The 72089-nt window shown below is 44.0% G+C and overlaps 1 protein-coding gene across 1 annotated transcript; it reads left to right on the top strand.

Annotated features, from left to right (window-relative positions):
- The first annotated feature begins 12688 nt into the window (after window positions 1–12688).
- mtnr1ab (melatonin receptor 1A b) lies at window positions 12689–40840 on the top strand. The gene is made up of 2 exons (XM_029771615.1): window positions 12689–13081; window positions 39175–40840. Exons 1-2 carry the CDS (start codon window positions 12895–12897, stop codon window positions 40035–40037), a joined length of 1050 nt encoding a protein of 349 aa, XP_029627475.1. The 5' UTR covers window positions 12689–12894; the 3' UTR covers window positions 40038–40840.
- The last annotated feature ends 31249 nt before the right edge of the window (window positions 40841–72089 follow it).

The following is a 72089-nucleotide window of genomic DNA, read 5'->3' as shown; positions in this document are numbered from 1 at the left end:
ACCAGTAACCCTGATCTACCTCAACTACCACCAGTAACCCTGATCTACCTCTACTACCACCAGTAACCCTGATCTACCTCTACTACCACCAGTATCCCTGATCTACCTCTACTACCACCAGTAACCCTGATCTACCTCTACTACCACCAGTAACCCTGATCTACCTCAACTACCACCAGTAACCCTGATCTACCTCTACTACCACCAGTAACCCTGATCTACCTCTACTACCACCAGTAACCCTGATCTACCTCTACTACCACCAGTAACCCTGATCTACCTCTACTACCACCAGTATCCCTGATCTACCTCTACTACCACCAGTATCCCTGATCTACCTCTACTACCACCAGTATCCCTGATCTACCTCTACTACCACCAGTAACCCTGATCTACCTCTACTACCACCAGTATCCCTGATCTACCTCTACTACCACCAGTATCCCTGATCTACCTCTACTACCACCAGTAACCCTGCTCTACCTCTACTACCACCAGTATCCCTGATCTACCTCTACTACCACCAGTATCCCTGATCTACCTCTACTACCACCAGTATCCCTGATCTACCTCTACTACCACCAGTATCCCTGATCTACCTCTACTACCACCAGTATCCCTGATCTACCTCAACTACCACCAGTAACCCTGGTCTACCTCTACTACCACCAGTAACCCTGATCTACCTCTACTACCACCAGTATCCCTGATCTACCTCTACTACCACCAGTAACCCTGATCTACCTCTACTACCACCAGTAACCCTGATCTACCTCTACTACCACCAGTAACCCTGATCTACCTCTACTACCACCAGTAACCCTGATCTACCTCTACTACCACCAGTAACCCTGATCTACCTCTACTACCACCAGTATCGCTGATCTACCTCTACTACCACCAGTATCCCTGATCTACCTCTACTACCACCAGTATCCCTGATCTACCTCTACTACCACCAGTAACCCTGATCTACCTCTACTACCACCAGTATACCTGATCTACCTCTACTACCACCAGTATCCCTGATCTACCTCTACTACCACCATTATCCCTGATCTACCTCTACTACCACCAGTAACCCTGATCTACCTCTACTACCACCAGTATCCCTGATCTACCTCTACTACCACCAGTATCCCTGATCTACCTCAACTACCACCAGTAACCCTGATCTACCTCTACTACCACCAGTATCCCTGATCTACCTCTACTACCACCAGTAACCCTGCTCTACCTCTACTACCACCAGTATCCCTGATCTACCTCTACTACCACCAGTATCCCTGATCTACCTCTACTACCACCAGTAACCCTGATCTACCTCTACTACCACCAGTATCCCTGATCTACCTCTACTACCACCAGTAACCCTGATCTACCTCTACTACCACCAGTATCCCTGATCTACCTCTACTACCACCAGTATCCCTGATCTACCTCTACTACCACCAGTATCCCTGATCTACCTCTACTACCACCAGTATCCCTGATCTACCTCTACTACCACCAGTAACCCTGATCTACCTCTACTACCACCAGTAACCCTGCTCTACCTCTACTACCACCAGTATCCCTGCTCTACCTCTACTACCACCAGTATCCCTGATCTACCTCTACTACCACCAGTATCCCTGATCTACCTCTACTACCACCAGTAACCCTGATCTACCTCTACTACCACCAGTAACCCTGATCTACCTCAACTACCACCAGTAACCCTGATCTACCTCTACTACCACCAGTAACCCTGATCTACCTCTACTACCACCAGTATCCCTGACCTACCTCTACTACCACCAGTATCCCTGATCTACCTCTACTATCCCTGCACATTGATCTGGTACTGGCCCTGTATATTGCATGAATTCTTGTGTATTTTTATTTGATCTGACCTAGCCCACTGGGCACAGATGTCAGTTCAACGTCAAGTTTTGATTTACATTTGGTTGATTCAACGTCATCACATACATTTTTTGGGTTGATATGACATGGAAACATTGTTGATTCAACCAGTTTTTGCCCTGTGGGAGTATTGATTCTGTGCTCCTTTTTTAGCTTCTATTATGTATTTTCTATTCCTTTACCTTTCATACTGCATACTGCATTGTTAAGGAACAACTTCCAAGTAAGCATTCCACTGTACTGCTTACACCTGTTGTATCCTGTGCATGTGACAAATAAACTTTGATTTGATTTGACACACTATGTCCAAGTAGATGTTGACACACCACAGCTGTTAAACATCTGTCTCAGTGTGGAACTAGTAGAATAGGAAGAATAAAACATGGAATAAAATGTGGGAAGAAGCATAGCAGCTCAATATAAACCAAATACAGTGGTCCAGCCAAACATTGTCATATACAATACATCAGAATACATTTTCTACCCAGACTGCACTGCTTTCTCTCTATTCTCAGCTGACTCTATTCTCTCTGACTGTCTACTCACATCACTAGATCCAAGATTTCTCCTCCATCAATCCTCTCTGCTGTAGCCTGTTTCATCTGCCCCCTCCATGGCTGCCCCGCTATATGTCCCTAATCTCAGAAACCCAGAACCAACTCTCGCTGGCCTCTACAGTCTTAATGTTTTGTCTGTCCACCAGAGACAAGTCTGTCTCTGGTCTCTGTTACCACAATGTTCCCTTGGTCTTTATTGTCTCACTCCCCTGCCTTGTTCTTCTGGTCCAGGCCTTTAACTCTGAGGAGTGACTCTCTTAAATTGATGTACACTTAGAAAAAATGGTGCTATCTAGAACCTAAAAGGGTCCTTTGGCTGTCCCCATAGGACAGTGGTCCTATGGGGACAAATGCAAGGCGAGATCTACTGCTCAGATTAAATATGACTTAAAAAATGTAAGCCTATGCAACATTAACCTATTAAAAACAGTTCTGTAGCAATGAGATTTGTCATAGGCTATTGGCCCAATACATTAACACTGCATATTGGCTATGCTTGAATTGCCCTGCCAGTGTTGTTCTGAGACTATTTTGAAATTCTATTTCAACATTTTAGGTAGCCTATATGATCACACTTGGAATAGATCACTTGTTGTATTACTTTTAAGGCACAACTGAGTGAGCAAAATCATTTGCAATTTTTTTATTTTACTGGACTGATGGCTTGCATCTATCTGATGGTCAGTCAGGGGAGCGAGAGAACCGACTCACTGCTCACCCTCCCTTTGCGGAGAAAAGGGGACACTGTCTTCCAGCTGATGGCGAAATTCAAGTTGCACTGCATTATTTCTGCCTCATGCACAAATTCATGTTGTTAATCCGATGTCCAGTGAAATATTACTCGATATAAAAAAGAGACAAACTGCTAATAATAACAACTCATTCATTGCAGCTGCAGAGCTGGTTGTATCGCATTTTATGGCTTATAAAAATGTTGAACAACGTGTTGACAGTGATAAATAACAACTTAAACATGAACTTACTCATAAAAACAGCAGTGTTGTTCTGTATTCGTTGAGTATCTCTAGTCATGGTTTAAACGTTTTGAAATATCACCGTATCAATTTAGCTGTGCGCTCAAGGCTCCATGGCTCCAGGGAACCGCAGACACGTTGATCTGATCTATCTGACTGGCCAGCAGTAGGCCTATAACGGAACTTGATTTGCTCTCTGGCAGTGTTGCTATATTCTTGGTTTTTCAGAAAAATTGGGCCACTTTGAAGACGACGTCGCGGGTGAAAATGTATTGGTCTCGGGTTGCAGCTTTTTGGGCTACTTCTAAATTGCACCGCGGCCGCCATGTCATTTCTCTTAAAAACATATATTTGACTGTGACCTGCTGCTGACTATCAGGTAGTGAGCAGGCTGTTACTGGGTGAAGGAGTGGTGGAGAGGGCCGGAGGGGTGTGCGTGCTTTAACAGCACTCGTTGAGAGAGCGCTGCAGCAGAGGCATCTGAGTCACTGAGACAGAGAAACACGTCGTGATAACGTTTTACCAGTTGTAGGTAGGCTATTTACATGGGTCATTATGAGACACGCTTTTACCATAAAACATATTAACGCGCCAGAACCGATATAACGACCACAAAGCTTTGGGAAACGGTGTTAGCCGCAATAGAGCTCTTTAGATGAATTCGCTCAGAGTAAACTGAATTCTAATGTCGACTTTTCTTATGAACAGTATCAAGCGAGTTATAGAACTCTCTCATGCTTGTTATGGGAAAAGGTCCACAAAGAAAATTACATTAAATGTGGAGAATGATATTTGCATCTGTTGGCCATCAAGTAGTATATTAATTTATTTTCCATTGCAGGCTACTGAAGCCTACTATTTGATACAATAAATATATTGAAATGACGATATCACTGGAGTCATTGCAAATCAATTTGTGCCACTTGTGTAGCCTGCCAGGGGCTGGCAAATGGATTTAATAAATACACTATAATTCAGCTTTTTGTCGTGGTCTCGTGTTATTACGCAAATATTAATGGCCATGTTTAGTTCATTAAATAGGAAGTTATCAATTGTGATCATGGTCTCAGCTCTATCGCAAATGTATCAATCATTCTCCAAATGTAATATCAGTTTCATTGTGGACTTTTCCATGTTGACATGTTGGCCTATTAGGGCCTATAGGCGACCTGCATAGTTCACCATGTCAAAGTTGAATTGTAATTATAAACCCAGATTTTAGTCAGTAGCCTATGCCTATTGAAATAACAAGTCAATCTCTCAAATAGGGCATTTATAACGGTTAACATCTGACACATAAAAACGGCACAATTGCCAGAAAATCGCCCTAAATTAGATTTTTGAAGTTCGTCCAAGTGTTTCTTGCACAGAGATTGAGATCCTCTATCCAACTTTCATCACTCAAACTCCCCTGTTGAATGTATCTATAGTTATGCACATGCGCAAATGGGATTTATTTAAAATTATAAACTGTGTGGTTTGAGCCCTGAAGGCTGATTGGTTGAAACCCATGGTATATCAGACGTGTACCACGGGAATGACAAAAATATATATTTTTCTGTTCTAATTACTTTGGTAACCAGTTTATAATAGCAATAAGGCACCTTAGGTGTTTGTGGTATATGGTCAATATACCACGGCTCTTCCGGTCTTATTGCTTAATCATAGCAGTAAAAACAAGTTCAATTGACATCCATTGATGGGAAATGATCTGGAGAGTTTAATAAGGGCGATGTATCTATTCTCTTGGGACATATTCTAAAACTTGCAATAATTATTATTTTGATGGAAAACCACATTTCTTTTCGTGGCCTACGTCGTTAAAAATGCTGTTGATATTCCTTCTTAATTTGCTCGATAACGTTATGGAAAAAGGGTCAAATAAATGTAACAACTCCTCTCTTGATGCAACATTTACATTTTTTGGGGGGCTAGTTTTCAGGCCTTGTGGGTGGGTTTTCAGGAGTCATTGGCCTAGAAATGTTAGCTAGACCTGGTAACCCTGCTCTCTGGGCCTGCCGGTTAGGCGGAGTTCTACCTTCAGACACATGAGTGGTTCAAAATGGGAACACTTTGCCTTCCCGGCACAAGAGCTGTTGAATCAAGTGCACCTACCACCAACAGCACTAGGGCAGCTGAATCAAGTGCACATACCACCAACAGCACTAGGGCAGCTGAATCAAGTGCCTCTACCACCAACAGCATGAAACAATTAAAGAGAATAGGAACGCAAGGCTTATTCTATGGTTTTTTTTACAGAAATGTTTGGTGATCAACTTGGAATGTATTGGAAATCGACCGGTCGACGGTTGGTGACCACTGCCATAGGAGAACCCTTCTAAGAATCATTTGTTGTTCCAGTTAGAACCTGTTTGGTAGAACCCACTGGGCACAGACGTCAGTTCAACGTCTAGTTTTGATTTTCATTTGAGTTTTCAACTAACGTGAATTCAACATGAATTTCAATGATTCAACATCATCACATTGATTCTTTTGTTTAAAATATCATTGAAACAATGTTGATTGAACCAGTTTTTGCCCAGTGGTAACCCTGGGTTCTACCTGGAACCAAAAAGGGTTCTACTATAGGGACACCTGAAGAACCCCTATGGTATTCGTTTTTTTCCTAAGAGTGTAGATCTGTTGGGATAGGAGCACCGCAATGACCTCTAGAAAAGTTATTGCTTCCTAGAGCGCTGCACTGCTGTTTGTTGTCCTGTGGGGAACATGTTATTCCTATTTTGTAATGATAAAACCACTTGAGTTGCCACTTCCAGGAGAACAACCATGCCTGGTAGGGCACTATGGCCACCGTCAAAGTCTATAATGGAATTAATTGATGCTACCTCCTCTTGAATTTGAAAATAGCTTGTGCCTCCAGTGACACATGGAGGCCCTTTGGATGCCAGTGTGATAAAGAGGGCTCCATATTCAACTCCTTCCAAACACTCTAACCTTGCTACTAAGTGCTTGGCACAATGGACAGTGTCCTGCTAGGTCCAATATAGGCTGGATAAATTGAATTTGTGGATCCACTGGCCAGGACATACACCAGCTGTATAATTTGAGAGACCAGGCCATAGTTTATTATACAAGCATTTTGTTGCACATTTCTGTTCAACCTGAAGTAAAACTGGATTGTGTCTTTGTGGTGTGTTTCCTCAACAATCCAGTCTGTAACTGAATGAGAGGAACTCCCACTCAGACTGAACTGACTGTAGCCAAGGAGCTTCAATGGTTTATTAAAGCCTGTGGTCTTTTATCTGCTTTCTCACAGTCTCTTTTGTAGATAGCAAGGTTCACACTCTGCTGACAGCTGTCTGAGAACAGCCAACCCCCACTCCTTACAGCGCACGTTAACCACCCCACACTCCTCACAGCGCACGTTAACCAGCCCACACTCCTCACAGCGCACGTTAACCAGCCCACACTCCTCACAGCGCACGTTAACCAGCCCACACTCCTCACAGCGCACGTTAACCAGCCCACACTCCTCACAGCGCACGTTAACCAGCCCACACTCCTCACAGCGCCCGTCAACCAACCCACACTCCTCACAGCGCACGTTAACCAGCCCACACTCCTCACAGCGCCCGTCAACCAACCCACACTCCTCACAGCGCACGTTAACCAGCCCACACTCCTCACAGCGCCCGTCAACCAACCCACACTCCTCACAGCGCACGTTAACCAGCCCACACTCCTCACAGCGCCCGTCAACCAACCCACACTCCTCACAGCGCACGTTAACCAGCCCACACTCCTCACAGCGCCCGTCAACCAACCCACACTCCTCACAGCGCCCGTCAACCAACCCACACTCCTCACAGCGCACGTTAACCAGCCCACACTCCTCACAGCGCCCGTCAACCAACCCACACTCCTCACAGCGCCCGTCAACCAACCCACACTCCTCACAGCGCCCGTTAACCAACCCACACTCCTCACAGCGCCCGTCAACCAACCCACACTCCTCACAGCGCCCGTCAACCAACCCACACTCCTCACAGCGCTCGTTAACCAACCCACACTCCTCACAGCGCTCGTTAACCAACCCACACACCTCACAGCGCCCGTCAACCAACCCACACTCCTCACAGCGCACGTTAACCAACCCAGACTCCTCACAGCGCTCGTTAACCAACCCACACTCCTCACAGCGCTCGTCAACCAACCCAGACTCCTCACAGCGCCGTCAACCAACCCACACTCCTCACAGCGCCCGTTAACCAACCCACACTCCTCACAGCGCCCGTCAACCAGCCCACACTCCTCACAGCGCTCGTCAACCAACCCACACTCCTCACAGCGCTCGTTAACCAACCCACACTCCTCACAGCGCTCGTCAACCAACCCACACACCTCACAGCGCCCGTCAACCAACCCACACTCCTCACAGCGCTCGTTAACCAACCCACACTCCTCACAGCGCTCGTTAACCAACCCACACTCCTCACAGCGCTCGTTAACCAACCCACACTCCTCACAGCGCCCGTCAACCAACCCACACTCCTCACAGCGCTCGTCAACCAACCCACACTCCTCACAGCGCTCGTTAACCAACCCACACTCCTCACAGCGCCCGTCAACCAACCCACACTCCTCACAGCGCTCGTTAACCAACCCACACTCCTCACAGCGCCCGTCAACCAACCCACACTCCTCACAGCGCTCGTTAACCAACCCACACTCCTCACAGCGCTCGTTAACCAACCCACACTCCTCACAGCGCCCGTCAACCAACCCACACTCCTCACAGCGCTCGTCAACCAACCCACACTCCTCACAGCGCTCGTTAACCAACCCACACTCCTCACAGCGCCCGTCAACCAACCCACACTCCTCACAGCGCCCGTCAACCAACCCACACTCCTCACAGCGCCCGTCAACCAACCCAGACTCCTCACAGCGCCCGTCAACCAACCCACACTCCTCACAGCGCCCGTCAACCAACCCACACTCCTCACAGCGCTCCTTAACCAACCCACACTCCTCACAGCGCTCGTTAACAAACCCACACTCCTCACAGCGCTCGTTAACCAACCCACACTCCTCACAGCGCTCGTCAACCAACCCACACTCCTCACAGCGCTCGTTAACCAACCCACACTCCTCACAGCGCTCGTTAACCAACCCACACACGTCACAGCGCTCGTTAACCAACCCACACTCCTCACAGCGCTCGTTAACCAACCCACACTCCTCACAGCGCTCGTTAACCAACCCACACTCCTCACAGCGCTCGTTAACCAACCCACACTCCTCACAGCGCCCGTCAACCAACCCACACTCCTCACAGCGCTCGTCAACCAACCCACACTCCTCACAGCGCTCTTTAACCAACCCACACTCCTCACAGCGCCCGTCAACCAACCCACACTCCTCACAGCGCCCGTCAACCAACCCACACTCCTCACAGCGCCCGTCAACCAACCCAGACTCCTCACAGCGCCCGTCAACCAACCCACACTCCTCACAGCGCTCGTTAACCAACCCACACTCCTCACAGCGCTCGTTAACAAACCCACACTCCTCACAGCGCTCGTCAACCAACCCACACTACTCACAGCGCTCGTCAACCAACCCACACTCCTCACAGCGCTCGTTAACCAACCCACACTCCTCACAGCGCTCGTTAACCAACCCACACACGTCACAGCGCTCGTTAACCAACCCACACTCCTCACAGCGCTCGTTAACCAACCCACACTCCTCACAGCGCTCGTCAACCAACCCACACTCCTCACAGTGCACGTTAACCAACCCACACTCCTCACAGCGCTCGTTAACCAACCCACACTCCTCACAGCGCCCGTCAACCAGCCCACACTCGTCACAGCGCTCGTTAACCAACCCACACTCCTCACAGCGCTCGTCAACCAGCCCACACTCCTCACAGCGCCTGTCAACCAACCCACACTCCTCACAGCGCCCGTCAACCAACCCACACTCCTCACAGCGCCCGTCAACCAACCCACACTCCTCACAGCGCTCGTTAACCAACCCACACTCCTCACAGCGCTCGTTAACCAACCCACACTCCTCACAGCGCTCGTTAACCAACCCCCACTCCTCACAGCGCTCGTTAACCAACCCACACTCCTCACAGCGCTCGTTAACCAACCCACACTCCTCACAGCGCCCGTCAACCAACCCACACTCCTCACAGCGCCCGTCAACCAACCCACACTCCTCACAGCGCCCGTCAACCAACCCACACTCCTCACAGCGCCCGTCAACCAACCCACACTCCTCACAGCGCTCGTTAACCAACCCACACTCCTCACAGCGCTCGTTAACCAACCCACACTCCTCACAGTGCCCGTTAACCAACCCACACTCCTCACAGCGCTCGTTAACCAACCCACACTCCTCACAGCGCCCGTCAACCAACCCACACTCCTCACAGCGCTCGTTAACCAACCCACACTCCTCACAGCGCCCGTCAACCAACCCACACTCCTCACAGCGCTCGTTAACCAACCCACACTCCTCACAGCACTCGTTAACCAACCCACACTCCTCACAGCGCCCGTTAACCAACCCACACTCCTCACAGCGCTCGTCAACCAACCCACACTCCTCACACCGCCTGTCAACCTACTCAGACTCCTGAGCAGTGAGCAACAGGGGGGGAGAATGGAGAAGCACAACCCCATATCAATACTCTTGTCAATAAAACATATCTCTTGATTTTTTCAGTCGGCTCTAAGAGAGTTAGTATCAACTTGTCATCTATTAACACAGAACAGATCCTTTATAGCCTACACATGAACTCCTCAGGCAGCAGCGTTGTCACTTTGAAAACAATCTGAATTGCACGCTCTACATCAGGGATCATCAACTAGATTCAACTGCGGGATGTTTTTTTCTTGGGCAAGAAGCCCAAACAGATATAATATTTGACTAAAACAATAATTTCAAACCTTGCTTGCATTTGAATATGATCATGTGTCTCTCTATTATGCATGGCAATACTTGGGAACAGAGTTCCAAAATGAAAATAATTTGGAGCTGATTTACTGGTGTTTTTACAGTCTTTTATGTCCAACAATTAATGTTTTTTTGCTCAGAAAAATTGGGGGGCCAAGTTCTTCCAACCGCGGGCTGCCAGTTGGGGAATCTTGCTCTGCAGGGGAGAAGAGAAAACACTGGCAGATTAAAGGACAGGTGGTGGAAAAAGAGGCATGCTGTAAGTGATGAGAGAGTCTGGTGCTGAAGAATGATGTAGACCTAAGGCTGGGTACACCATGCAGGCGAGGGGTGTGTGTGTGTGTGTGTGTGTGTGTGTGTGTGTGTGTGTGTGTGTGTGTGTGTGTGTGTGTGTGTGTGTGTGTGGTGCAATTCTCTTCCTATTCATGCTCCATCACATTAAGCTCTTGCACATTGTCTGTTTACTCACATCACAAGAACAACAATCAGAGATACTTCTTCCGTACATTATACTGACGGCATCAGATCTTCATAGGGATGATTATGTGTTTTAGGAGAAGAGAGAAGGTTAAAAAATGATTTTTAAGCCTTGAGACAATCGAGACATGGATTGTGTGTGTGTTCCATTCAGAGAGTGAATAGGTAAGACAAAATATTTAAGTGCCTTTGAATGGGGTATGGTAGTATGGGCCAGGCACACTGGTTTGAAGGAAGGTGTTCCTAGTGTTTAGTATACTCTGTGTATATAGATACAGATATACAGACTTGTAGATACACACAGTGATTTAAACCATTACTAAGCCTTGCTGAGGTCAAGTAGGAGGGGAAATCAATATGTGGGGTGGGACATTATCTTGATAAATTACCAAATGCAAAGTTGCATTGAATTGTTCTTTATTAGATTGTTGGCTCATTTATCTGCAGGTAAGAACCCTGCTAACAAAAACCACACTTTTCTGTTCCTTTTTTCCAAGAATCTCACTGTTCAACCTTTGGTTATAAACAGAGTTGCAACAATAAGAAACGGACTGTAAGATATTTGTATAGCTGCAATATTAAGGACCTTGGTTTTAAAGACACGGTCATGAAACCTACTTTAGATTACTTTGTATTGAAAACTGACATTTTTGAAAAGAGGAAACATCTGCTTTTCTACTCTGCCTTTAAAGGGGCAATCTGTGATTACATTCCTTTACTTTTAAAATGAACACTGAGTGTCCGAAACATTAGGAACACCTTCCTAATATTGAGTTGCACCCCCTTTCGCCCTCCAAACAGCCTCAATTCGTCAGGACATGGACTCTACAAGGTGTCGAAAGTGTTCCACAGGGATGCTGGCCCATGTTGACTCCAATACTTTCCATGGTTGTGTTTAGTTGGCTGGATGTCCTTGTGTGGTGGACCATTCTTGAAACTGTTGAGCATAAAAAACAGCAGTGTTGCAGTTGTTGACACACTCAAACTGGTGCGCCTGGCACATACTTACATACCGTGTTTAATCTTTTGTCTTGCCCACTCACCTTCTGAATGACACATACACAATCATATCTCAATTGTCACAAAGCATAAAAACCTTCTTCAACCTGTCTCCTCCCCTTCATCTACACTGATTGAAGTGGATTTAACAAGTGACATCAATAAGGGATCATAGCTTTCACCTGGATTCACCTGGTCAGTCTATGTCATGGAAAGAGCAGGTGTTCTTAATGTTATGTATACTGTGTTCTGTATAGCCATTGATTGTTCAAGAATATAACTTAACCTCATGAGATCAGTTCAACTGTCTTACCCCATCAGAACCCAACATATAAGCTTGATTTATTCTTTTCTTTGTAAGCCATGTTATTGTAATGTAAACCATCACTGTATACCCACAAAACACGGATAAAACTATAATTGTGATGTAATGGAGGGTCAGTCCTTGCATCCATAGCGCTATAAATTGGATAAGGGGTTACATTTCTCCAGCCCTATTCCTCAGCTGTTTACCGAAACAGTGGCGGGGTAAAATAAAATAAAGGGTCACTACAGATTACAGAAGGAAACAGTAGTATAAATACAGTGTAATACACTCTTCTAATAAAATCTATGGTTTGGTATAAATAAAGCATGAATGACTGACAGTAATGAATGAACACATTAATAAATGATAGACTCGTGCGAGTGAAAAGTGTCGTGAAGACTTGATATGAATTGAGCACCAGCAGTCAAACATGGAGTGGAGAAGTGCTTACCACGTTCGGCCACTAGGTGTCAGTATTTTCACCACTTAGGCTACAGTTTAGTCTTGGAATCCGGCACTGAAGTTGCCGCGGAATGTGACAGACGCGCAAAGTGATGGAAGATGATGCAGGGCTATAAAAGTGTAGCTGCGTGTAGTGGCAGAAGAATTGACCTTGGGCACTCAGAAGAGGACCAAGCTACAACAGGTGAAAAAGAAGTTTCAGCTGCGCAAAGACGGCTACTATGGAGCGCAAACCTGAGATGTATTACGAGACTGAGAGAAGGTGAAGAGATACGATAAAATGATAAGAAATGAAAGCGGTCTGACGAACGGTTCTTCAGTGGCCCCCAACGACACTACCCTGAATCGCCCTCCATGGGTTGCGACAACTTTGGGATGCTTTCTGATTTTCACCATTGTCGTTGATATTTTGGGCAACCTCTTGGTCATTATCTCCGTGTACAGAAACAAAAAACTCAGAAACGCAGGTAAGTCAAAGTAGCCTAACCCAATAAAACGTATGTATTTTGAAAAGCATACTGCTATTTGCTGTAGTCTTTTACAACAAAATGAAACTTATTTCTCTATCTTCATTTCTTAGTTGTATCATCCTGTTGCAGGAGAACTTTCCTGTAATGCAGGAAATTAAAAACTTGTAGTGTATTTAAGGTTTAAAAAGGATTCTGAAGTTGGTAATTTCCACTTTGATATTTCAGACATGATTTTCTCTTACGAAAAATGTAGCACCCAACAAAAAAGTAAATTCATTATAATTCACATAACTCACACTTCCTGTTGCTGCAGGATTATTTTCTTGCTTTAGCAAACTGGCTCAAATTAAGATCCTACATCTGTATTCTGCATAAGTACAAGCCACAGAGATGTTCTGTGGAGATAGATGAGAGCATGAGAGCCCTGGGCATAAGCGACATAGGCGGTCGCAGAGGGCCCTCGACAGACCCTGACTTGGGAATTCAGTCGGGGTCTGTTGAACTGTTGAGCGTTAGAATAGTAGAATACACAAGGTGCAATTTCATCAGCAGTGTTCCTCTTGTTATGTCAGTCACTGACAGTCACTCAATTAGCCCATGTCAACAAAACATTAGATTGGTAAATTAGTCTACCCAGCTATCTAAACTTGTAGAAATCATGGCAGAATTTCTGACCGGGCCGGTCCTCCTTTACATTCTAAAATTAATTTCCTGCAATGCTACACATTTTACAATGGGGTGTAGAGCAAATGTTGCAGTTTTAATGCAACTTTTCTCAAATTCTACACATTTTGCCATGGCTTATGCCATGTTAATATGATATCTGATTCAGAGTGACCTTTCATTCTAACCTCATTCTGTTCAGCATCACAGAGTAGATCTATCCTCGTTACTGTAACCTCATTCTGTTCAGCATCACAGAGTAGATCTATCCTCATTACTGTAACCTCATTCTGTTCAGCATCACAGAGTAGATCTATCCTCGTTACTGTAACCTCATTCTGTTCAGCATCACAGAGTAGATCTATCCTCATTACTGTAACCTCATTCTGTTCAGCATCACAGAGTAGATCTATCCTCATTACTGTAACCTCATTCTGTTCAGCATCACAGAGTAGATCTATCCTCATTACTGTAACCTCATTCTGTTCAGCATCACAGAGTAGATCTATCCTCATTACTGTAACCTCATTCTGTTCAGCATCACAGAGTAGATCTATCCTCATTACTGTAACCTCATTCTGTTCAGCATCACAGAGTAGATCTATCCTCATGTTTTAAATATTTTTATTTATTGAACGAGGCAAGTCAGTTAAGAACAAATTCTTATTTATAATGACGGCCTACCCCGGCCAAACCCGGACGACGCTGGGCCAATTGTGCACCGCCCTATGGGACTCTCAATCACGGCCGGATGTGATGCAGCCTAGATTCGAACCAGGTACTGCAGTGACGCCTCTTGCACTGAGATGCAGGGTCTTAGACCACTGTGCCTCTCGGGAGCCCGATGTTCTGTGATGTTCAACATCACAGAGAAAATCTATCATCATTACTGTAACCTCATTCTGTTCAGCATCACAGAGTAGATCTATCCTCATTACTGTAACCTCATTCTGTTCAACATCACAGAGTAGATCTATCCTCATTACTGTAACCTCATTCTGTTCAACATCACAGAGAAAATCTATCCTCATTACTTTCACCTTATTCTGTTCAGCTTCACAGAGTAGATCTATCCTCATTACTGTAACCTCATTCTGTTCAGCTTCACAGAGAAAATCTATCCTCATTACTGTCACCTTATTCTGTTCAGCATCACAGACAATGTTCCCTCCAAAAAATGTTGGTACTGAGAAATGTTAGGTCTGCTGAGCGCGAACTTGAACCTTGTGAAAATTCTGTGCAACTTTCAGCATGCGTTTACTTTGAACACTGAAGCTGTACACACTTTAAATTACAGTTTGAACAGTAGTCAAGTAGGCTACTGTAGCTATTTTATCATAATGCTGGCCTACCTGTAGGCCTACCAGAGTGGTTGGTAGGCCTACAATGGCGAAAATGCATCCCATAACATTTTAACATGTAAATAGCTGTAATATCATTCAGGTAACATTCCATGAGACTTTTGCAAAAAAAAAATATACAGGGCTTGAGATTAACCTGTTTTCCACTTGTTCTTCAGATAAGGAGGTTACTGAAAATGTTGTTCTGTTGTTTGATGCAAGAAACCACTTTACAAAATAAAATGCATTATTATTCCCATACCATTATTACAGAGAATCAGAGAAATTATGCTACCCTCTGCCTATTGGCTACTTAGCTTATTCAAGCCTTTCTCAAAATACAGCACTGCCCCTTTAAGACAAAAAAACCCTCTTTACCTGACTCGCTTTTCAAAGATGTCTAGAAGTGTACATGTTTTGTGCTCTTGAAGGAGCAATCACTCCCCTATTGCTGATTACAAATTATCTATAACTGGGCTAATAACTCACTATCTAGCAAAGGATATGAACAAATGTGCACACCTGGCTACATGCAGCTCTTATGCTTATGCTGTAAACACAGTCCAGTTCAATGTGAATGGCCACAGATCCATATATGGCAATGGTCTATTTGCATATATGCCTCCTGCAGCTTTGATTGGTTATGGCATTTTGTTTTGGTATGTTGCATTGAAAGTGGCTAATATTGCGTTGAATCGATCACAATTCCCACAGTAAAAGGAAACATTGATAGTGTTAACTAATGGGGAAAACTCTAGAAAGTTAAGTGAAGTTCAACCTCATGATTCTCTGTGCAGGCTGATATTTCTTCTGTGCGGCAGTCCCGGGGGAGCTGTGCGCCCGTGTGCGCAGCTTAGAGGAAACATTGATCACAGAGTAGATTTATCCTCATTACTGTAACCTTATTCTGTTGTACATCACAGAGAAGATATGAATAATGTGTGAAACAGGCTAGTTGCTGTGTACGGTCACACTGCATTATACAGAGAGGTGTGTGTTGTTGTGGAGGCTCAAGCTACAACTTAATGATCCTCTATATTAAAAATCACTTTACAAAAGAGCAACATTGACTGGTATTGGTGCAGGTACTGTAGTGCTGTAAGTGTCATGATTAGGGTTGCAAAATTCTGAGAACTTTCAATAGATTCCCTGGTTTTCCAGAAATGTTGGTTGGGGGATTTCTGGTAAACCAGGTCATTTATTGAAAGTTCCTGGAAGATTGCAACCCTAATTGTACAACCACCATTTATTCTGTAGAGCTGCTGTGATTTTATTCCATCCTTTTCATTTGAGTTAACCTTCATTGTTGGAACCTTAGGTTACCACATGAGCGGAACACAATCATATTGCTGCTTAAGCCACTATTTTTAGCAGCAGCAGGTAATTGGCTCCTTGTCAAACAGATCAATAAAATCTAAATGTATTGGTCGCGTACACATGTTATTGCAGGGGCAGCGAAATGTTTAGGTTTCTAGCTCCAACAGTCAGCAATATCTAGCAGTACAATAACAATACACACATAATACAAAAAAAGAAAATGGGGTAAAGACCTCCGAACGAACAACATCTTAACAAGCAACATGGACCCAGCCGATAGTTTCTCTTGTGTCATGTTCGTGGAGGGGTTCTCGCTGGTGCTACCACCAAACCTTCTGGTACCCCAATCTCTGCCAGTTAGACAGGATGGCTTCGTGTTGATAATTGTCTAGCCCGGGGAATCACCTTTGTTACAAAGTAGAGTCACAGTTTAATCTATAAATGTATTCATATTGCATTCTTTAATCTGCACCAAAGGGAGAATCGCAGCCACCAGATTATTCATGAATGCTTTATAACATAACGTTTAGATATAAATATAGTCACTTTATGGTTTATTTATTTCGGAGAATATACAGTATATGTGCATAATGCATTCTAGAGCCTACATGCTGTTAACTCTGACTGTGACTCCTGGACACTGAGTGGACAGAACATTAGAAACGCCGGCTCTCTCCATGACATAGACTGACCAGGTGAGTCAAGTTGAATGCTATGATCCCTAATATATATGCAACCAAAGCTTACACAGTACTTACCTCCACTGAATATAAATTGTTTCCAATTACCATAAAGTTAAGTGCTTAAATATAACGTACTGATAAGCACGGAGCAAATTGAATTGCCCTTTTAAAGTCAGCTAAATATTTTTGGATATTGTAAAAATTATTGTCAGAAATTTTAGAAGTGTTTGTAAATTTAGTGCAGGAGGGAGTGCAGTAGTAGCCTCATGTTTTTAAACAACTTTGCTTTGGAAATTAAATGATTGCAAATGTCTCTCCCTCTCTCCCCCACACCTCTCTCTCTCCCTCCCCCACGTCTCTCCCTCTCTCCTCCACGTCTCTCTCTCTCCTCCACATCTCTCTCTCTCTCCTCCACGTCTCTCCCTCTCTCCCCCACGTCTCTCCCTCTCTCCCCCACGTCTCTCTCTCTCCTCCACGTCTCTCTCTCCATTCCCACGTCTCTCTCTCCCTCCCCCACGTCTCTCCCTCTCTCCCCCACGCCTCTCTCTCTCTCTCCTCCATGTCTCTCTCTCCCTCCCCCACGTCTCTCTCTCTCTCCCCCACGTCTCTCTCTCCCTCCCCCACGTCTCTCTCTCTCTCCCCCACGTCTCTCTCTCTCTCCCCCACGTCTCTCTCTCCCTCCTCCATGTCTCTCTCTCCCTCCCCCACGTCTCTCTCTCTCTCCCCCACGTCTCTCTCTCCCTCCCCCACGTCTCTCTCTCTCTCTCCTCCATGTCTCTCTCTCTCTCCCCCACGTCTCTCTCTCTCTCCCCCACGTCTCTCTCTCCCTCCCCCACGTCTCTCTCTCTCTCCCCCACATCTCTCTCTCTCTCCCCCACGTCTCTCTCTCCCTCCCCCACGTCTCTCCCTCTCTCCCCCACGCCTCTCCCTCTCTCCCCCACGTCTCTCTCTCCCTCCCCCACGTCTCTCTCTCTCCCCCACGTCTCTCTCTCCTCCATGTCTCTCTCTCTCTCCTCCACGTCTCTCTCTCCCTCCCCCACGTCTCTCTCTCCCTCCTCCATGTCTCTCTCTCCCTCCTCCACGTCTCTCTCTCTCTCCTCCACGTCTCTCTCTCCCTCCCCCACGTCTCTCCCTCTCTCCCCCACGCCTCTCGCCTCTCGCCCTCCCCCACACCTTGATCTCTCTCCCCACGTCTCTCTCCCTCCCCCACGTCTCTCTCTCTCTCCCCCACGTCTCTCTCTCTCTCCCCCACGTCTCTCTCTCCCTCCCCCACGTCTCTCCCTCTCTCCCCCACGCCTCTCGCCTCTCGCCCTCCCCCACACCTTGATCTCTCTCCCCACGCCTCTCTCTCTCCCCCACGCCTCGCTCTCTCTCCCAATGCCTCCCTCTCTCTGCCTCCCACGCCTCGCTCTCTCTCTGCCTCCCACGCCTCTCTCTCTCTCTCCCCACGCTTCGCTCTCTCTCCCCACACCTCGGTCTCTCTCCCCACGCCTCTCTCTCTCCCTCTCTCTCCCCCATGCCTCGCTCTCTCGCTCTCTCTCTGTCTCCCATGCCTCTCTCTCTCCCCCCTCGCACTGTCTCCCCCACGCTGCTCTCTCTCCCCCCCACGCCTCTCTCTCCCCACACGCCTCGCTCTCTCTCCCCCAATGCCTCTGTCTCTCTCCCCCGTCGCCTCTCTCTCTCCCATGCCTCGCTCTCTCTCTCTCTGTCTCTCTCCCTCTCTTCCACACCTCGCTCTATCCCCCACGCCTCTGTCTCTGCCACGCCTCTCTCTCTCTCTCTGTCTCTGTCTCTGCCACGCATCACTCTCTCTCTGTCTCCCTCTCTCTCCCATGCCTCGCTCTCTCTCTCTCTGTCACTCTCCCTCTCTTCCACTCCTCGCTCTATCCCCCACGCCTCTGTCTCTGTCACGCATCACTCTCTCTCTGTCTCCCTCTCTCTCTCCCATGCCTCGCTCTCTCTCTCTGTCTCTCTCCCTCTCTCCCCCACGCCTTGCTCTCCCTCTCTGTCTGTCTCTCTCCCTCGCTCTCTCAGTTCTATCGCCCTCTCCTTTTTCTGTCTCTGTCTGTCTGTCTGTCTGTCTGTCTGTCTGTCTGTCTGTCTGTCTGTCTGTCTGTCTGTCTGTCTGTCTGTCTGTCTGTCTGTCTGTCTGTCTGTCTCTCTATCACTCTCTCTGTCTCCCATGGCTCTCTCTCTTTTTCTCTTTCTCTTTCACTCTCCCTCTCTCTTTCCAGCCCCCCCACACACACACACTGTCTGAGTATCTCTCTTTCAGATTCCAACTGCTGACTCATGTTTGGATATATAAATACTGTAAATCTACCAAAGAAAGGGTTGTTAATTGCTCACCTGAATATATGCAGTTTAAGGAACATAATTCATGAATTATGCTATCTAGTGCAGTCAAACAATATTCATGTATTGGCAATATCAGAGACTCACTTGGACTCTTCTTTTGAGGATGCTGAGATCTCTATACGTGGATACAATTTGTTCAGGAGGGACATAAATAGATATGGTGGTGGAGTTGCAGTTTACACGCAGAATCATATTCCAGCAAAACAACGTAAGGACTTAATGTTGAATGGATTAGAGGCACTATGGGTACAGGTGTATTTACCACATTTAAAACCTTTACTAGTTGGTTACTGCTATAGGCCACCTAGTTCTGATGTCAAATATCTTGATGGAATTTGTGAAATGTTGGATAAGGTATCTGATGAAAAAATGGAAATATATTTTTGGGGAGATATGAATATGGATTTTTTTAACACCAACTGTCCAATGAGAAATAAACGTATTTCTGTTGCCAACGTATATAACCTGACCCAAGTTGTGACATTACCAACCAGAACGTTCACAAATAGGTCCGGTATCACATCATCAACTTGTATTGATCACATTTTTACTAACATGGCTGAACATTGTTCTAAAGCTGCATAAGTGGCACTAGGTTGTAGTGACCATAACTTGGTTGCACTCACTAGGAAAACTAAAATACCAAAGGCTGGCCCTAAGGTAATCTACCGAAGGTCCTACAGAGGGTTCAATCAGGACTCACTCACTAGGAAAACTAAATACCAAAGGCTGGCCCTAAGGTAATCTACCGAAGGTCCTACAGAGGGTTCAATCAGGACTCACTCACTAGGAAAACTAAATACCAAAGGCTGGCCCTAAGGTAATCTACCCAAGGTCCTACAGAGGGTTCAATCAGGACTCACTCACTAGGAAAACTAAAATACCAAAGGCTGGCCCTAAGGTAATCTACCCAAGGTCCTACAGAGGGTTCAATCAGGACTCACTCACTAGGAAAACTAAAATACCAAAGGCTGGCCCTAAGGTAATCTACCCAAGGTCCTACAGAGGGTTCAATCAGGACTCACTCACTAGGAAAACTAAATACCAAAGGCTGGCCCTAAGGTAATCTACCCAAGGTCCTACAGAGGGTTCAATCAGGACTCACTCACTAGGAAAACTAAAATACCAAAGGCTGGCCCTAAGGTAATCTACCCAAGGTCCTACAGAGGGTTCAATCAGGACTCACTCACTAGGAAAACTAAAATACCAAAGGCTGGCCCTAAGGTAATCTACCCAAGGTCCTACAGAGGGTTCAATCAGGACTCACTCACTAGGAAAACTAAAATACCAAAGGCTGGCCCTAAGGTAATCTACCCAAGGTCCTACAGAGGGTTCAATCAGGACTCACTCACTATGAAAACTAAATACCAAAGGCTGGCCCTAAGGTAATCTACCCAAGGTCCTACAGAGGGTTCAATCAGGACTCACTCACTAGGAAAACTAAAATACCAAAGGCTGGCCCTAAGGTAATCTACCCAAGGTCCTACAGAGGGTTCAATCAGGACTCACTCACTAGGAAAACTAAATACCAAAGGCTGGCCCTAAGGTAATCTACCCAAGGTCCTACAGAGGGTTCAATCAGGACTCACTCACTAGGAAAACTAAATACCAAAGGCTGGCCCTAAGGTAATCTACCCAAGGTCCTACAGAGGGTTCAATCAGGACTCACTCACTAGGAAAACTAAAATACCAAAGGCTGGCCCTAAGGTAATCTACCCAAGGTCCTACAGAGGGTTCAATCAGGACTCACTCACTAGGAAAACTAAAATACCAAAGGCTGGCCCTAAGGTAATCTACCCAAGGTCCTACAGAGGGTTCAATCAGGACTCACTCACTATGAAAACTAAATACCAAAGGCTGGCCCTAAGGTAATCTACCCAAGGTCCTACAGAGGGTTCAATCAGGACTCACTCACTAGGAAAACTAAAATACCAAAGGCTGGCCCTAAGGTAATCTACCGAAGGTCCTACAGAGGGTTCAATCAAGACTCATTTGTGGATGAGATTAAGAATGTGAAATGGTTAAAAGTGTGTAGTAAGGATGATCCTGAAATGTCACTAAGTTTGTTTAAAAATGTATGACGTGAAGGGTGATGAAAAGAACTGTGGAGAACATTGAACGTGATTATGGGTAGGAATTCGAACATGTCCGGCTCTTTTGTTGAATCAGAGGCTATATTTATTACAAAATCAAACGACATCGCAAACTACTTTAATTAATATTTTACAGGCAAAGTGGACAAGTCCAGGAATGATATGATTCCAGCTGATGGCTCCATGTCATATACCCTTATAACAGATTGTATCATGAAGGAGAGGCAATGCAGGTTCGAATTTCACCAAGTAGAAAGGGAAGAGGTAGAAAGGATGCTGCTGTCTCTTTCGGATGACAAGTTACCTGGTACAGATAATCTAGACGCCAAATTGCTTACAGTTACAGCTAACCAAATATCCAGATTTTTAATAAGTGCTTGATGTATGGGGTGTGCCCAGAAGTCTGGAAAGAGTCAAAGGTTATTCCACTACCTAAGGATAAAAAAATCTGCATTCACTGGTCCTAATAGTCGTCCTATAAGCTTGCTGCCTGTGTTAAGTAAATTATTGGAAAAGATTTTATCTGTACAAATCAATGATTATTTATCATGTAATAGTCTGATAACGGGTTTCCAGCATGCATACAAAGAAGGGCATTCTACGAGTACGGCCTTATCACAAATGACAGATGATTGGTTAAAGAGTATGGATGACAGGAAGTTAGTTGGTGCTGTGTTGCTAGATTTCAGTGCTGCTTTTGATGTAAATGATCATAAACTGTGACTAGATAAACTCAAACGTTATGGTTTTAAGTCTGCAGCTCTATCCTGGAAGGAAATCTATCTATCCAGGAGAAGGCAAAACGTGTTCTTTAATGGTAGCTTTTCAAAAAGTAAAGATATACGCTGTGGTGTTCCTCAAGGAAGCTGCCTAGGCCCACTTCTCTACTCTATCTTTACTAATGATTTACCTTCAGTAATGAACAAAGCAAGAGTGGTAATGTATGCTGATGACTCTACAATGTATAGCGCAGCATCCGAATGTAATGCGCTAAAAGATGAACTGAGTAGTGAACTAAGAATGGTGTCTGAGTGGGTTGATATGAACAAATTGGTGTTGAACATTTCTAAAACTAAATGTATTGTATTTGGTTGAAGATATATGATTGCTGATGATCCCCAGTTGAATGTGTAGATGAATAGAATGCATGTAGAGTAAGTGAAAAAAACAAAACTACAAGGTGTCATGTTGGAAGCAGCTTTATCATGGTCAGAACACATAGATAATATTGTTATTAAGATGGGTAAGGGAATGACTGTTACAAGAAAATGTTCAGAGTATGTAACATCTAGCACTCTGAATCAGGTGATTCAATCCCTGGTCCTATCACACTTAGAGAACTGTCCAGTTATATGGTCAATCCCTGGTCCTATCACACTTAGAGTACTGTCCAGTTATATGGTCAATCCCTGGTCCTATCACACTTAGAGAACTGTCCAGTTATATGGTCAATCCCTGGTCCTATCACACTTAGAGTACTGTCCAGTTATATGGTCAATCCCTGGTCCTATCACACTTAGAGTACTGTCCAGTTATATGGTCAATCCCTGGTCCTATCACACTTAGAGTACTGTCCAGTTATATGGTCAATCCCTGGTCCTATCACACTTAGAGAACTGTCCAGTTATATGGTCAATCCCTGGTCCTATCACACTTAGAGTACTGTCCAGTTATATGGTCAATCCCTGGTCCTATCACACTTAGAGTACTGTCCAGTTATATGGTCAATCCCTGGTCCTATCACACTTAGAGTACTGTCCAGTTATATGGTCATCTGCAGCAAAGAAATATATAAAAAAGCTCAAAATCGCCCAAAACAGGGCTGCCAGATTAGCACTTCATTGCTCTATCCGTATAAAGGTTAAATTAAAGAATAAACATGCATAACCACCAAACCAGACAGGTAAATTCAGGGCATCTAAGACAACCCAAGCCAAGGACAAATCATCTTAAATCTACAGTTTTATATAGAGCCATAGCTGAATGGAACTTTTTACCAATCCATATTTCTCAGGCAAAAAGTAAATCCACCATCAAGATTTTTTTTTAAAAACATCTAATGAGATAGATCATATGACTGCACAGGAAATAGAAAGTATCAACTGAATGTTAAATGTGTTTCCTGTCAGGTATTTTAATTGTCTGTATTGTCTACATGTTAAATGTTTGTAAAGTCATAATTTATAATTATTTGTAATGTCTTATTAATTGGTGTTGGACCCCAGGAAGATTAGCTAACGTTACGGCATTAGCTAATGGGGATCCTAATAAAAAATCACAAATTCTCTCTCTTTCTCTGCATATGAGCGACAAGGAGTGCTAGAGGTCATTATGGTTTTGTTGTTGTGTCTTTGCATGTATTCCATTGATTCATTCATCGATCCTGTGGCCATGTGACATTAGATCTGGAGGTAAGGTCCAGCAGTATTTCCCATCTGGACAGCTACACTTCATTAACTGAATGAGACCTCATAAGACAATGTTATTTTCTCAGGATGAGTAGGCCTTTGTTTTGGGTTTTTTAGGCACTATCTTTACTTTGGCCTGTGATGTTTCATTCTAAAGATACACCATATAAGGTAGTTGGTATGTACCGCTATCGTTCTATCTCAACCACCATCTCTTCCTCCAGTATCTACTGTATGTTCTGGGGCCTCCCTCCCCCCTCCCTCCCCCCTACCCACCAACACTCCCATTAGCCTCCTGTTCATTCTGTTTGTCCAGTGTGCTGTGAAACTGTCCCCCTGGTCCACAGAGGAATACGTAATGACCAGAGCAGACACTCCCTCCCACTAGACTCAAAACACACACCCTGCCACAGCCACATAATATCTCCAACAAAGCCCCAACCAAGCATGTATTTAGAACCTAATTGCACTCTCATTGTTCCTGAATGACACGCCACAGTTGCTCCGCTCGCTCCCCACGCCGTCTCTTTTTTCTATTAAACAAATTCAGCTCGTGAGACTCTGTATACTGTGCCACCACTGTCTGTTTGCATTAGTCAGCATGGGCTGCTTGGTAAGACTGATCTTAACACACCCTGGGTAACTACAGCGTCACTCTGCCAATAACCAGCGCATCAGCTCACCTCACCCACCGTGCGCTTAGGGAACTAATATGCAGCTTAAGGTTCTGCTGTTCCCATGTACACAGCGCCACAACCAAGGGAGAGACCTTGGAAATGTTACATGTCATTTGAGATCAAGTTAGCAGAACTGAGCATCTGTTTTTTTTTGCACTGAGCAAAACAACAAAACACAAAAGTGTCTGAGTAGAGCAGAGAAAAGTAGAGTAGAGCAGAGTAGTGTAGAGTAGAGCAGAGTAGAGAAAAGTAGAGTAGAGCAGAGAAAAGTAGAGCAGAGCAGAGTAGTGTAGAGTAGAGTAGAGTAGAGCAGAGCGTAGTAGTGTAGAGTAGAGCAGAGTAGTGTAGAGCGGAGTAGAGCAGAGTAGTATAGAGCGGAGTAGAGTAGAGTAGTGTAGAGTAGAGCAGAGAAAAGTAGAGTAGAGCAGACTGGAGCAGAGTATTGTAGAGTTGAGCAGAGTAGTGTAGAGCAGAGCTGAGCAGAGTAGAGTAGAGCAGAGTAATGTAGAGCAGAGCAGAATAGTGTAGAGCAGAGTAGTGTAGAGCAGAACATAGTAGTGTAGAGCAGAGCAGAGTAAAGCAGAGTAGAGCAGAGCAGAGCAGTGTAGAGTAGTGTAGAGTAGTGTAGAGCATAGTTGTGTAGAGCAGAGCAGAGCGAAGTAGTGTAGAGCAGAGCAGAGCAGAGTAGTGTAGAGCGGAGTAGAGCAGAGTAGTATAGAGCGGAGTAGAGTAGAGTAGTGTAGAGTAGAGCAGAGAAAAGTAGAGTAGAGCAGACTAGAGCAGAGTATTGTAGAGTTGAGCAGAGTAGTGTAGAGCAGAGCTGAGCAGAGTAGAGTAGAGCAGAGTAATGTAGAGCAGAGCAGAATAGTGTAGAGCAGAGTAGTGTAGAGCAGAACATAGTAGTGTAGAGCAGAGCAGAGTAAAGCAGAGTAGAGCAGAGCAGAGCAGTGTAGAGTAGTGTAGAGTAGTGTAGAGCATAGTTGTGTAGAGCAGAGCAGAGCGAAGTAGTGTAGAGCAGAGCAGAGCAGAGCATAGTAGTGTAGAGTAGAGCAGAGTAGTGTAGAGTAGAGCAGAGTAGTGTAGAGCAGAGCAGAGTAGTGTAGAGTAGAGTAGTGTAGAGTAGAGCAGAGCACAGTAGTGTAGAGTAGAGCAGAGTAGTGTAGAGCAGACCAGGGTAGTGTATAGTAGAGCAGAGCAGAGCGTAGTAGTGTAGAGCAGAGCAGAGTAGTATAGAGCGGAGTAGAGCAGAGTAGTGTAGAGTAGAGCAGAGAAAAGTAGAGTAGAGCAGACTAGAGCAGAGTATTGTAGAGTTGAGCAGAGTAGTGTAGAGCAGAGCTGAGCAGAGTAGAGTAGAGCAGAGTAATGTAGAGCAGAGCAGAATAGTGTAGAGCAGAGTAGTGTAGAGCAGAACATAGTAGTGTAGAGCAGAGCAGAGTAAAGCAGAGTAGAGCAGAGCAGAGCAGTGTAGAGTAGTGTAGAGTAGAGCAGAGTAGTGTAGAGCAGAGTAGTTTAGAGCAGAGCAGAGTAGTGTAGAGTAGAGCAGAGCATAGTTGTGTAGAGCAGAGCATAGCGAAGTGGTGTAGAGCAGAGCAGAGCAGAGCATAGTAGTGTAGAGCAGAGCAGTGTAGTGTAGAGCAGAGCAGAGCAGAGCAGAGCAGAGTAGAGCAGAGCAGAGTAGTGTAGAGTAGAGTAGTGTAGAGTAGAGCAGAGTAGTATAGAGCAGAGCTGAGCAGAGTAGAGCAGAGCAGAATAGTGTAGAGCAAATCAAATCAAATCAAATTTATTTATATAGCCCTTCGTACATCAGCTGAAATCTCAAAGTGCTGTACAGAAACCCAGCCTAAAACCCCAAACAGCAAGCAATGCATGTGAAAGAAGCACGGTGGCTGGGAAAAACTCCCTAGGAAAAACTCCTGAGAAAGGCCAAAAACCTAGGAAGAAACCTAGAGAGGAACCAGGCTATGAGGGGTGGCCAGTCCTCTTCTGGCTGTGCCGGGTGGATATTATAACAGAACATGGTCAAGATGTTAAAATGTTCGTAAATGACCAGCATGGTCAAATAATAATAATCATAGTAATTGTCGAGGGTGCAACAAGCACGTCCGGTGAACAGGTCAGGGTTCCGTAGCCGCAGGCAGAACAGTTGAAACTGGAGCAGCAGCATGGCCAGGTGGACTGGGGACAGCAAGGAGTCATCATGCCAGGTAGTCCTAGGGCTCAGGTCCTCCGAGAGAAAGAAAGAAAGAAAGAAAGAGAGAATTAGAGAGAGCATATTTACATTCACACAGGACACCGGATAAGACAAGAGAATACTCCAGATGTAACAGACTGACCCTAGCCCCCCGACACATAAACTACTGCAGCATAAATACTGGAGGCTGAGACAGGAGGGATCAGAAGACACTGTGGCCCCATCCGATGATACCCCCGGACAGGGCCAAACAGGCAGGATATAACCCCACCCACTTTGCCAAAGCACAGCCCCCACACCACTAGAGGGATATCTACAACCACCAACTTACCGTCCGAAGACAAGGCCGAGTATAGCCCACAAAGATGTCCGCCACGGCACAACCCAAGGGGGGGCGCCAACCCAGACAGGAAGACCACGTCAGTGGCTCAACCTACTCAAGTGACGCACCCCTCCCATGGACGGCATGGAAGAACACCAGTAAGTCAGTGACTCAGCCCCTGTAAAAGGGTTAGAGGCAGAGAATCCCAGTGGGAAGAGGGGAACCGACAAGGCAGAGACAGCAAGGGCGGTTCGTTGCTACTGCTAGAGCAGAGTCGTGTAGAGCAGAACATAGTAGTGTAGAGTAGAGCTGAGTAAAGCAGAGTAGAGCAGAGCAGAGCAGTGTAGAGTAGTGTAGAGTAGAGCAGAGTAGTGTAGAGCAGAGCAGAGTAGTTTAGAGCAGAGCAGAGTATTGTAGAGCAGAGTAGTGTAGAGTAGAGCAAAGCATAGTAGTGTAGAGCAGAGCAGAGTGTAGTAGTGTAGAGCAGAGCAGAGTGTAGTAGTGTAGAGCAGAGCAGTGTAGAGTAGAGCAGAGCAGAGCGGAGTAGTGTAGAGCAGAGTAGTGTAGAGTAGAGCAAAGCAGAGTAGTGTAGAGCAGAGCAGAGCGTAGTAGTGTAGAGCAGAGCAGTGTAGTGTAGAGCAGAGCAGAGCAGAGCGGAGTAGTGTAGAGCAGAGTAGAGTAGAGCAAAGCATAGTAGTGTAGAGCAGAGCAGAGCAGAGTAGTGTAGAGCAGAGTAGAGTAGTGTAGAGTAGAGCAAAGCATAGTAGTGTAGAGCAGAGCAGTGTAGTGTAGAGCAGAGCAGAGTAGTGTGGAGCAGAGTAGTGTAGAGCAGAGCAGAGTAGTGTAGAGCAGAGCAGAGTAGTGTAGAGCAGAGCAGAGTGGTGTAGAGCAGAGCAGAGTGGTGTAGAGCAGAACAGTGTAGAGCAGAGTAGTGTAGAGTAGAGCTGTTCTCTACTGCTTTCTTCTCTCCCAGTCTCTCTTAGTGGGTCTGATGTGAATTGGGTGCCTGGGACAGTCATATCAACTGAAGCTCACTGCTCATTCAAGGGGAACTCTGTTACACATTACACATCTACAGTTTATGTTAAATAGAGTGGGACTCCAGCTCCACTTGATGTGATTGGAGTGGGACTCCAGCACCAAGCCGCCTCTATGACTGTGGTGGACTTAGAATCCTCGTTTCCATTCCACACTCACATGGCCTGTTGAGCTCTCTGTCAAACTGTTGCATCTTATTCGGTATAATTATTATAAATTATCATTTCTGTCCCACTACTATTGATTTCTTATTATTGTTCCTGTTGTTTTATGCAAATTGACCAAAAAAATGTATAATGACTTTAATCTAGGAAGTATCTTGTCTCCGCAGTACAAGAAGAACAAGGAAGTAGTTAAGTACAGTATATGTGATGCATCTGTTAGGGATACAATGCATTATGATTAGTCCGGCAGGCCTGCAGTGTCTTGGGGCCAAAACTGTTGAGGCTAACATGCTGACCAGATTGCTCGCGTGCATGCGTCCATGTGCGTCATTGCGCGCATGTTGATTTTGTCCACCCACACCAGATGTGATCAGGACACGCATGTTGAAATATCAAAACGAACTCTGAACCAATTGTATTAATTTGCGGACAGGTCGAAAAGCATTAAACATTTATGGAAATTTAGCTAGCTAGCTTGTTGTTGCTAGCTAATTTGTCCTGGGATATAAACATTGGATTGTTATTTTACCTGAAATGCACAAGGTCCTCTACTCTGACAATAAATCCACAGATAAAAGGGTAAACCGAGTTTGTTTCTAGTAATTTTTCCTTCTGGCTTCTTCGTCTTTGGACTTTATATGGCGGTTGGCGACCAACTTTAAGGTGCATTACCACCACCAACTGGACTGGAGTGTGGCCCTCGCTTCATCTTTCAATCACCCACGTGGGTATATGCTCCTAAAACCCACTGAGAAGATGGCACGTGGGTATATGCTCCTAAAAACCAATGAGGAGATGGGAGAGGCGGGACTTGCAGCGCGCAAGCGTCACAAAAAGAACCAAGTTCTATTTTAGTGCCTGGCTACGCAGATGCTCGGTGACGTGCGCGGGCAGTGTGGGTGCAATGATTGAATAACAATGTACAGAACCAGTCAAAAGTTTGGACACACCTACTCATTCAAGGGTTTTTCTTTATTTTTACTATTTTCTACGTTGTAGAATAATAGTGAAGACGTCAAAACTATGAAATAACACATATGGAATCATGTAGTAACCAAAAAAGTCTTAAACAAATCTAAATATATTTTATATATTGAGATTCTTCGAAGTAGCCACCCTTTGCCTTGATGACAGCTTTGCACACTCTTGGCATAAAGAAAAACCCTTGAATGAGTAGGTGTGTCCAAATTTCTGACTGGTATGGAAATATACAAATGAATGATTTAGGCTCTGCTGAATGTTGAGAGTGATTGTTATGTTAACGAGATTACTGCTGTTCCACTGGACATCTTCTAAGACCCTCACGAACTTCTACAGATCCTGTAGCACCGCATGGTACGGCAACTGCACCACCTGCAACCACAGGGCTCTCCAGGGGGTGGTGCGGTCACAACCAATGCATCACCGGGGGCTCACTGCCTAACTACATCACCCAGTGTCACAGGAAGGCCAAGAAGATCATCAAGGACCTCAGCCACCAGAGCCACGGCCTGTTCACCCCGTTACCATCTAGAAGGTGGAGACAGTACAGGTGCATCAAAGTTGTGGCCAAGAGACTGATAAACAGCTTCTATCTCCAGGCCATCAGACTGTTAAATAGTCATCACTAGTCAGCCTCCACTCAGCACCCTGCCCTGAACCTTACACACTGTTACTAGCAGGCTAACACCAGGTACTCTACCCTGTACTTTAGACACTGTTACTAGCAGGCTAACACCAGGTACTCTACCCTGTACTTTAGACACTGTTACTAGCAGGCTAGCACCACGTACTCTACCCTGTACCTTAGACACTGTTACTAGCAGGCTAACACCAGGTACTCTACCCTGTACCTTAGACAGTGTTACTAGCAGGCTAACACCAGGTACTCTACCCTGTACCTTAGACACTATTACTAGCAGGCTAACACCAGGTACTCTACCCTGTACCTTAGACACTGTTACTAGCAGGCTAGCACCAGGTACTCTACCCTGTACCTTAGACACTGTTACTAGCAGGCTAACACCAGGTACTCTACCCTGTACTTTAGACACTGTTACTAGCAGGCTAACAGCAGGTACTCTACCCTGTACCTTAGAGACTGTTACTAGCAGCCTAACACCAGGTACTCTACCCTGTACCTTAGAGACTGTTACTAGCAGGCTAACACCAGGTACTCTACCCTGTACCTTAGACACTGTTACTAGCAGGCTAACACCGGGTACTCTACCCTGTACCTTAGAGACTGTTACTAGCAGGCTAACACCAGGTACTCTACCCTGTACCTTAGAGACTGTTACTAGCAGGCTAACACCAGGTACTCTACCCTGTACCTTAGAGACTGTAACTAGCAGGCGAACAACAGGTACTCTACCCTGTACCTTAGAGACTGTTACTAGCAGGCTAACACCAGGTACTCTACCCTGTGCCTTAGAGACTGTTACTAGCAGGCTAACACCGGGTACTCTACCCTGTACCTTAGAGACTGTTACTAGCAGGCTAGCAACAGGTACTCTACCCTGAACCTTAAACACTGTTACTAGCAGGCTAACACCGGGTACTCTACCCTGTACCTTAGAGACTGTTACTAGCAGGCTAACACCGGGTACTCTACCCTGTACCTTAGAGACTGTTACTAGCAGGCTAACACCAGGTACTCTACCCTGTACCTTAGACACTGTTACTAGCAGGCTAACACCAGGTACTCTACCCTGTACTTTAGACACTGTTACTAGCAGGCTAACACCAGGTACTCTACCCTGTACCTTAGAGACTGTTACTAGCAGGCTAACACCGGGTACTCTACCCTGTACCTTAGAGACTGTTACTAGCAGGCTAACACCGGGTACTCTACCCTGTACCTTAGAGACTGTTACTAGCAGGCTAGCACCAGGTACTCTACCCTGTACCTTAGACACTGTTACTAGCAGGCTAACACCAGGTACTTTACCCTGTACCTTAGACACTGTTAGTAGCAGGCTAACACCAGGTACTCTACCCTGTACTTTAGACACTGTTACTAGCAGGCTAACACCAGGTACTCTACCCTGTACCTTAGACACTGTTACTAGCAGGCTAACACCGTGTACTCTACCCTGTACCTTAGAGACTGTTACTAGCAGGCTAACACCAGGTACTCTACCCTGTACCTTAGAGACTGTTACTAGCAGGCTAACACCAGGTACTCTACCCTGTACCTTAGAGACTGTAACTAGCAGGCGAGCAACAGGTACTCTACCCTGTACCTTAGAGACTGTTACTAGCAGGCTAGCAACAGGTACTCTACCCTGAACCTTAAACACTGTTACTAGCAGGCTAACACCGGGTACTCTACCCTGTACCTTAGAGACTGTTACTAGCAGGCTAACACCGGGTACTCTACCCTGTACCTTAGAGACTGTTACTAGCAGGCTAACACCGGGTACTCTACCCTGTACCTTAGAGACTGTTACTAGCAGGCTAGCACCAGGTACTCTACCCTGTACCTTAGAGACTGTTACTAGCAGGCTAGCAACAGGTACTCTACCCTGTACCTTAGACACTGTTACTAGCAGGCTAACACCAGGTACTCTACCCTGTACCTTAGACACTTTTACTAGCAGGCTAACACCAGGTACTCTACCCTGTACCTTAGAGACTGTTACTAGCAGGCTAACACCAGGTACTCTACCCTGTACCTTAGAGACTGTTACTAGCAGGCTAACACCAGGTACTCTAGCCTGTACCTTAGAGACTGTTACTAGCAGGCTAACACCAGGTACTCTACCTGAACCTTAGAGACTGTTACTAGCAGGCTAACACCAGGTACTCTACCCTGTACCTTAGAGACTGTTACTAGCAGGCTAACACCGGGTACTCTACCCTGAACCTTAGAGACTGCTGCCTTATGTGCATAGTCATGGAACAGTGGTCACTTTAATAATGTTTATATACTGTTTTACCCACTTCATATGTATATACTGTATTCTAGTCAAGGCTCCTCCTATATAACTACTGCTGTACACACCTTTTCTATTCACATAGTGTCCGTACTGTCCATACACACCAATCACATATTTACAGTGCACTCGGAAAGTATTCAGACCCCTTCCCTTTTTCCACATTTTGTTACTTTACAGCCTTATTCTAAAATTGATTAGTAAATAAAGAATTTTACTCAAAAATCTACACACAATACCCCGTAATGACAAAGCAAAAACAGTCATTTTTTTGCAAATTCATTACAAATAAAAAACAGAAATACCTTATTTACATAAGTATTCAGACCCTTTGCTATGACACTCGAAATTGAGCTCAGGTGCATCGTGTTCCCATTGATCATCCTTGAGATGTTTCTACAACTTGATTGGAGACCACCTGTGGTAAATTCAATTGATTAGACATGATTTGGAAAGGCACACACCTGTCTATATAAGATCCCACAGTTCACAGTACATGTCAGAGCAAAAACCAAGCCATGAGGTTGAAGGAATCGTTCGTAGACAGGGTTGTGTTGAGGCACAGATCTGGGGAAGGGTACCAAAAACTTCTGCAGCATTGAAGGTCCCCAAGAACACAGTGGCCTCCATCATTCTTAAATGGAGGACGTTTGGAACCACCAAGACTCTTCCTAGAGCTGGCTGCCTGGCCAAACTGAGCAAGCAGGAGAGAAGGCCCTTGCTCAGGGAGGTGACCAGGAACCCGATGGTCACTCTGACAGAGCTACAGAGTTCCTTTGTGGTGATGGGCGAACCTTCCAGAAGGACAACCATCTCTGAAGCACTCCACCAATCAGGCCTTTATGGTAGAGTGGCCAGACAGAAGACACTCCTCAGTAAAAGGAACATGACAGCCAGCTTGGAGTTTGCCAAAAGGCACCTAAAGGACTCTCAGACCATGAGAAACAAGATTCTCTGGTCTGATGAAACCAAGATTGAACTCTTTGGCATGGATGCCAAGCGGTAGGTCTGGAGGAAACCTGGCACCATCCCTAAGGTGAAGCATGGTGGTGTCAGCATCATGCTGTGGGGATGTTTTTCAGCAGCAGGAACTGGGAGACTAGTCAGGATCGAGGGAAAGATGAACAGTGCAAAGTACAGAGAGTTTATTTATGAAAACCTGCTCCAGAGCTCTTAGGACCTCAGACTGGGGAGTTGGAAGGTTCACCTTCCGTAAGGACAACAACCCTAAGCACACAGCCAAGACAACGCAGAAGCGGCTTTGGAACAAGTCTCTGAATGTCTTTGAGTGGCCCAGCCAGAGCCTGGACTTGAACCCGATCTAACATTTCTGGAGAGACCTGAAAATAGCTGTGCAGCGACATGCCCCATCCAACCTGACAGAGCTTGAGAGGATCTGCAGAGAAGAATGGGAGAAACCCACCAAATACAGGTGTGCCAAGCTTGTAGCGTCATACCCAAGAAGACTTGAGGCTGTAATCGCTGCCAAAGGTGCTTCAACAAAGTACTGAGTAAAGGTTCTGAATACTTATGTAAATGTAACATTTTTGTTTTCTTTTTTTTATGAATGTGCAAAACTTATGAAAAACTGTTTTTGCTTTGTTATTATGGGTATTAATTTCTTGCAATTCCATCAATTTTGCCATTGGATTTTGTGCTGTGTATGTAAATACTGTTTTCAACATTTCTTAATTTCTTGTTGTTTTTATTTCTATATATTTCTGTTATGTTTGTTTATCCGCATTAAAGCTCAATTTAAATGTAAAGGCAATGATCCCACGTTCGCGGAGACTGCTATCACAGTAAACGCTGCATATGTCGACTTAATCGGAAATTACCATTACATTTTAATGCAGTTCTTAAGCGAGACTTCCGCGGTACAGATTGAACCCAGCCCTAAGCCTCTCTTTCACTCACTTTCACTGCAGCGTCAAAAAGAGGTTGTCAAATGAGAAAAACTGATCATTAAATCCAAGTTATATCATTTATCATGAAGATGTAAAACATTTAAGGATTCTTTCCAATGTAATGTATCATAAAGACATAAAACATTGAATGATTATTTCCAAAGTAATGTATCATAAAGATATAAAATATTGAATGATTATTTCCAAACAAAACAATCCCTCATGAATTTTAGGGAAAATACATCTAGAATGTCTCCGCAGGAGGTTCGAAGACATCATATTCTGTATCATGCCACTTGTTTTATCATGTTGTAGAAATCTTTTGTTATATACTGTATATGTAGCAAAGCAACTGCAGAGTTATAGCATGGTATCTGTTTTCGGCCTGTTGATGTTTGAGAGTATGAGTTTTCTTCATCATGGTAGAGCATGAAGCAGAGATGACCAGTAGTTCCAATTATGAGTGTGTATACACTATATATACAAAAGTATGTGGACACATCTTCAAATTAGTGGATTCGCCTATTTCAGCCACGCCCGTTGCTGACAGGTGTATAAAATCGAGCACACAGCCATGCAATCTCCATAGACAAACATTGGCAATAGAATTGCCTTACTGAAGAGCTCAGTGACTTTCAACGTGGCACCGTCATAGAATGCAACCTTTCCAACAAGTCAGTTCAGGGGTTGATGTTGGGGAGGTTGATGGGTGGTTGATGAGGGGGCTGACGTGGGGGGATTGATGTGGGGGGGTTGATTTGGGGGGATTGATGTAGGGGGTTGATTTGGGGGGATTGATGTGGGGGAGTTGATGTGGGGGAGTTGATGGGGGGTTTTATGTAGGGGTATTAATATGGAGTGGTTGATGTAGCAGGGTTGATGTGGGGCTTGATGTTGGGGGAGTTTATGTGGAGGGGTTGATGTGGGGGGTTGATAAGGGGGCTGAGGTGGGGGGTTGATGTGAGGGGTTGATGTGGGGGGGTTGATGTTGGGGGGGTTTATGTGGGGGGCTTGATATGGAGTGGTTGATGTAGCAGGGTTGATGTATGGGGGTGATGTGGGGGAGTTGATGTGGGGGAGGTTGATGTGGGGGGGTTGATGTGGGGCTTGATGTTGGGGGAGTTTATGTGGAGGGGTTGATGTGGGGGGTTGATGAGGGGGCTGAGGTGGGGGGGTTGTGTTGGGGGGTTTTATGTGGGGGGCTTGATATGGAGTGGTTGAGGTAGCAGGGTTGATGTGGGGGGGTGATGTGGGAGGATTGATGTGGGGGAGTTGATGTGGAGTGGTTGAGGTAGCAGGGTTGATGTGGGGGGGTGATGTGGGAGGGTTGATGTGGGAGGTTGATGTGGAGTGGTTGAGGTAGCAGGGTTGATGTGGGGGGGTGATGTGGGAGGATTGATGTGGGAGTTTGATGTGGAGTGGTAGATGTAGCAGGGTTGATGTGGGGGGGATGATGTGGGAGGATTGATGTGGGGGAGTTGATGTGGGAGGTTGATGAGGAGTGGTAGATGTAGCAGGGTTGATGTGGCGGGATGATGTGGGAGGATTGATGTGGGGGAGTTGATGTGGGAGGTTGATGAGGAGTGGTAGATGTAGCAGGGTTGATGTGGGGGGATGATGTGAGGGGTTGATGTATTGGTTAATGTGGAGGTTAATGTGGGGGGTTGATGTGGGGGACTTGATGTGGGGGTGTTGATGTTGGGGGGTTTTATGTGGGGGGCTGACATGAAGTGGTTGATGAAGCAGGGTTGATGTGGGGGGTGATGTGGGGGAGTTGATGTGGGGGTGTTGATGTTGGGGGGTTTTATGTGGGGGGCTGATATGAAGTGGTTGATGAAGCAGGGTTGATGTGGGGGGTGATGTGGGGGAGTTGATGTGGTGGTTAATGTGGAGGTTGATGTAAGGGGTTGATGTGGAGGGTTGATGTGGTGGAGTTGATGTGGGGGGGTTGATGAGGGGGCTGAGGTGGGGGTTGATGTGGCCTTGTAGATGTAGCAGGGTTGATGTGGAGGGGTTGATATGGTGGTTGATGTGGAGGTTGACGTTTGGGGCGTTTATGTGGAGGGGTTGATGTGGGGGCTGAGGTGGGGGATTGATGTGGGGGGGTTTATTTGACGGATTGATGTGGGGGAGTTGATGTGGGGGGGTTGATGTTGGGGGGTTTTATGTAGGGTTGTTGATATGGAGTGGTTGATGTAGCAGGGTTGATGTGGGAGGGTTGGATGTGGGGGAGTTGATGTGGGGGGGTTGATGTGGAGAAGGTTGATGTGGGGGTTGATGTGGAGGGGCTTGATGTGGGGGTTGAGGTGGAGGGGCTTGATGTGGGGGTTGATGTGGAGGGGGTTGATATGGAGGGGCTTGATGTGGGGGTTGAGGTGGAGGGGCTTGATGTGGGGGTTGATGTGGAGGGGGTTGATGTGGGGGTTGATGTGGGAGGGTTTATTTGGGGGGTTGATGTGTGGGTTGATGTGGTGGGGTTGATTTGGGGAGGTTGATGTGGGGGGGATGTGGGGTGGTTGATGTGGGGGTTGATTTGGGGAATTAATTTGGGGGTTGATGTGGGAGCTGATGTTGGGGTGTTGATGGGGGGTTGATGTGGGGGGATTGATGTTGGAGGGAGGATTTGGGGGTTGATGTGGAGGGGTTCATGTGGGCGTTGATGTGGGGGGTTTTATGTGGGGCGCTTGATATGGAGTGGTTGATGTAGCAGGGTTGATGTGTGGTTGATGTAGGGGGCTGATGTGGGGGGGATTGATGTGGGGACGGTTTATGTAGGGGGGTTGATGTGGGGGTTGATATGTGGAGCTTTGATGTCAATGTGGGGGTTGATGTCTGGGGTTGATATGTGAGTTGATGTGGGGGGTTTATTTGGGGGTTGATGTGGGTGTTGATTGGGGAAATTGATATGGGGCTTGATATGTGGAGCTTTGATATCGATATGGGGGTTGACGTGGGGGGGGTTGATATGGAGGGGGTTGATGTTGGGGGTTGTTTGGGGGTTGAGGTGGGGATTGATGTGGGGGTTTTTGTGGGGGGCTTGCTGTGGGGTTTGATGGGGGGGTTGATGGGGGGCTTGAAGTGGGAGGTTTGATGTGCGTGTTGATGTGGGTGGGTGAATGTGGGGGTTGATGGTGATGCTATAAACATGCACAAATTCACATAGGAAGAGAAATTTTAAAAGCGCAAGGTCTGTCCAACATGCCATGCCTTCATTTGTCATCTTACAGGAATGATATACACATGAGGAGAAAGCTGAAGTACCTATTCTACCTATCCATTGATGTAAATATATCCCCCAACTGATTCCCAGATCGTCCACTAGATGGCAAAAGGTGATCACATGACATTTCTTACCACTAGAAACCAGTGGAGTGGGGTTTGGGTAGTGAGTCAATGTGCCATAATGGCTGAACGAATTTTCAAGCCTGACATATTAAAATTATTTTAGAGATCAGGGCTTTCAAGTTATGGAGTAAAAAAAACAAAACAAAAAACAACAGACAGGTGAGGAAACTTCAAACTCCTTTTCCCATTTACTTTTCCAATTGTAAATGATGAGCTCAGTGGCGCATATGGAGGATGCATGCAAGGTAATGTAGATGGAGAAGGAAATGCATTGCTTTACAATCACCATCAGGGTGGACCCTTTCCAGCATACTAAATGTTTGCACTTTTGGTAACTTGACCTACATTGCACATTCTATGAATATAACCATAGTGCATGATTTATGGCCTTTATGGGGGGGCGGTGGTGGGGAAGATACTTATGACATTGCCAGCAGTAACATTTGAGTTCGATTTCCAAAAATATGTCATATTCTTATATCATATGTTGTAGGTTGGAGATCTAGTTAGTCCTACCTGAACAAATGAACATTTGTTGTTTTTGAAACCACAATGAATAAGTGGAGTTGTTCAGAGAAGAGACATTCCTGTAAGCTGGTCACCACAGGCTGGTCACCACAGGCTGGTCACCACAGACTGGTCATAACAGTTCTCAACACTATGAAGACTAGCTAGTACAGTAGCTATATTAAGTAGTAATTAGTATTCTGCAACAGAGCCAATAGCCTGAGCCAAGACTAGCCAGGGGTATTCAACTCTCTTATTCAACTCTTAGGTCCAGAGCCTGCTGATTTTCTGTTTTACCTGATAATGAATTGCACCCACCTGGTGTCCCAGGTCTAAATCAGTTCCTGATTTGAAGGGAACAATTAAAAAAGGCAGTGGAACTGGCTTTGGGGTCCAGAGTTGAGTTTAAGGGGCCTAGGGCATACCTCACATTTTGGGACCTTTTATAAATGTATTCCCCACAGTGCGTCATGGTTCCAAACCATTGCTAACAGACAGGCACACTGTCCCCCAGGATTAGCATTAATGAGACTAGACATAGCAAAACAAGTTCCAGTCCAGGTCACCAGTGGATAGGTCATAATATGGTGGTGTCCAAAATGGCGCCCTATTCCCTATATAGTGCACTACTTTTGACCAGGACCCATAGAGAATAGGGTACAGGAAATATGGTGCCATTTATGACATAGCCTAAGACATTTATTTGATCATAATAGCTCAAATGACTAGTGTGTGTGTGTGTGTGTGTGTGTGTGTGTGTGTGTGTGTGTGTGTGTGTGTGTGTGTGTGTGTGTGTGTGGGGAGGGGGGGCAAGCAGGAGATAAACTTTTCCCAGAGATTCAGCACCATGTGTGGTTAAATCCCCTCTAAGAGAGAGAGAGCAGTAAAGGTCATTCCATTTCAGTCAACCTGTTACCATTGGGGAATATAGACTGGGGAATATAGACTGGGGAATATAATCCATTGATTTGTTTTTTATATCATTTCAAATCCCTTCAAATCCTAAATGAAAGCGTTGGGAATCAACATGTACTTGTACACAGCTCTTGAAATATCAAAACAGTACTGGTTTCGAGGGGTATAAAATGTTGATCCTTTCAGATAAGGATATTAGGCAGATTAAAAAATACAAATAAACAGAGCATTCCTTTGTTTTCCAGGCAACGTGTTTGTGGTGAGCCTGGCTGTAGCAGACCTGGTGGTAGCCTTCTACCCCTACCCTCTGGTCCTCTCCTCCATCTTCAACAACGGCTGGAACCTGGGCTTCATTCACTGTCAGGTCAGCGGCTTCCTTATGGGACTCAGCGTCATCGGCTCCATCTTCAATATCACCGGCATCGCAATCAACCGCTACTGCTATATATGTCACAGTCTTAAATACCACAAGCTGTACAGTGACAAGAACTCCCTGTGTTATGTCCTGCTCATCTGGCTGTTGACTGTGGTGGCCCTGGTGCCCAACTTCTTTGTGGGCTCGCTGCAGTACGATCCCAGGGTGTATTCGTGTACGTTCGTCCAGTCGGCCAATTCAGCGTACACCATCGCCGTGGTCTTCTTCCACTTCATCCTGCCCATCATGATCGTCACCTACTGCTACCTGAGGATCTGGATCCTGGTCATCCAGGTGAGGCGGAGGGTGAAGCCCGAGTTCAGGCCTAGGCTCACGCCGCATGACGTGAGGAACTTTGTCACCATGTTTGTGGTGTTCGTCCTGTTTGCTGTGTGCTGGGCACCACTGAACTTCATCGGACTGGCAGTGGCCGTCAACCCCGCCGCAGTAATACCCATGATTCCAGAGTGGCTGTTCGTGTTCAGCTACTTCATGGCCTACTTCAACAGCTGCCTTAATGCCATCGTCTATGGACTGCTCAACCAGAACTTTCGGAGGGAGTACAAACGGATAGTTGTCTCGCTTTGCACTGTGACGTTGTTGTTCCCTGACAGTTCCAACGACGCTGTGGAGAGAGTCAAGCCATCCCCTTTAATAACCAACAACAACCAAGTGAAGGTAGACTGTGTGTGAGAGGTCATGAAGGGAGCACTGTGAACAAAGACATACTAAAAACACATCTCTGCTGCTTCCAGACTGCAGGCTTATTAATGATGTATATGTACTGAACTGAAGCCAATGACTCTAACAGCGTGTATGCAGTTTTTAAACAGATTTTTCTCAGTCAAGGTGCATTACAGTAGCTGTATGTTCCCCTCTGTTTAAATGTTTACAATAATGAACTATAGATGTATGTATTTATTTTATATTGACAATGGATAGTATGGCATCATTTCACAGAATAGAGCTGAAAGGGTTTCTTACGTTATTGTATCTTTACCAGTCTACAGTACTTTATCTGTATCTGTATGAGAAATAACATAGTAATGATTGTTACTTCTGACTATAACATCAAAGTTGTATTACATACCGTAGGTTGCTGATGTAAAGGAAATTCAGAAGCTTGAAAAGCAATATGTTTGTTGTGAAGTGTTTCATATGCACTGTGAAATGTGACACAAACATGATAACATGCACATTCCACAGATGGGCTCGGCTCAAGTTATGACTATATGAAGAATAACTCCAAATAAACCATTACCATAAGACCAATCGTTTAAATAGTGTTAACACATTGTTTATAACAAAAGTGTTTTCTTGTTTAATTTTAGAGTAGTGAAATGTGACTAGTCTGTACTGAAATAAATAAGGAAGTAAATAATATGTGTTGCAGGTGGGTTTCAAGAAGTCTGGGCCAGAGGGAATATAAACTGTTAAAACTGACAAAAACTGTCAATCTCCTTACTGTAATTGTCATATATGGCTATCTGAGGTGATGTGCTGTAGATCTGTGTGTAAAAGACATTTAAAGTCCAAATCATATATTTTATACTATATATACTTATATGTATAATAGCACTGTACAGTATGTTTCAGTCTACATCTATATACTGTGCTATTTCTAAAACAGTATTTATTTAGTCTCAAAAACTGATGACAAAGAATCCTAAGATAAAGGGCAGCTTGAACATCATTGGCATACAAACACATTAAGACTGATATCCATAACTTCTGCAGTGCAGCAGAAATGTTTGATGCTTCAAATACTGGACACATTCCCATACATACATGTTTTATATTGTGACTCATACATTTTGATAATATACAGTCGTGGCCAAAAGTTTTGAGAATGACACAAATATTAATTTCCACAAAGTTTGCTGCTTCAGTGTCTTTAGATATTTTTGTCAGATGTTACTATGGAATACTGAAGTATAATTACAAGCATTTCATAAGTGTCAAAGGCTTTTATTGACAATTACATGAAGTTGATGCAAAGAGTCAATATTTGCAGTGTTGACCCTTCTTTTTCAAGACCTCTGCAATCCGCCCTGGCATGCTGTCAATTAACTTCTGGGCCACATCCTGACTGATGGCAGCCCATTCTTGCATAATCAATGCTTGGAGTTTGTCAGAATCTGTGGGGTTTTGTTTGTCCACCCGCCTCTTGAGGATTGACCACAAGTTCTCAATGGGATTAAGGTCTGGGGAGTTTCCTGGCCATGGACCCAAAATATTGATGTTTTATTCACCGAGCCACTTAGTTATCACTTTTGCTTTATGGAAAGGTGCTCAATCATGCTGGAAAAGGCATTGTTCATCACCAAACTGTTCCTGGATGGTTGGGATAAGTTTCTCTCGGAGGATGTGTTGGTACCATTCTTTATTCATGGCTTCAATTCTTAGGCATAATTGTGAGTGAGCCCACTCTCTTGGCTGAGAAGCAACCCCACACATGAATGGTCTCAGGATCCTTTACTGTTGGCATGACACAGGACTGATGGTAGCGCTCACCTTGTCTTCTCTGGACAAGCTTTTTTCTGGATGCCCCAAACAATCGGAAAGGGGATTCATCAGAGAAAATGACTTTACCCCAGTCCTCAGCAGTCCAATCCCTGTACCTTTTGCAGAATATCAGTCTGTTCCTGATGTTTTCCTGGAGAGAAGTGGCTTCTTTGCTGCCCTTCTTGACACCAGGCCATCCTCCAAAAGTCTTCGCCTCACTATGCGTGGAGATGCACTCACACCTGCCTGCTGCCATTCTTGAGAAAGCTCTGTACTGGTGGTGCCCCGATTCCGCAGCTGAATCAATTTGGAGACGGTCCTGGCGATTGCTGGACTTTCTTGGGCACCCTGAAGCCTTCTTCAGAACAATTGATCCGCTCTCCTTGAAGTTCTTGATGATTCGATAAATGGTTGATTTAGATGCAATCATACTGGCAGCAATATCCTTGCCTGTGAAGCCCTTTTTGTGCAAAGCAATGATGACGGCACGTGTTTCCTTGCAGGTAACCATGGATGACAGAGGAAGAACAATGATTCCAAGCACCACCCTCCTTTTGAAGCTTCCAGTCTGTTATTCGAACTCAATCAGCATGACAGAGTGATCTCCAGCCTTGTCCTCGTCAACACTCACACCTGTGTTAACGAGAGAATCACTGACATGATGTCAGCTGGTCCTTTTGTGGCAGGGCTGAAATGCAGTGGAAATGTTTTTTGGGGATTCAGTTCATTTGCATGGCAAAGAGGGACTTTGCAATTAATTGCAATTCATCTGATCACTCTTCATAACATTCTGGAGTATATGCAAATTGCCATCATACAAACTGAGGCAGCAGGCCTTGTGAAAATGTATATTTGTGTCGTTCTCAAAGCTTTTGGCCACGACTGTACACAGCTTGTACAATTCTGTTGTGCTATATTTATAGACAACACATTGCAGTGGTTCTATAGATTGAACTGCTTCCATGCCCACAATTGGTTATTTCTGGATTTTCAGATGAAAAGGTGTTGTAAAGAGCTGAGTAGGCTGCAGTAATTGTGTTTGTCTCTTCTAAAATGGCTTTACAAAGGATCATGGCTATTCAGAGAATTAGCAGCCAACCCTCTCTATAACTAGCTGGCTGTGTGGGTGTGTTTTTTTAATGAACTTGAATAGGAGGATGAGCCGCCATATACAGTGAAACCTTCCTCCGTCACAGGCAACCCCAGGATGTCCGGTGTAGACCTGTATTGTGGAGCAGCTAGGCTGTTTTCTGTTTCTTTTTTTTCTTGATATAGTGATGATGAAAGCAATCGAAACATGAGTCATCTATACTGTAATGTAGGAAGAATAATTGTTCCACTAAAGCAACTCCATCTTCCAGTACCGTCCTCATCCACATCAGACAGGGTCCATTCTCTACGCTGCTGCATCTCCTAATGATAAAAACCTAAAGCTATGAGAATGGACGCTTTGTAGAAATGAGCCAAACAAATTGACACTAACTCACTCTGGGACAAAATGCCCATCGTTGTACTACATACACCCTGAACCATTGGATTGCAATCATGTTACGTAAGCCTGCTGCATCCATGTCAGAACAGCACACAGCTGACGAGCTGTGAATGTTATCGATCACCTTGGCAACACATGTAGAGAAGCATCATTCCAGAAGACCTACTCATGCATGGGCAGTGTGCTCTCTAGGTTTGGCCATATGGGGTTTCTCTGGTCAATTGGTGGGGTATGGTGTGCGTGTGTGTATGTGTGTGTGTGTGTGTGTGTGTGTGTGCGTGTTTTGAGACAGGAACTTTCCACTTTCAACAACTTTCACTCTGAGCAGGAGCCATGCCACAACACTCAGAACAATGGTTTTCCTTTATGAGTCCTGGAAAACCTTATCAGCCCAGTAATCAGGCTGACTAATATTTACATGTTATTTTTGTCTAGCTAGGAAAACAGTGCCATGAGAGGTTCAGTTATCTTAGGTTACTAGCTACTAAAATTATACCCATTGTTTTTCCAAACCTGAGACATAGATATCATCTGTCATTGGGAATGTGTAACAAACTTTGGTGGTATTCAATAACCCTTCTTGTTTTATTTGTCTGTCAAATAAATCGGCGACATTTCCTCCTAAAATACTCTTTATTTGTCGAGCACACAAGGGGGCTTGTTTTACTTAGTTGGTTCATTTATCAAAGAATGCAAATGTTAACAGGTCTTCTTTGTACTGTCACCCAGCCAACCCTTAACTTCGGCATTGTCTGTTTTACAAAATGTTATTACATTTGGGTTTTACAAAATGTTATTCAAGTTGGAAAACAAACATGATTACAAATTCCCTGTGCGCTTTAGTCAGGCTTAACATTTCTATAATAAATGATCACTCAGAACAAAATGCTCAAAGGGGAACGTGCATTCAATTGTTCTAAGAAACATATATTATATTAGCACATAATTCATATTTTGATTATGACCTACACTTAAGTTACTAAAAGTATGTTATGCACATGCCTTATTGAGACTGGCCTTATGGAGACTGGCCATATGTAGACTGGCCCTATGTAGACTGGCCCTATGTAGACTGGTCTTATGTAGACTGACCTTATGTAGACTGACTATATGTAGACTGGCCATATGTAGACTAACCCTATGTAGAATTGCCGTATGTAGACTGGCCTTATGTAGACTGGCCTAATGTAAACTGGCCTTACGTAGACTGGCCCCATGTAGACTGGCCTTATAGACTGGCCTTATGTAGCCTGGCCCTATGTAGACTGGCCTTATGTATACTGGGCCATGTAGACTGGCCCTATGTATACTGGGCCATGTAGACTGGCCCTATGTAGACTGGCCTTATGTAAACTGGCCCTATGTAGACTGGCCATATGTAGACCGGCCCTATGTACAGTAGATTGGCCCTATGTAGACTGTACTTATAGACTGGCCTTATGTAGACTTGGCCCTATGTAGACTGGCCCTATGTAGACTGGCGTTAATAAGACTGACCTTATGTACAGTAGATTGGCCCTATGTAGGCCTACCATATGTAGACTTGCCCTATGTACACTGGCCATATGTAGACTGGCTCTATGTATGGGTTTTTTAGTCACCCTTCTAGATAGGGGGGAAGGTATTGAGAGCAAAAGTGTTACTTTTATCACAATTTGTACAATGTTCTAATATTAAACAACATCCATACCAAAAGGTCACCTCACAATTTTACAACGATGCATCCAATCTTTCCCCAAATTCTACTTTAAGCTTCATGTTGAGCGTGTGGATCCATCAAACCCCTCTTTGAGGCATTAATGTTCAGCAGAGGCCTGTTTGCCCTGAGAGTGGAGTTGCTCTGTGACCTCGGGGAGACTGGAAATAACTGAGGTGTTTGAGCCATTATGTCCCCAGGGGCTGATATTTAACATTACCTGTGCTTGCTGTGCCTGCCTTCACGGCATCGCTTGGCGTTGTGGAGACGTTTGGAACATCATGGTCATCCAGAGTATACGGGCACAAGCTCTATTAGCTATAAAATTATCCATAAGGACATCTTTATACCTTTATGTTACAGCTCTTTATAGGTCACTCCTTTTGACAAGGAACCATAGGGCTCTGGTCAAAAGTAGTGCACTATATAGGGGATAGAGTGTCATTTGGGACATAACATGAAACTGGAAGAGTATGACCAAATGGGACTATGCGAAGAGGTTGAGCCTAACCTACTCTGATTACTACCACGAACACACATTGTTGGCAGCCTGTACTGTCTTTTGCTGAGTCAGTCAGTCAGAACACTACACTACACCCTGTACTGTCCATGGCTGAGTCAGTCAGTCAGAACACTACACTACACCCTGTACTGTCCATGGCTGAGTCAGTCAGTCAGAACACTACACTACACCCTGTACTGTCCATGGCTGAGTCAGTCAGTCAGAACACTACACTACACCCTGTACTGTCCATGGCTGAGTCAGTCAGTCAGAACACTACACTACACCCTGTACTGTCCATGGCTGAGTCAGTCAGTCAGAACACTACACTACACCCTGTACTGTCCATGGCTGAGTCAGTCAGTCAGAACACTACACTACACCCAGTACTGTCCATTGCTGAGTCAGTCAGTCAGAACACTACACCCTGTACTGTCCATGGCTGAGTCAGTCAGTCAGAACACTACACTACACCCTGTACTGTCCATGGCTGAGTCAGTCAGTCAGAACACTACACTACACCCAGTACTGTCCATGGCTGAGTCAGTCAGTCAGAACACTACACTACACCCAGTACTGTCCATGGCTGAGTCAGTCAGTCAGAACACTACACTACACCCTGTACTGTCCATGGCTGAGTCAGTCAGTCAGAACACTACACTACACCCAGTACTGTCCATGGCTGAGTCAGTCAGTCAGAACACTACACTACACCCTGTACTGTCCATGGCTGAGTCAGTCAGTCAGAACACTACACTACACCCTGTACTGTCCATGGCTGAGTCAGTCAGTCAGAACACTACACTACACCCTGTACTGTCCATTGCTGAGTCAGTCAGAACACTACACTACACCCAGTACTGTCCATGGCTGAGTCAGTCAGTCAGAACACTACACTACACCCAGTACTGTCCATGGCTGAGTCAGTCAGTCAGAACACTACACTACACCCTGTACTGTCCATGGCTGAGTCAGTCAGTCAGAACACTACACTACACCCAGTACTGTCCATGGCTGAGTCAGTCAGTCAGAACACTACACTACACCCAGTACTGTCCATGGCTGAGTCAGTCAGTCAGAACACTACACTACACCCAGTACTGTCCATGGCTGAGTCAGTCAGTCAGAACACTACACTACACCCAGTACTGTCCATGGCTGAGTCAGTCAGTCAGAACACTACACTACACCCAGTACTGTCCATGGCTGAGTCAGTCAGTCAGAACACTACACTACACCCAGTACTGTCCATGGCTGAGTCAGTCAGTCAGAACACTACACTACACCCAGTACTGTCCATGGCTGAGTCAGTCAGTCAGAACACTACACTACACCCAGTACTGTCCATGGCTGAGTCAGTCAGAACACTACACTACACCCTGTACTGTCCATGGCTGAGTCAGTCAGTCAGAACACTACACTACACCCAGTACTGTCCATGGCTGAGTCAGTCAGTCAGAACACTACACTACACCCAGTACTGTCCATGGCTGAGTCAGTCAGTCAGAACACTACACTACACCCAGTACTGTCCATGGCTGAGTCAGTCAGTCAGAACACTACACTACACCCAGTACTGTCCATGGCTGAGTCAGTCAGTCAGAACACTACACTACACCCAGTACTGTCCATGGCTGAGTCAGTCAGAACACTACACTACACCCTGTACTGTCCATGGCTGAGTCAGTCAGTCAGAACACTACACTACACCCAGTACTGTCCATGGCTGAGTCAGTCAGTCAGAACACTACACTACACCCAGTACTGTCCATGGCTGAGTCAGTCAGTCAGAACACTACACTACACCCAGTACTGTCCATGGCTGAGTCAGTCAGTCAGAACACTACACTACACCCAGTACTGTCCATGGCTGAGTCAGTCAGTCAGAACACTACACTACACCCTGTACTGTCCATGGCTGAGACAGTCAGTCAGAACACTACACTACACCCAGTACTGTCCATGGCTGAGTCAGTCAGTCAGAACACTACACTACACCCAGTACTGTCCATGGCTGAGTCAGTCAGTCAGAACACTACACTACACCCAGTACTGTCCATGGCTGAGTCAGTCAGTCAGAACACTACACTACACCCAGTACTGTCCATGGCTGAGACAGTCAGTCAGTTGTTTTTGTGGTACAGCATTGATATAAATGTGATCTCCAATCCTGGACATTGCATTATTTACAATCAGCCGCAGTCATTGTTCTTTTAACAGAGGCGGTAAGTACTCTATGTTTAGTCTGTGCAGTGCTTGCATGGAAGGTTAATTGGGAGGTGTAGGATGGAATGTTAAGTCATCTATATGATATGGACCACAAACAGTAGGCCTTCATTCCCTCTCTATGACAATATCAAACACCCTTCAATACAAATGGCTTTCTTGACTGAAATGGAAATGAAATGTAATTCGTATGAAACTATGAAGTGTGAACATAAGGTCCCCTGGCCCAAGGACAAATATAATTGTGTACAGTATACTGTGTATGGTGGTATTTACAGATTTATTTACCCTTTATAATTGGGATGTGACTTTACCATAACTGGAACTTGTACCATAGTTACAAAAAACAGCATCAACAATGGTGTAGCAGTGGCATACTGTAAGCTCTGTCAGGTTGGATGGGGAACGTTACTGCACAGCTATTTTCATGTCACTCCAGAGATGTTCGATCGGGTTCAAGTCCGGGCTCTGGCTGGGCCACTCAAGGATATTCAGAGAATTGTCCCGAAGACACTCTTGGGCTGTCTTGGCTGTGTGATTAGGGTCATTGTCGTTGTTGTGTTGGAAGGTGAACCTTCATTCCAGTCGGAGGTCCTAAGCGCACCATCCCTACGGTGAAGCATGGTGGTGGCAGCATCATGCTGTGGGGATGTTTTTCAAGCGGCAGAGACTGGGACACAAGTCAGGATGAGGGAAAGATGAACGGCGCAAAGTACAGAGAGATCCTTGATGAAAACCTGCTCCAGAGCGCCCAGGACCTCAGACACGGGGGGAAGGTTCACCTTCCATAAGGACAACGACCCTAATCACACAGCCAAGACATCACAGGAGTGGCTTCGGGACAAGTCTCTGAATGTCCTTGAGTGGCCCAGCCAGAGCCCGGACCTGAACCCGATCTAACATCTCTGGAGAGACCTGAAAATAGCTGTGCAGCGATGCTCCCCATCCAACTTGACAGAGCTTGAGAGGATCTGCAGAGAAAAATGGGAGAAACTCCCCAAATACAGGTGTGCCAAGCTTGTAGTGTCATACTCAAAAAGAATCGAGGCTGTAATTGCTGCCAAAGGTGCTTCAACAAAGTACTGAGTAAAGGGTCTGAATACTTATGTAATTCTGATATTTAATTTTTATTTGTAATAAATTTGCAAACATTTCTAAAAAACTGTTTTTGCTTTGTCATTATGGTGTATTGTGTGTAGGTTGATGAGGGGAAAAAACAATTTAAACCATTTTAGAATAAGGCTGTAAACTAACAAAATATGGAAAAAGTGAAGGGGTCTGAATACTTTCCCAATGCACTGTACATGTAATACTTTCTCATGCTTTACATTCGACAGTGGTCTGCTCCTCATCATACTCTTTTCAGCCCGCCTCTTTAACCCTCATCTGTTTCACTTCTCAAGTAATATAAAGGTGTTATCTTTCTCCTCTACACTAGACTGGTCTTTCGTTCAGGACTGGTGCGCAGCTACATTAGCTATAATTCCGTCCGCACTCTCCAGCAACTAGGTCATGCTCCGCCTACACCTCATATGATAGGCCCAATCTATTTGCCATCCTCTCAGCAATGGCCTCTTTACCATAGCTATCAATAGTTACATTAGTTGGCGAGGTTCCAATGACACTCATGCGTGTGGCGGTCATTCATTATTACACCTGGTTTTGGGTCAGACACTCCTTGCCATGTGTCCCTATTGCTTCCTTACTGCATGTATGACTGGGTTTGAAGCAGCAAACGTGTCATATTTTACTAATCGCATTACTGCATGAGTGGTTGGGCTCTACTTACAAGCATGTGTAACATTTCATCTCAACACATCAGTGTAACAATGTGAGGCACTCTGCAGGTCAGCATTGGGCCGGGACATGGACAGGTGCACACATTTTCCCGCATTTCGGCATACACTGTTTGGTTCAACACTCACTTAGTGTTCCAGGTCAATCATACACATCTCACGATTTTCATCCTGCGCTCAGCGCACCTTGCATTAATAAACATTCCATAGAATACTTTTCATTGCAGAATTACTGCACTTATGTTCTATTCTTCGCATGCATCTCTTTTACATCTAGTTATCTTGTCTTCAATTTTTAGATCCAACCATTGCTCCCTTCTCCCTGGTGAGTGACTTATTTTTTTTTGGGGGGGGGGGGGTTTGACACTAAGCTATTCAAGACAATTCCATTTATTTTTTACAATTTTTTATTTCACCTTTATTTAACCAGGTAGGCCAGTTGAGAACAAGTTCTCATTTACAACTGTGACCTGGCCAAGATAAAGCAAAGCAGTGCGACAAAAACAACAACACAGAGTTACACATGGGATAAACAAACGTACAGTCAATAACACAATACAAAAATCTACATACAGTGTGTGCAAATGTAGTAAGATTTGGGAGGTAAGGCAATAAATAGGAGATAGTTGCAAAATAATTACAATTTAGCATTAACACTGGAGTGATGTGCAGATGATGATGTGCAAGTAGAGATACTGGGGTGCAAAAGAGCAAAAATAAGTAACAATATGGGGATGAGGTATTTACAGATGGGCTGTATACAGGTGCAGTGATCAGTAAGCTGCTCTGACAGCTGATACTTATTTCCCTCATTAAAATGCAAATCATTTTATAACATTTTTGACATGCGTTTTTCTGTATTTTTTTGTTGTTATTCTGTCTCTCACTGTTCAAATACACCTACCATTAAAATTATAGACTGATCATTTCTTTGTCAGTGGGCAAACGTACAAAATCAGCAGGGGATCAAATACTTTTTTCCCTCACTGTATGTGCTTGAAAAGTAGCTAGAGTTCTTACAGGACCAATAAAGGCTGTATATCCATCAATTAAAAATTGCTCTTCAATTTTAGGGAGGGAGGGGTTGGGAGTAGAGCCCTGCACGGGCATGAATTTTAAGCCCGAGCCGTACCCATGCCTGCAATGTTCAGGTCCTACCCTACCCAGGTCCAATTGCTTCCTCTAAATTTAAGGCCCGGCGCTGCCCGAAACCCAAAATCAGAAATAACCTCCTCATTAGTAAATCCATTAGCTGCTCCTGTCTGTTTGTCTCTCGCTTCCTAGGTGCAGCTCGCTCTGCTCATGGCGGCTCTGAGTCTGTGTGTATCCATAGTAACAGCTCCACTTTGGCTGCTTTCTGCTCGTGAAGAGACATGAGAGAGCTGTTAGCTACTTTTAATCACTCTAAACTCCGACAAAACTCAAGGAACATTATTATTTTCAGTCAAATGATTTCTTATATTTGACAAGGTTGAAGCACTTCTGCACATGGCTCAGCTTAAATGTTAGTGCACAATTTAGGGACGCCCTGCCCGTACCCTACTTACTGATGAATAAACAGGTCCTACCAGGGCCTTACCCGATGTATAACGTCAGGGCCTGTCGGGGTCAGGTAGCAGAGTTCTAGTTGGGAGAGAGGTGTTGGGAGAAAGGGAGGGGTTTGGGAGGGAGGGGTTGGGAGGGAGAGAGGTGTTGGGAGAAAGGGAGGGGTTTGGGAGGGAGGGGTTGGGAGGGAGAGAGGTGTTGGGAGAAAGGGAGGGGTTTGGGAGGGAGGGGTTGGGAGGGAGAGAGGTGTTGGGAGAAAGGGAGGGGTTGGGAGGGAGGGAGGGGTTGGGAGGGAGAGAGGTGTTGGGAGAAAGGGAGGGAATGGGAGGGAGGGGTTGTGAGGGAGAGAGGTGTTGGAAGAAAGGGAGGGGTTGGGAGAAAGGGAGGGGTTGAGAGGGAGGTTGACTGCATGTTAGGGCATTATGGGACTTTATTCCCTCCCACAGAGAATGAACTTTTCCACTGTGGTTACAAAACACTCATCCATGCAAGCCGATCCAGCAGCCAGCGTACTGCCCGCTGCTGCAATCTGGCTCCCAGTCAGGTTAACCCTCAGAACAATTAGCACAAATTAAGATTTTAAAATATATATTTTTTGTTAAAAACAGCTTTTAGCGGGTAAAGTGCTAAAACCAATTCTATGGTGGGTGTCTGTTGAAGTGCAACATTCCCTGATTGGATAAAGACCCTTATTTGAGAAATAGAACCCCCACCACCCTTCATCCCTAGCAACCAAACCAATGGTGTAGCTGAGCTCATATTCCAACAATCTAACATCATAACATACAATTTACAGGTAACTGCCAAAATCATGGAAACACTTGAGTAAATGAGGGGTACAAAGTATATTGAAAGCAGGTGCTTCCACACAGGTGTGGTTCCGCAGTTAATTAAGCAATTAACATCCCATCATGCTTAGGGTCATGTATAAAATGCTGGGCAGGACATTATTTTGGCTACCATGGCTATGGGATGACAATGACCCATCCACGGGGCATGAAGTGGTCACTGAATGGTTTGATGAGCATGAAAACTATGTAAGCCTTCCAGTGTCTGCCATGGCCGTCTCAGTCACCAGATCTCTCGCCAATTGAACACTTATGAGAGATTCAGGACCCGCACCTGAGACTATGTTTCCCACCCATCATCAACAAAACACCAAATGATGGAATTTCTCATGGAAGAATGGTGTCTCATCCCTCCAATAGAGTTCCAGACACTTGTAGAATCTATGCCAAGGTGCATTGAAGCTGTTATGACTCATGGTGGCCATACAGCCTATTAAGACACTTTATTTTGCTGTTTCCTTTGTTTTGGCAGTTAGTTGTACATGGGTGTGTACTGTACTTCTGTTCAAACCACAATTGACATCAGTAAAGATAGATGAAAAGCTAGTAGATAAGAAACCGTTACAGATTCACATTCTTTGATGAATTTTGAATAGAAATATGATAAATTTTATGTGAGAACCTATTCACATCCACAAGTATGCGTTACCATCTACTCTCATCCCTTGCATCTCTCTGCTCATCATGATCTGCAGTCTCTCTCTCTAATTAATGTTGGAGAATAGACTCCAGTGTCTGTCAGGTTTCCCCTAATAGTTTCAGAAGCCCCTGAGGCAGTTACACTTCCTGCCGCGCCTGCCTATGTTGCTCCCCGCCCTCCTCCCTCCCAGTTCACGGGTGTCCTTAAACCTGTCACAAATGATTACCTTTCATCCGAATAAACATGTACTGCCATTCAATCAGCCTGTATGTATTGTAGGCATGCCAGCCAGGGATGTGCAGATTTGCTACAGGCAAGAGAGGAGAGCAAACTGATTCATATAAATGTATAAATGTATGAATGTGAGGTCTAAAAATAGCCTTGTTTTTCCTTTCCTATAACCCATTCATCTGAGACATGCTCTTTTCAATGGGAGGTGATATATATAGAGAGAGGAGCCTCCTAGTTCACAGGGGACTGCTTCTCTTCTCCACAGCAGAGGCTTGCTTTAATTCAATATTTCTTGTTTTATGTAATACCGGTCCCAATGCTGCGATGTGTGAAAATCCCAAACAGTGTTTGATTATGTTTCAGTACAAATAGTTAGATATGAAAGATTTGTTTGAAGAAATTCAAGGAATTGAAGCCGAAATATCTGGTAAACAAGTTTTTGCAGTAGTGTCTCTGTGGAACCTCATAATAAAGCATGCTGTTGTTCTATCATGTCTAACGGTGTTGTCGTGAGACAGCTGTTTCCTTGTGTTGATATCATGTCCATCCTCATCACTGTTCTCTTCAACACACAAACGCACACACTCTCCCTCTGCATTCTGAGACAGGATTACTCCAGTAACTTCACCCCTGATTTCTGCTCTACATAGTCGATGAGTAAAATGATCAGATCCCCGTACAACAAACTATGGCATGTGTAAGTACTGTATAACTACAGCCCAGATGTTTTATTGGTCAGGTCACATGGGCAGGTCACATGGTCCTGTATATATAGTGTTTAGTGTTTTTTTAAAAATGTTTTTCAGTCCCGTTTACAACTCTTGTTGCAAATCAAATTAAATCATGAAGTGACAGCAACAAACACTTTTAATTACTCAAATAATTTCGTATTTATTTCTCCCTCCTTGTAATGTTACGAATGAGGTTACAATATCTGACATTCACTTAATTTGATTAAATAAATGTGTATTATATGCTGAATTTATAATAATACCTTTTGCCATTTCTAATACATTTTCCAAATTATAAACTGGATATATTCTCCAATTGCCTTCAAATGCGGAGCCTCCTTAAAGTTGATTTACTCTCTTGTTAAAAATGTTTCCTCTTAAACTTTGTGTTGTAGATGTAGGAAGTTGGGGTAACTGTATATATGTGGAAAGACGGATAGGGCTGAGGGACTGAGCTAAAGTTGTTGTTATTTTACCTTCATTTTAACGGAGTCATATTGAAACCAATAGTCTTGCATGCACACAATCTCGAAAATACTATAAAATACAAATATACACAATTACAAACACACTCAAGAAAAATAATGACATTCTTCAGCAAAGAAGTACCGTGTTTGGGTGTTTTCAGAGGATCCTATCTCCCTTAGCTCACCTCGCTCATCAACTCATCCTTGACCGCTGGCTACGTCCCTTCCATCTTCAAGAGAGAGAGAGTTGCACCCCTTCTCAAAAACCCTACACTCGATCCCTCCGATGTCAACAACTACAGACCAGTATCCCTTCTTTCTTTTCTCTCCAAAACTCTTGAGCGTGCCGTCCTTGGCCAGCTCTCTTGCTATCTCTCTCAGAATGACCTTCTTGATCCAAATCAGTCAGGTTTCAAGACTGGTCATTCAACTGAGACTGCTCTTCTCTGTGTCACGGAGGCTCTCCGCACTGCTAAAGCTAACTCTCTTTCCTCTGCTCTCATCCTTCTAGACCTATCTGCTGCCTTTGATACTGTGAACCATCAGATCCCCCTCTCCACCCTCTCCGAGTTGGGCATCTCCGGCACGGCTCACTCTTGGATTGCATCCTACCTGACAGGTCGCTCCTACCAGGTGGCATGGCGAGAATCCGTCTCCGCACCACGTGCTCTCACCACTGGTGTCCCCCAGGGCTCAGTTCTAGGCCCTCTCCTTTTATCGCTATACACCAAGTCACTTGGCTCTGTCATATCCTCACATGGTCTCTCCTATCATTGCTACGCAGACAACACACAATTAATCTTCTCCTTTCCCCCTTCTGATAACCAGGTGGCGAATCGCATCTCTCCATGTCTGGCAGACATATCAGTGTGGATGACGGATCACCACCTCAAGCTGAACCTCGGCAAGACGGAGCTGCTCTTCCTCCCGGGGAAGGACTGCCCGTTCTATGATCTCGCCATCACGGTTGACAACTCCATTGTGTCCTTCTCCCAGAGTGCTAAGAGCCTTGGCGTGACCCTGGAGCTTGTTGAGAGAATGTCAAGAGTGTGCAAAGTCATCAAGGCAAAGGGTGGCTACTTTGAAGAATCTAAAATCTAAAATATATTTTGATTTGTTTAACTATTTTAGGTAACTGCATGATTCCATATGTGTTATTTCATTTGATGTCTTCACTATTAAAACCTACCCTAACCAGAAACGGTGGATAGATGGCAGCATTCGCGCAAAACTGAAAGAACGAACCCTCACATTTAACTATGGCAAGGTGACTGGGAATATGGCGAATAAATACCGAGTTGTTATTCCTTCCATAAGACAATCAAACAGGCAAAATGTCAGTATAGAGACAAAGTGGAGTCACAATTCAACAGCTCAGACATGAGACGTATGTGGCAGGGTCTACAGACAGTCACGGACTCCAAAGGCAAAACCAGCCACGTCGCGGACACCGACGTCTTGCTTCCGGACAAGCTAAACACCTTCTTTGCCTGCTTTGAGGATAACACAGTGCCACCAACACGGCCTGCTTCCAAGGACTGTGGGCTTTCCTTCTCCGTGGCTGACTTAAGACATTTAAGTGTGCTAACCGTCGCAAGGCTGCCGGCCCAAATGGCATCCCTAGCCGCGTCCTCAGAGCATGCGCAGACCAGCTGGAGTGTTTAAGGGCATATTCAATCTCTCCCTATCCCAGTCTGCTGTCCCCACATGCTTTAAATGTCCACCATTGTTCCTGTACCCAAGAAAGCAAAGGTAACTGAACTAAATTAATTTTTCCCCGTAGCACTCAACTTCTGTCATCATGAAGTGCTTTGAGAGAATAGTAAAGGATCATATCACCTCTACCCTACCTGACATCCTAGACCCACTTCAATTTGCTTACCGCCCCAATAGGTCCACAGACAATGCAATCGCCATCGCACAGCACACTGCCCTATCCCATCTGGACAACAGGAATACCTATGTAAGAATGCTGTTCATTGACTGTTGCTCAGCATTCAACACCATTGTACCCTCCAAGCTCATCATTAAGCTCGAGGCCCTGGGTCTGAACCCTGCTCAGTGCAACTGGGTCCTGGACTTCCTGACAGGCCACACCAAGCTGGTGAAGGCAGAAAACAACACCTCTGATCCTCAACACTGGGGCCCCACAAGGATGCATGCTCATTCCCCTCCCTGTTCACCCATGACTGCGTGGCCACGCAGCCCTCCAACTCAATCATCAAGTTTGCAGATGACACAATAGTAGTAGGCCTGATTACCAACAATGACGAGACAGCCTACAGGGAGGAGATGAGGGCCCTGGGAGTGTGGTGCCATGAAAATTACCTCTCACCCAACGTCAACAAAACAAAGGAGCTGATCGTGGACTTCAGGAAACAGCAGAGGGAGCACCCCCCTATCCACATCGACAGGACCGCAGTGGAGAAGGTGGAAAGCTTCAAGTTCCTGGGCGTACACATCACTGACAAATTTAAATGGTCTACTCACAAAGACAGTGTGGTGAAGAAGGCACAACAGCGCCTCTTCAAACTCAGGAGGCTGAAGAAATTAGGCTTGTCACCTAAAACCCTGACACACTTTTACAGATGCACATTTGAGAGCATCCTGTCGGGCTGTATCACCGCCTGGTATGGCAACTGCACCGCCCGCAACCGCAGGGCTCTCCAGAAGGTGATGCTGATGCCCAACGCATCACCGGGGGCAAACTACCTGAGTTCCAGGACACCTACAGCACCCGATGTCACAGGAAGGCCAAAAAGATCATCAAGGACAACAACCACCCGAGCCACTGCCTGTTCATCCCTCTATCATCCAGAAGGCGAGGTCAGTACAGGTGCATCAAAGCTGGGACCGAGAGACTGAAAAACTGTGTCTATCTCAAGGCCATCAGACTGCTAAATAGCCATCAGTAGCACATTAGAGGCTGCTTCCCTATATACATAGACTTGAAATCACTGGCCACTTTAATAATGAAACACTAGTCACTTTAATAATGTTTACATATTTTGCATTACTTATCTCATACGTATATACTGTATTCTATACTATTCTACTGTATCTTAGTCTGTGCCACTCTGACATTGCTCGCCCAAATATTTATGTATATTCTTAATTCCATTCCTTTACTTTAGATTTGTATGTATTGTGTGCATTGTTGTGAAATTGTTAGATATTACTTGTTTGAAATTACTGCACTGTTGGAGCTAGAAACACAAGCATTTCGCTACACCTGCAGTAACATCTGCTAAACAAGTGTATGTGACAAGTACAATTTTATTTGATTGTTCACTATTATTCTACAATGTAGAAAATAGTAAAAACAAAGAAAAACCCTTGAAATAATAGGTGTGTCCAACATTTGACTTGTACTGTATACTAACAAAAATATAAACACAACATGTAAAGTGTTGGTCCCATGTTTCATGAGATGAAATAAAAAGATCCCAGAAATGTTCCATATAAACAAAAAGCTTATTTCTTTGCAATTTTGTGCACAAATTTGTTTACATCCCTGTTAATAAGCATTTCTCCTTTGCCAAGATAATTCATCCACCTGACAGGTATGGCATATCAAGAAGCTGATTAAACAGCATGATCATTACACAGGGCCACCTTGTGCTGGGGACAATAAAAGGCCACTAAAATATGCAGTTTTGTCAAACAGCACAAGGTGGACAGCTGGTGAAACCAAATATTATTTCTGTCCGTAATAAAGCCCTTTCGTGGGGAAAAACTAATTCTGATTGGCTGAGCCTGGCTTCCCAGTGAATGGGCCCCCAAGTGTGTGGGCCTATGTCCTCCCTGGCCCACCCATGGTTGCACCCCTGCCAATTCATGTGAAATCCATAGATTAAGGCCTAATACATTTATTTAAATTGACTGATTTCCTTATACGAACTGTAACTCGTTGAAATTGTTGCATTTTGCATTTATATTTTTGTTCAGTATATACACTATATGACCAAAAGTATGTGGACACCTGCTCGTCGAATATCTCATTCCAAAATAATGGGCATTAATATGTAGTTGGTCCCCCCTTTGCTGCTATAATAGCCTCCACTCCTCTGGGAAAGTTTTCCACTAGATGTTGGAAAATTGCTATGGGGACTTGCTTCCCTTCAGTCACAAGAACATTAGTGAGGTTGGGCACTGATGTTGGGAAATTAGTCCTGGCTTGCAGTCTACGTTCCAGTTCATCCTAAAGGTGTTCGATGGGGTTGAGGTCAGGGCTCTGTGTGTAGGCCAGTTAAGTTCTTTCACACCAATCTCGACAAACCATTTCTGTATGGACCTCACTTTGTGCACGGGGGCATTGTCATGCTGAAACAGGAAAGGGCCTTCTTCAAACTGTTTCCACAAAGTTGGAAGCACAGAATCGTCTGGAATTTCATTGTATGCTGTAGCATTAAGATTTCCCTTCACTGGAACTTATGGGCCTAGCCCAAACCATGAAAAACAGCCCCAGACCATTATTCCTCCACCAAACTTTACAGTGGGCACTATGCATTCTGGCAGGTAGTGTTCTCCTGGCATCTGCCATACTCAGATTTGTCAGTCGGACTGTCAGATGGTGAAACGTGATTCATCACTCCAGAGAACACGTTTCCACTGCTCCAGAGTCCAATGGCGGCAAGCTTTACACCACTCCAGCATTTGGCATTGTGCATGGTGATTTTAGGCTTGTCTACGGTTGCTCGGCCATGGAAACCCGTTTCATGAAGCTCCCAACGAATGGTAGACGATTTTTACGGGCTACGCACTTCATCACTCGGAGGTCCTGTTTTAAATGAGCTTGTGTGGCCTATCATTTCACGGCTGAGCCGTTGGTGCTCCTAGACGTTTCCACTTCACAATGACTGGGGCAGCTGTAGCAGGGCAGAAATTTGACAAACTGAGTTGTTGGAATGGTGGCATCCTATGACAGTACCACGTTGAAAGTTACTGAGCTCTTCAGTAAGAACATTCTACTGCCAATGTTTGTCCATGGAGATTGCATGGCTGTGTGCTCGATTTTATACACCTGTCAGCAACAGGTGTGGCTGAAATAGCTGAATCCACTATTTTGAAGGGGTGTCCACATACTTTTGAATATACAGTGCCTACGGAAAGTGTTCAGATCCTTGACTTTTCCCACATTTTGTTACGTTACAGCCTTATTCTAAAACGGATTAAATAAGTCAAGGGGTCTGAATACTTTCCGAATGCACTGTACAGTGTGTGTATATATATATAGCTCCTCATCAACACAGACACACTATATATATATATATATATATAGCTAGCTAGTAGAAGGGGACTACCCACACACCCTTTGTGAATGTCACGTTCTATTCATAGCCTCTGACTGAAGACTAAAAATATGAGCAGGGTTTCTATTTCGGTTAAATTATTCACTCAAAATGTGCTGCTTCAAGGAATCGTAGTTCCTCATCAACACAGACACAATATCTTTTGGTACACAATTTGAATTCTCACAGCCCAAACTGTCAAAACAGGTATAACGAATTCACATTGAGATCCAGGTAAACACATCTGCATGGCAAAGACTTTGAACCTCCTGACAAACCAATGGAGACAGTTAGTGTACTAATACAATTGCTCAGAGAAAGAGATTTTGTTTAACAAGTACAAAAAATATATTATATATATTGGCACCCCTGTTTTCATGTCCTCTAACAAATGTCAACATCTTGAGTTTGCTAAACAGCATTGGCATTTGGATTGGAAGTGGTGCTTTGGTCAGATGACATGAAATTAAAGTTATTTGGCCACACACACCAGCAGAAAATTAGCAGAAAATAACCATACCTACTGTAAAATATGATGGTGGATCTTTGATGTTATGGCACTATTTTGCTTCCACTGGTCCTGAGGCCAGTGTTAAGGTCAACGGTATCAGTACCACGATATTTTAGCCTATAACCTGGTTGCCTCTGCCAGATGGATGAAACTTGGTCGCAAGTGGATCTTCGACAAGACAATAACTCCAATCACACATAAAATCCACAAAAACATGATTAATTGACCACAAAATCAACATTTTGCAATGGCCATTAAAGTCTCCGGACCTGTGGTTTGAATTGATGAGGGGAGTCAATAAGCGCAGATGAAGAATTTCAAGGATCTGGAAGGTTTCTGTATGTAGGAATGGTCCCTCCCAACGTCTTCTCCAACTCATAAAGCATTTTAGAAAAAGGCTCAGTCAGTTCCGTTATCCTCACAAGGTGAGGTATTGAAAGGTATTGAAAGGCATTATATATAATATAATTTCAATATAGCTCAGTGTTTTAATTATTTATTTTATGCAGTTATTTTTGCTAATCTTTATCAAGCGTGGCAATAATTTCAGACCTCACTGTATATATCAATGTAGCTAGCTAGCAGAAGGAGACTATCCACACTTCCTTTACCCTTTGTGAATACCACGCTCTATTCATAGCCTCTGACTGAAGGTCTCAAAATATGAGCAGGGTTTCTATTTCAGTTAAATTATTCACTCAAAATGTGCTGCCTCAAGGTGTCATACAGATGTAGGATTTTAATTTGAGCCAATATGCTACAGCAGGAAAATAATCCTGCAGCAACAGGAAATGTGAATTATTATGTGGATTATAATTAATGGACATATTTTGTAGTGGTTGATATATTTTTCATTAGGGCAAATCAAGTCTAACATTTTAAAGTAGAAATTACAAACTTTAATAGCATTTTTAAACCTGGAATACACTACAAGTTTGCAAATCAAGTCTGACATTTTAAAGTGGAAATTACAAACGTTAGAAGTCTTTTCAAACCTCGAATACACTACAAGTTTGCATTTCCTCAGCAACAAATGAGTGATCAAATTAAGATCCTACATCAGTATGGTTCCAATGCATGGCAGAAATTTCAAAAAAACAATATTGCATTTGAAACAAATTTGTTGGAGTTGTGAAAGAATTTAAATTAATTTCAACATACTCCTCGTATGTACAATACAATTCTGGAAAATATAAGCCTTATTGAAGATATTTTAAATTAATTTGATAACAATGATACATTTTCGCTTACAAATTAAGTGAATCAATCAGAAGCTCATGATTCAGGACTACAACTACATGCCTTTTACCCCTAACATATTGTTATATCCCAACAACACATTACTGATACTGAGATATTGGACATGCTTTGGATATATGTTTAACAAGTATGACAATTCATTATGACACATTGGGTTTTGTTTGTTGACTGTTGGGGAGCCTATGTACAGAATATGTGCTTATTTCTGTAACAATACCTAGTTTATCAAATTGCAATGTATTAAATACATTCATTCATATCCTATTGTGCTTAGAGATGACGTTCAATGATAGAAACCTAGTGTAACCTAGTGTAACCTAGTGTAACCTAGTGACGTTCAGTGATAGAAACCTAGTGTAACCTAGTGTAACCTAGTGACGTTCAGTGATAGAAACCTAGTGTAACCTAGTGTAACCTAGTGACGTTCAGTGATAGAAACCTAGTGTAACCTAGTGTAACCTAGTGACGTTCAATGATTGTAACCTAGTGTAACCTAGTGTAACCTAGTGACGTTCAATGATTGTAACCTAGTGTAACCTAGTGACGTTCAGTGATAGAAACCTAGTGTAACCTAGTGTAACCTAGTGACGTTCAGTGATAGAAACCTAGTGTAACCTAGTGACGTTCAGTGATAGAAACCTAGTGTAACCTAGTGTAACCTAGTGTAACCTAGTGACGTTCAGTGATAGAAACCTAGTGTAACCTAGTGTAACCTAGTGTAACCTAGTGACGTTCAGTGATAGAAACCTAGTGTAACCTAGTGTAACCTAGTGACGTTCAGTGATAGAAACCTAGTGTAACCTAGTGTAACCTAGTGATGTTCAGTGATAGAAACCTAGTGTAACCTAGTGTAACCTAGTGAAGTTCAGTGATAGAAATCTAGTGTAACCTAGTGTAACCTAGTGACGTTCAGTGATAGAAACCTAGTGTAACCTAGTTTAACCTAGTGTAACCTAGTGACGTTCAGTGATAGAAACCTAGTGTAACCTAATGTAACCTAGTGTAACCTAGTGAAGTTCAGTGATAGAAACCTAGTGTAACCTAGTGTAACCGAGTGACGTTCAGTGATAGAAACCTAGTGTAACCTAGTGTAACCTAGTGTAACCTAGTGAAGTTCAGTGATAGAAACCTAGTCTAACCTAATGTAACCTACTGTAACCTAGTGATGTTCAGTGATAGAAACCTAGTGTAACCTAGTGTAACCTAGTGACGTTCAGTGATAGAAACCTAGTGTAACCTAGTGTAACCTAGTGTAACCTAGTGACGTTCAATGATTGTAACCTAGTGTAACCTAGTGACGTTCAGTGATAGAAACCTAGTGTAACCTAGTGTAACCTAGTGACGTTCAGTGATAGAAACCTAGTGTAACCTAGTGTAACCTAGTGTAACCTAGTGACGTTCAGTGATGAAACCTAGTGTAACCTAGTGACGTTCAGTGATAGAAACCTAGTGTAACCTAGTGACGTTCAGTGATAGAAACCTAGTGTAACCTAGTGTAACCTAGTGTAACCTAGTGACGTTCAGTGATAGAAACCTAGTGTAACCTAGTGTAACCTAGTGTAACCTAGTGACGTTCAGTGATAGAAACCTAGTGTAACCTAGTGTAACCTAGTGACGTTCAGTGATAGAAACCTAGTGTAACCTAGTGTAACCTAGTGATGTTCAGTGATAGAAACCTAGTGTAACCTAGTGTAACCTAGTGAAGTTCAGTGATAGAAACCTAGTGTAACCTAGTGTAACCTAGTGACGTTCAGTGATAGAAACCTAGTGTAACCTAGTTTAACCTAGTGTAACCTAGTGACGTTCAGAAATAGAAACCTAGTGTAACCTAATGTAACCTAGTGTAACCTAGTGAAGTTCAGTGATAGAAACCTAGTGTAACCTAGTGTAACCTAGTGTAACCTAGTGTAACCTAGTGAAGTTCAGTGATAGAAACCTAGTGTAACCTAGTGTAACCTAGTGTAACCTAGTGACGTTCAGTGATAGAAACCTAGTGTAACCTAGTGTAACCTAGTGTAACCTAGTGTAACCTAGTGAAGTTCAGTGATAGAAACCTAGTGTAACCTAATGTAACCTAGTGTAACCTAGTGACGTTCAGTGATAGAAACCTAGTGTAACCTAGTGTAACCTAGTGTAACCTAGTGACGTTCAGTGATAGAAACCTAGTGTAACCTAGTGTAACCTAGTGTAACCTAGTGACGTTCAGTGATAGAAACCTAGTGTAACCTAGTGTAACCTAGTGTAACCTAGTGACGTTCAGTGATAGAAACCTAGTGTAACCTAGTGTAACCTAGTGTAACCTAGTGACGTTCAGTGATAGAAACCTAGTGTAACCTAGTGTAACCTAGTGTAACCTAGTGTAACCTAGTGACGTTCAGTGATAGAAACCTAGTGTAACCTAGTGTAAGCTAGTGTAACCTAGTGTAACCTAGTGACGTTCAGTGATAGAAACCTAGTGTAACCTAATGTAACCTAGTGTAACCTAGTGAAGTTCAGTGATAGAAACCTAGTGTAACCTAGTGTAACCTAGTGTAACCTAGTGACGTTCAGTGATAGAAACCTAGTGTAACCTAGTGTAACCTAGTGACGTTCAGTGATAGAAACCTAGTGTAACCTAGTGTAACCTAGTGACGTTCAGTGATAGAAACCTAGTGTAACCTAGTGTAACCTAGTGTAACCTAGTGAAGTTCAGTGATAGAAACCTAGTGTAACCTAATGTAACCTAGTGTAACCTAGTGAAGTTCAGTGATAGAAACCTAGTGTAACCTAGTGCAACCTAGTGTAACCTAGTGACGTTCAGTGATAGAAACCTAGTGTAACCTAGTGTAACCTAGTGACGTTCAGTGATAGAAACCTAGTGTAACCTAGTGTAACCTAGTGACGTTCAGTGATAGAAACCTAGTGTAACCTAGTGTAACCTAGTGACGTTCAGTGATAGAAACCTAGTGTAACCTAGTGTAACCTAGTGTAACCTAGTGACGTTCAGTGATAGAAATCTCGTGTAACCTAGTGTAACCTAGTGTAACCTAGTGACGTTCAGTGATAGAAACCTAGTGTAACCTAGTGTAACCTAGTGTAACCTAGTGACGTTCAGTGATAGAAACCTAGTGTAACCTAGTGACGTTCAGTGATAGTAACCTAGTGTAACCTAGTGTAACCTAGTGACGTTCAGTGATAGAAACCTAGTGTAACCTAGTGTAACCTAGTGTAACCTAGTGTAACCTAGTGAAGTTCAGTGATAGAAACCTAGTGTAACCTAATGTAACCTAGTGTAACCTAGTGAAGTTCAGTGATACAAACCTAGTGTAACCTAGTGTAACCTAGTGTAACCTAGTGACGTTCATTGATAGAAACCTAGTGTAACCTAGTGTAACCTAGTGTAACCTAGTGACGTTCAGTGATAGAAACCTAGTGTAACCTAGTGTAACCTAGTGTAACCTAGTGAAGTTCAGTGATAGAAACCTAGTGTAACCTAGTGTAACCTAGTGTAACCTAGTGACGTTCAGTGATAGAAACCTGGTGTAACCTAGTGTAACCTAGTGTAACCTAGTGACGTTCAGTGATAGTAACCTAGTGTAACCTAGTGTAACCTAGTGTAACGTAGTGTAACGTAGTGACGTTCAGTGATAGAAACCTAGTGTAACCTAGTGTAACCTAGTGACGTTCAGTGATAGAAGCCTAGTGTAACCTAGTGTAACCTAGTGTAACCTAGTGTAACCTAGTGACGTTCAGTGATAGAAACCTAGTGTAACCTAATGTAACCTAGTGTAACCTAGTGAAGTTCAGTGATAGAAGCCTAGTGTAACCTAGTGTAACCTAGTGTAACCTAGTGTAACCTAGTGACGTTCAGTGATAGAAACCTAGTGTAACCTAGTGTAACCTAGTGTAACCTAGTGTAACCTAGTGTAACCTAGTGACGTTCAGTGATAGAAACCTAGTGTAACCTAGTGTAACCTAGTGACGTTCAGTGATAGTAACCTAGTGTAACCTAGTGTAACCTAGTGTAACGTAGTGTAACGTAGTGACGTTCAGTGATAGAAACCTAGTGTAACCTAGTGTAACCTAGTGACGTTCAGTGATAGAAACCTAGTGTAAGAAGAGTGAAACCTGAAATCCCCCCTTGCGCCAGCGAATAGCTAGCTTTCTGCTTGATGTCGACTGGTAAGACGCTTCAGGAAGGCGGTCAAGTGTGCTAGCAAGGCAGAGGTCCTGGGTTTGAAACTCTGTGTGTGCCGAATCAGGAGGAAGTGGTGCTCGCTAATCAAGCAGCGTGATGTCTTTTACACTATCTGTTACCTAACATGCAGCCTCAGTCAGTGCTCTCTGAAAGCCTTAACCCTGGGCTCACACATACAGGTTCTATTGGCTACATGATTCTATGGCCAGTCTCAGTTGTGGCCCACTGTACAAGGCTGTTCTGCTCTGTTCTGGAGAATTTAGTCGCAGTTCATATTAAGGAGTATCATCACTGACTCCCTGGGATGGACATAACAATGGTGTCCCAAATGTTACCCCGTTCCCATTGGGTTTTGGTCAAAATGAGTACACTATATAGGGAATAGGATGCAATTTGGGATGCAACCCCATGCTTTAAGATGCAACCTCTAATCCCCTTTATGCAACTCAAATCAGCTCTCCCTCAGGCCCACTCCTCTTCTCTGCCAGCGCTTTATGTTGGTGAGATGAGTACACACTTTGGCAGGGACACAGAGGATACGAAAGTAGCACTGTGAGGGGGCGGAGCCAAAATAAGCTGGTTTTCCTTGGATTTCAGGTCGAGCAGGATATATTTAAGCTCCATTCAATAGACAGTGCCTCGTGTAGTGATGATTAAGGGACAGTACACCACCCACTCTGTAACTCACCTACCTATGCCAACAGACTGAAACACTATAGACATAGTACAAATGTTTATCTACTGCTATTTCTCAAGTGGGAATATTGAATTCCATATTAGGATGATGGCGCTGGAGGGGATGGCTGCTGTCTTATCGGCTCTTAACCAATCATGCTATTTTGTTCCCCAAGCCATAAGATTCCAGAACAGCTAATCAAAAGGCTACCCAGACTATTTGCATTGCCCTCCCCCCCGCTTCTACGCTGCTGCTACTCTCTGTTATTATCTATGCATAGTTACTTTAATAACTCTACCGACATGTACATATTACCTCAATTACCTCGACACCGGTGCCCCCGCACATTGACTCTGTACCGGTAACCCTTGTATATAGCCCCGCTATTGTTATTTACTGCTGCTCTTTAATTATTTGTTATTCTTATCTCTTACTTTTTTTTAGGTATTTTCTTAAAACTGCATTATTGGTTAGGGGCTTTTAAGTAAGCATTTCACTGTAAGGTCTACACCTGTTGCATTCGGCGCATGTGACAAATCCATTTTATTCATTTGAATCTATGTGACGGATATGTTACACCTTAATGGTAAATGTTCATTTCCAAGGATACACAGTGTTAAGGAGTCCCTTCAACCATTGTATTTCAGCCACACTAACTACTGGCCTTAGGACCGTGAGGAAGGCAACACAGTCCAGTGATGTCACTACATGTGTAGTTGTTATATGGACTGTAGTGTGCAAACCAAACCTGAGAAACCTAGTCAAATGGCTTAGACCTTAAGCTTACTTGACCTTTTCTCACTTAAGATGCAAGTTTTTCCTCAATCAAATTACTTTGTAGGCAGATACTATGTTGACATGACAAACTCAGACTGCATCACATAAATGTTTGACGCTATGAAACTTTTTTATGACTATAGTGGTAGGATATTCACTAAGAGGTCAGACACACCAAGAACAGTGACGGCCTATAGGTACTGTTTAATTGTGGGCATTGGAGAGCAGGATGGCAGTGTAACTGTAGAACCAGATGTCTTCATTGAAGATTATGTGTAATGCAAGCAGACATTCAGCAATTAGTCTGCTGTTTTGGCAACATGCTGTAAAAAATTGAGCACAATCTAGCAAAATAACCATCAGAGGGAATAATATGCGATTTAGAAATTCCCCTTTGGCAAGTAGAATTTTCTCAACTGCAACAGAAAATAGTTGATTTTGTTTTTTGTTGTAATCTACAGTTACAAGTGTAATCCTTCTAACCCCCCCCCCCCCTTTAAAAGATTTAGATGCACTATTGTAAAGTGGTTGTTCTACTGGATATTATAGGTGAATGCACCAATTTGTAAGTCGCTCTGGATAAGAGCGTCTGCTAAATGACTTAAATGTAAATGTAATGTAAATGTAATCTACGATTCCTTTATGGCATTTGAAGTCTCTGGTCTTCCAACAGATGGTACAACTCTGTGGCTGATGTATCTGCCTCTCAACATTCAATGGAAATATTTCATCCACAATGAACATTTAACATCTTTTATATTTCATTCAAAACCTTTTAACATCTTTAGGGACGGTTTCCCAGACACCAATTAAACCTAGTCCTGGACTAAGATGCGCTTTTAATGGAGAATCTCCATTGAACATGCTTTTAAATCCAGGACTATTTTAAAACTATGTCCGGGAAACTGGCCCTAGATGTCTGTGAACAATGTTTGAGATAATCATCTGTAAAGCTCAAATGTGAAAACGTGAATTATGCCATGTCACTCCTTAATTAGATTCTAGATGAATCCCTAATAGGCTTCTGACTGTGTCCCATGTAACAGCCAAGAAAAAAAATCTTCCAAGAACCTGCTATAATAGAATAAATCTGGATGTTTTTAATTAAGTGACATACTTAGATCAGGTCAACATGGTGTCAATCCAATTTCTCTCCACTAAAAGAGTCTGGCTATTTTTGTCTAATGTGACCTGGTTTCTACCTGTGGAACCTTTCTCCCACACCTTATCAACAAAATTAACAAAATGACTTTATATTCAATGTCCTTTGACCCTCTGGTCAGCTTCAGGCTGTGTCCCAACCGGCACCCTATTTCCTATTGGCCCTGGTCAAAAGTAGTGCACTATGTAGGGAATAGGGTGCCATTTGGGAAGCAGACAATCAGCCAAAATGAACTTATCAGTGTGATAACTCTGACAGTCTATAGAACATTGAATTATGGACTCTTTCAGGTTAAGCATCTTGGAAGGAGGAGATGGGAGGACCTCTTACTTATAGAAGACCTTAACGTGGTCTTCACGGATCCCAAATGGATCACTCAACATTAAGACCCCTGTTCAGGACCATACAATGTGATTCAGTGTTGATAGCTTCGAAATGATAGCATGAAACAGATTTACACTCACACACAGGAAATCCCTGACCGGTTCATTCTCACAGTTTCCAAGGAAAATAGGTGAAAAGCCCCAGAGGGAGCCTGCAGGCTTCAGAGTTTTCTGAAATTTTGGGAGAATATACAGAATCTATGTTGCATGTTTTAGAAAATTACCCTCAGCCTACTGTACCAGCCCACTGTAAATGAGATAAGGATTGTATGTACACCTACATTAAATAAGGCGTGTATGTAACCCTAGATGAGATAAGGAGTGTATGTAAACCTAGATGTGTCACACCCTGACCAGGGGAACTCTGCTATTTTGGTCAGGGTGTGGTATTTCTATGGTTTATTTTCTATGTTTTGTTATAGCCTTTCTTTGTGGTTTATTTCTATGTTGTGCTCGGGGTGATTTCCAATCAGACAGCTGTCGCTAGTTATGTCTGATTGGGAATCACATTTAAGTTCCTTTCCCCCAACGATGTTTGTGGGTTGTTGTCTCTTTTGTTTGAGCAGTTAATGATCAGGCATTTTCTTGGTTTTGTGTACGTGTTTAATTCAGTGTAAGAATAAACATGTGTTCGCTCCCAGCTGCGTTTTGGTCCGCTTCCTCATCACCCGACACCAATCGTTACAAGATGTATGTAAGTCTTGAGGAGCCCAGGGAGAATAGGGCACAATCTCTAAACCAAATACATCAGTTGAAAGCTGTGGGATTCTGTGGGATTCTATTTTGATTTCTCTGGTATAAAGGTGTACAGTATCATTGTGACATTGATACAGTTGATCATCATTTAGAAGAAATAAAGAGGTGAACTGGTAGAGGAAAGGTGAATTGGTAGAGGAAAGGTGAATTGATAAAAGAATGGTGAATTTGTACAGGAAAGGTGAATTTGTACAGGAAAGGTTAATTAGTACAGGGAAGTTGAATCGGTACAAGAATGGCGAATTTGTACAAGAAAGGTGAATTGGTACAGGAAAGGTGAATTGGTACAGGAAAAGGTGAATTGGTACAGGAAAGGTGAATTGGTACAGGGAAAAGTGAATTGGTACAGGAAAGGTGAATTGGTACAGGAAAAGGTGAATTGGTACAGGAAAAGGTGAATTGGTACAGGAAAGGTGAATTGGTACAGGGAAAAGTGAATTGGTACAGGAAAGGTGAATTGGTACAGGAAAGGTGAATTGGTACCAGAAAGGTGTATTGGTACAGGAAAGGGGAATTGGTACAGGAAAGGTGAATTGGTACAGGGAAGGTGAATTAGTACCAGAAAGGTGTATTGGTACAGGAAAGGTGTATTGGTACAGGAAAGATGAATTGGTACAGGAAAGGTGAATTGGTACAGGAAAGGTGTATTGGTACAGGAAAGATGAATTGGTACAGGAAAGGTGAATTGGTACAGGAAAGGTGTATTGGTACAAGAAAGATGAATTGGTACAGGAAAGGTGAATTGGTACAGGAAAGGTGAATTGGTACCAGAAAGGTGTATTGGTACAGGAAAGGTGAATTGGTACCAGAAAGGTGAATTGGTACAAGAAAGATGAATTGGTACAGGAAAGATGAATTGGTACAGGAAAGGTGAATTGGTACAGGAAAGGTGAATTGGTATAGGGAAAGGTGAATTGGTACAGGAAATGTGAATTGGTACAGGAAAGGTGAATTGGTACAGGGAAGGTGAATTGGTACAGGAAAGGTGAATTGGCAAAGGACTGGTGAATTGGTACAGGGAAAGGTGAATTGGTACAGGGAAAGAAACATTTTTTTCTTCATCTTGTTCTTCATTGAGTCTTCTGAACAAACATCCCATCCATTTCCACAATTTTAGATCTCTGTCTCTATGGTGCTGTCTCTATGGTGTTGACAGTGGATTATGCAATGCAGGCAATGGACCCAGCCTGTCTGTGTGTGTTGAGATCCTTTACAGCAGAGCTGAGAGTAGAGGAGAGAAGAGGGTTTAAAAGGACAGATCCTCCTCATCAGCCACATTGCACAATGCCCCCTGAAGGCCCCATGTATGGATGAAGAGCCTAAAGTTCCCCACCAAACTGTAGTTGGCATACTCCACCTCCAGTATTTTGTATGTGAATTTATTAGGATCCCCATTAGCTGCTGCCGAGGCAACAGCTACTCTTCCTGGGGTCCAAACAGGATTAGAACAATTACATCACAACAAAACACAACAGCCCACATCCTAAATTAAACAATGCATCATACAAGACATCATTACATTATTACTCTACCAAATGTACAATACAAAATGTACCATACTACAATATTACAATACTACAATATTACAATACAACAATATTACAATACTACAATATTACAATACTACCATACTACAATACAATAATATTACAATATTACAATATTACAATACTACAATTCAACCATATTACAATACTACAATAAAACAATATTACAATACTACAATGTTTTTGTGTGTTAAAGTGTGTGTGCGTATGCGTGTGTGTGAGTTTGTGTGTGTCTCTTCGTTGTGCCGTGAGGAGTAGTTTTATCTGCTTTTTAAATCTGATTTTACTGCTCGCTAGAGTTACTTGATGTGGAAGAAAGTTCCATGTAGTCATGGCTCTATGTGGTACTGTGCGCTTCCCATAGTTGGTTCTGGACTTGGGTACTTTGAAGAGACCCTGGTGGCAAGTCTTGCGGGGTATGTATGTGTGTCTGTGCTGTGTGTTAGCTGTTTGAACAGACAGTTTGGCTCTTTCAACACGTCAATATCTCTCACAAAGACAAGCAGTGAAGCAGACAATCTCTCCTCTACGTTGAGCTAGGAGAGATTGACATGCATGTTATTGATATTAGATATTCTCTCTGTACATTTCAGGCCTGCCATGCTGCTCTGTTCTGGGCCTCTTTGCAGCACGTGACCCTATTGCTGGGCAGTAGTTCAGGTGTGATAAAACTAGGGCCTGTAGGACTTGCTTAGTTGACTGTGATGTCTAGAAAGCAGAGTAGCACTTTATTATGGACAGACCTCTCCCCACCTTACCTACCGTTGCATCAATATGTTTTGACCATGACAGTTTACAATCCAGGGTTACTCCAAGCAGTTCAGTCACCTCAATTTTCTCAATCACCACATTATTCATTAGAAGATGAGGTAAAGTGTTTAACGAATGATTTGTCCCAAACACAATTCGTTTAGTTTTTTATATATATTTAGGATTAGCTTATTACTTGCCACCCATTCTGAAACTGACTGCAACTCTTTGTTAAGTGTTGCTGGGATTTCACTTACTTCGGTAGCTGACGTGTATAATGTTGAGTTAGAAGTCCACATACTGTAGACACACAGGCTGTATTCAAGGCTAGTGGTAGGTCATTAGTAAAAATAGAAAAAAGCAAGGGGCCAAGACGGCTGCCTTGAGGTTTGGCAGACTACCTGGTTTAAAGAACACCCTCTGTGTTCTGTTAGACAAGTAGCTCTTTATCCACATTATAGCAGAATATGTAAAGCCAAAACACATGTTTTCCACTAACAGACTATGATCAATAATGTGAAAAGCTGCACTGAAGTCTAACAAAATAGCTCCCACAATCTTCTTATTGTCAATTTTTTTGTTAGTGCCGTACATGTTGAGTGCCCTTCCCAATACGCGTGCTGTCAGTTGTTCATTTGTTTACTGTGAAATCGCATTTTTACATTTTAGTCATTTTTTAACATTGTATCTAGTCAAAAATGTGTTTTCTTAAAGTTTACTAAGAGTCGGTAGCAGGCTGATTGGACCAGTTAAGGATTATTTGCTACTCTTGGGTA

Source organism: Salmo trutta, chromosome 13, assembly GCF_901001165.1.
Source record: "Salmo trutta chromosome 13, fSalTru1.1, whole genome shotgun sequence".
NCBI lineage: Eukaryota > Metazoa > Chordata > Actinopteri > Salmoniformes > Salmonidae > Salmo > Salmo trutta.
Note: the sequence above shows the minus strand (reverse complement) of the source record. Positions and strands in the feature narration are given on the sequence as shown.

Excerpts from the sequence above, each read along its gene's own strand:
- mtnr1ab (XM_029771615.1), top strand. The coding sequence starts at position 12,895 with ATGATAAGAAATGAAAGCGGTCTGACGAACGGTTCTTCAGTGGCCCCC. Across the intron at positions 13,082-39,174 it reads CAAAAAACTCAGAAACGCAG|GCAACGTGTTTGTGGTGAGC; the intron begins GTAAGTCAAAGT and ends TTTGTTTTCCAG.